The 60,948-nt window shown below is 35.8% G+C and overlaps 1 protein-coding gene across 1 annotated transcript; it reads left to right on the plus strand.

Annotated features, from left to right (window-relative positions):
• The first annotated feature begins 42,158 nt into the window (after nucleotides 1-42,158).
• LOC140865238 (expansin-like A1) lies at nucleotides 42,159-43,587 on the plus strand. Its single transcript, XM_073269804.1, has 4 exons — nucleotides 42,159-42,406; nucleotides 42,487-42,775; nucleotides 42,914-43,049; nucleotides 43,131-43,587. Exons 1-4 carry the CDS (start codon nucleotides 42,274-42,276, stop codon nucleotides 43,374-43,376), a joined length of 804 nt encoding a protein of 267 aa, XP_073125905.1. The 5' UTR covers nucleotides 42,159-42,273; the 3' UTR covers nucleotides 43,377-43,587.
• The last annotated feature ends 17,361 nt before the right edge of the window (nucleotides 43,588-60,948 follow it).

A 60,948-nucleotide genomic window follows, 5' to 3' on the forward strand; every position in this document is an offset into this window, starting at 1 on the left:
ATAATGCAAGGCCTGGCTCACGGCTACAAATGAGGGAAAAGAATTCAAATAAGGAGTAATTCACATTTATGCTCAAACTCTAATTTCAACTCCTTTTCATTCACAACTTCACACTTATATCACTTCATTTCCATGATTTTTTCAAATTTTCACAACTTATTTTTTATTTTTTCACAACTTTTTTCAACTATTTTTTCTACTACCTCTTTTCATCTTTTCAATTCATCCACCACACCATTCCATTTTTCACAAATAAAACTAGGAGCATATACCATTTTAGCATTCAAATTACTCCCTTAAAGGTAGGAATTAGTGTTTAGGCTATTCAGGTAGTCAATGTAGGACCTTGAAATAATGACGAATGGGGGTTTATTCACACGTTTACACGCATGCCATTCGATTTTCAATAAAGCTCAAATAGGGTACTAGAGATACATGTATTAATGGATAGCTTGAAAGGCTCAAACGAATTCAGAAAAATTGCCTATATCATTCCTAATCATAGTTTTGCCCGTATTTTGACTCAAGGGGTGTCCGAACTAGTTCTAGACAAGTCTCAATCCACAATTAAATCATACAAATCTCAATCAGTGCAGAAAGGAATAATCATCAACAGTAAACGATGATTTTCACAACAAGTTTCAGAATTCTCGTACCTCTAAGTACTAATATGCGTGTAAGCTCAAATGGGCAACTAAGGATAAATTGATTAAATAAAATTCAAGGCCCAAAAATTCCAAACAATGCTTCAATCATTTTTATGTTTGTCTGTCTCAAGATTCAGATTCAAGCAAAATCATATAATATATAGGAGTTCAATTGTTCACTTGGTTCCGTTTATTCAAAAAATTTTGTCAGCTAGGCAAATATTCATGGATTTCAGTTACAAAAAAATTTAACATCATTGGCCAACAATCCATTTTATTCATGATTTCTCAACATCATTACCCAAAAACCACAATTACATGAATTTCTCAGATTCAGCCACAAACCAACACAACACAACTTCTAAACACCAACTAAGAAAACAAAAACAAAACAAAAGCAAAAGCAGCTAAACAAAAACAAAAAACAAAAACAACAAAAATCAGAAATGACACAACTCCCCCAAACTTAGTACATTCATTGTCCTCAAAGAATAAAAACAAGAAGGCATAAAGGACATGTACCACAAACGACGACCGCCAGTGGTCGTCGCCATCATCAGCGGCATCATCATGGGACGGACCTGAAGGGCCAAAAGTGGGCGGCCACTGTGGATACAGAAGAAATGGATGAGTCGAACTAGCAGCCTGTGGAAACTGATGTCTCAAAGCATCTGTAAAATCCATCATGTAGTCCATAAAGACACCAGTAGTCTGCTGAAATGTCCGAAACTCTTGACGGTGCGCTCTCAATTCATCCTCCAGAAAAGCAACACGATCGGGCGCAACAGGGGGAACCTGAGGTCGGGGTGCAGGGCCGCTTCGTGCAGCTGCTCTCTCATTAAAATCTCGTCTCTCAGCGCGAGTTCGGTGCTCAGAAGCCGGTATCATGCGAAAAGGAGTTTGACAAGCAATCGGAGCAGTAGCTTTCAACAATTCTTCATTCTGGCCCCACTCAACTCCAGCCGCTTCACAAAGATCAGTGATAAGTGTGGGCAATGCAAACCCGCCAGTCGTCTTACCTGCCGCCACACCCTTAATAGTTCCTTGACAAATCTGTCCCAAGTCGATTGCTTTGCCCTCCAAAATAAAATAAACAAGAATCGCTCGTTCTCGTGTCACCTCATGCTCGTGGTCAGTCGGTTTCAGGAGAGCACACACAAAGTTATACCACAGCTTAGCATTAGGAATTAGCTCGGTCTTCTTCAACTTGGAAGGCTGATGATCACGGCCCATGCGCCATTCCGCGCCCGGAACACAAATACGGCTCAGAATCGCTGCGTAATCCACTTCATTCGCTCGGTACTCCGCATACTCATCGTAAAACACTGGCGGGAGGTTGTACAGGGTGTTAATAGTGTGAGCATCAAAAGGCACCAGCTGGCCTCGGACAAGCACTTTCAACTGCATGTGCTTTACTTTCAAGTTCGCATAAAATTCACGAACGACTGAGGCGACTGCATCCTGAGGTGGCTTTAAAAAATTTAACCATTGACGCCCAGCCACAGCCCTACCAATTGTACTCAAAAACTCATCGTTCCCAAATCCCGAGAAATCTAATCCACAATCCACACACAACAACAAACGCTTCACGACAATCCAACAGAATCCAAACTCCAAAGAATGATTATCCGCACAAAAACGTCAATACCCACGAATCGCAAGATATAGAAGTTCGGAATACTCACCACCCAAATCACTTTTATAATCACCAAAAAGAAAGAACTTACTCCAAATGAGTCCGAGAAAAGTAGATAAACAAAAGTTTCCCCGTTGTAGACTCCTCCGAAATATGGATCGAGTTGTGCCCTTGACAATGTTGATACGACCTTCCCGCTTCAATGAGATGATGATGAAAGAAATTAGATTGTGTAGGTTGGAGAGTATGAGATAGAAGATCCGATGATAACAGTAGAAGAGGGGAAAGAATCGTGAGGAAGAAGGTGGAAGAAGAATTAGGAAAAAAATTGGGGAAAGGAAAGAAAAGGAATCGGATATATGGAAGAAAAAAGAGAGCGGGGCGGGCGCTCAATGTAGAGGAGCGGGCGCGCCTTTATTTCGGTAGGTGAAATTTATGGAGTGCAGGAGCGGGGCGAGCGTGCAATGTAGAGGAGCGGGCGCGCCTGCAGTTCGAAAAATTGGCACCCATTACGGCACAGGAACAGAGCGGGCGCGCTGCAAAAGGGGCGGGCGCGCCTTCATCTCGAAAAAAATTCACAAAATCACTGCAGGAGCGGCGCGGGCGCGCCTAAGATCAGAGCGGGCGCCCCTCAATCTCGAAAAAATTTTCTTGGATTGAATATGTGACTGCGCGGGCGCGCCTGTAGGTAGAGCGGGCGCCCCTTCGGTTCGAGATTGGCATCCAAAATACTGAAAAAAACATAGAAAAAAACAAATTACGTCCAAAACAACAAAATTAATAGTAAAAACTAAAAAACAAAATTAAAAAGAGAAAGCAAAAACAAAAACTAAAAAGTTTGGGTGGCCTCCCAAAAAGCGCTTGGTTTAAAGTTCTCAGCCCGACTTGCACCAGTCTTTAGTTGGGATCATTAAGCAATGCGCTGGATGCGGGTGGTACTTCGTTGCCAAAGTAGTGCTTGACTCTCTGCCCATTGACCTTGAAAACTCTTCCATCTGTACATCGCAATTCAATGGCACCATGTGGATAAACGGTCTCTACGAGAAACGGCCCTGACCATCGCGATTTCAACTTCCCTTCATCATTGATTATTGCTCGTGGAGTTCCAAACCTCGTGAAGATATTCTTTTGCAAAAATTTAACTACAACACGAGCGTCATTAGTCGAGGTGGCAATGGCTTCCACCCATTTCGAAATGTAATCAACTGCTAATAAAATATAAGTGTACACAAAATAAGGGGGAAAGAGACACATAAAATCAATACCCCACACATCAAATAATTCTACTTCTAAAATATTTGTGAGGGGTAATTCATGCCTTCTTGAAATATTTCCCGTTCTTTGACACTTATCACATGATTTCACCAAGGTATAACTATCTTTAAACAAAGTAGGCCAATAAAAACCAGATTGTAGTACCTTAGCAGCAGTTCGGGTGGCTCCAAAATGTCCTCCATAGGGTGAGGAATGACATTGTTCCAAAATTTCATTTGCCTCTTGCCCCGCCACACATCTCCGAATTATTTGATCGGCACAATGTTTGAAAACATAGGGATCATCCCACAAGTAGAACTTAACGTCATGGAAAAATTTCTTTTTTTGATGTCGGTGTAATTCTGGAGGCATGGCACCACAAGACAAGAAATTCGCAATATCAGCAAACCATGGAATAAAGGAACTTACCTCAAAGATTTGTTCATCCGAAAACAATTCCTTTATGCTCTCCTCCTCCTTCATGTCTTCTAGCTCCAATCTCGACAAGTGATCAGCAACTTGATTTTCACTACCCTTCTTGTCCTTGATCTCAAAATCAAACTCTTGTAAAAGTAGAATCCACCTTATCAAGCGTGGCTTGGCGTCCTTTTTGGCAAACAAGTAGCGAATCGCTGCATGGTCAGTATAAACAACTACTTTAGTACCAAATAAGTATGGACGAAATTTATCAAAAGCAAAAACTACTGCAAGCATCTCTTTTTATGTAGTAGTGTAGTTTTGCTGCGCTGCATCCATGGTTCGACTGGCATAATATATGGCTCGAAACATCTTATCTCTCCGCTGGCCTAATACAGCGCCCACTGCATAGTCACTAGCATCGCACATAAGCTCAAAGGGCTCCTTCCAATCTGGCACAATCATGATGGGTGCTGTGGTCAATGCCGTCTTGAACTTTTCAAAGGCCTGCAAACAATCATCATAAAAAATGAATGTAGAATCTTTTTCAAGTAAATTACACAGGGGTTTTGTGATTTTATAAAAATCCTTGATGAAACGTCGATAAAACCCTACATGGCCTAAAAAACTTCTGATGCCCTTGATATTCTTCGGAGGTGGAAGCTTCTCAATTGCAACCACTTTGGCTCGATCCACCTCTAATCCATTGGATGACACTTTATGTCCAAGTACAAGCCCTCTTGAACCATAAAGTGACATTTTTCCCAATTGAGCACTAAATTCTTTTCTTGGCATCTCTGCAAAACAAGAGACGGATTATGCAAGCAATGATCAAAAGAGGAACCAAATACTGAAAAGTCATCCATAAACACTTCCATCACGTCCTCCACCATATCTGCAAAAATCGCCATCATACACCGCTGAAAAGTTGCAGGTGCATTACACAGTCCAAACGGCATCCTCCTAAAAGCAAACGTGCCATAGGGACACGTAAAAGTAGTCTTCTCCTGATCCTCCGGTGCTATGGAAATTTGATTATAACCTGAATACCCATCTAAGAAGCAGTAATAACAATAACCAGCAAGTCTATCAAGCATTTGATCAATGAAAGGAAGTGGAAAATGATCTTTACGAGTAGCTTTGTTCAACTTCCTATAATCTATACAAACTCGCCAGCCAGTTACTGTACGTGTGGAGATTAACTCATTATTTTCGTTTTTAACCACAGTAATCCCACCTTTCTTAGGCACCACTTGAACAGGAGATACCCAACTACTGTCAGAAATAGCATAAATCACTCCCGCATTCAACAACTTTAAAACTTCTTTCTTAACTACCTCCTTCATAGCGGGATTTAACCGCCTCTGATAATCAACATAAGGGGTATAAGACTCTTTCATCAAAATTTTATGCATGCAAATTGTTGGACTAATACCCTTAATGTCCGAGATTGACCATCCTAAAGCAGTTTTAAAATTTCTCATAACTCTCAGCAACTTATCTTTTTCTACAGTAGACAAATGAGCAGATATAATAACAGGACAAGTAGAATTTTCACCAAGGAATTCATAACATAGGTGCGCAGGCAATTCTTTCAGATCATGAGTTTCAGGGGATACCTCTGGTGAACTATTTTCCAATGTTTCAGATTCCTTAGAACTCACCATTTTTTTTTTCGGAGCACTGTCTAGGAATACTTTTTGTTCATGTAACTCCCAATCCTCTTCCTTATCAACCACCTCGTCTGCCACCAAACATCGTTCGAGCGGATCAGTACTTCCTGCACATGAAAAAGAATTATGAGAAATATTAAAAATCACCGCTTCACCACCAACTCAAAGTGTGAGTTCTCCCTTGTGGACATCGATCAATGCGCGTGCAGTAGCTAAAAAAGGTCTCCCAAAAATCAAGGGAGTTTTCTCATCTTCATCCATGTCCAAAATCACGAAGTCTGTTGGAAATATGAACTTATCGACCTTTACCAAAACATCCTCCACAATACCCCGTGGCTATGTGATACTCTGATCAGCGAGCTGTAATGTGATGGTGGTCGCCCTGACTTCTCCAAGCTCCAAAGTCCTGTAAACAGAAAAAGGCATTAAATTTATACTTGCTCCTAAATCACATAAAACTCTATTTACCTTAGAACCACCAATAAAAAAAGGGATAGTAAAACTCCCTGGATCCTTTAGCTTTTGTGGCAACTTTTTCTGCAGGATTGCGCTACATTCTTCTATCAAATTCATCACTTCATGTCTTGCAATCTCCTCTTCTTAGACATTACATCTTTGATGAATTTTGCATAATTAGGCATTTGTTCCAAGGCATCTGCAAATGGAATATTGATGTGTATCTTCTTGAATATATCTAGAAACTTGGAAAACTGCTCATCAAGTGCCTTCTTCTTAAACCGCTGTGGATAAGGAAGTTGTGGCTTGTACATCGGTTTAGATTCAGCTTCCTTCTTGGGTTCTTCAACCACAATTTCTTCAGCCACTGGTTCTTCACTTTCTTTGGCTTCGCTCTGCTCTTTCGCTTCTAACTTCTTCCCACTTCTCAACTCAACTGCTTTGCATTGCTCTTTTGGATTCACTTCAGTATTGCTGGGAAACTATCCTCTGTTTTGATCCTTCAAAGCATTTGCAAGCTGTCCAATCTGTGTCTCCATGGATTTTATCATAGCTCCCAAACTGCACATATGTGTCTCCATGCTATCCATTCGAGTTTCAGTCCTCGACATCCTCTTGTTAGATTCAGTAACAAATGTAGACACAACATCCTCCAAAGACGCTTTGCCTTCCCCTTGATTTGTATTGAATCCCGGAGGGGGTTTCAACACATTCTTGTTGTTGGCATAAGAAAAGTTTTCATGGTTACGTAAACCAAGATGATAAGCATTAGGTGGAGGGTTACCTCGATAGTTTCCATAGCCTCTGGGATTGATATATTGAGCTTCCTCAGGTGGATGAGATTCATCTATGGCAACCGGCACACCTGCAGGTTCTGCGATATTCACCTTGTTCAGAGAAGCCACTTGTGTACTCAACGCAGATAGTTGTGCAGTAATGGATGTAAGAGGATCCATACTGTACACTCCTTTCTTGACTCCCATATGTTCAGATGGCCATTGATAACTATTGATAGTCATCTGTTCCAGCATATCATAAGCTTGAATGGGGTCCTTGGCAAATATGGTACCTCCAACAGCAGAGTCCACAGACATTCTTGTAGGCGTATTCAGCCCATTGTAGAAAAACTCTATTTCTTCCCAATCTGCAAAATTATGATTAGGACAACGCCTTAACAAATCTTTGTACCTTTCCCATGCCTCGTATAGCTGTTCTGAATCATGATGTTGAAAGGTACTGATCTCAATCTTCAGTTGGGTTGCCTTGGATGGTGGAAAGAATTTCTCTAAGAATTTTACAGACATGCCCTCCCAAGTTGTTATGCGTCCTAGTGGCAATGACTGCAGCCAACTCCGTGCCTTGTCCCTGAGAGAAAAAAGAAATAAACGTAAGAGTATTGTATCCTCATAAACACCATTTATTTTAACAGTATCAGTAATCTCTAGAAAAGTGCGCAAGTATAAATGAGGATCAGCAGTGGAATTTCCATTGAATTGGTTCTGCTGAACCATGTTGATTAAGGCCGGCTTCAACTTAAAGTTATTGGCATTTATTGTCCCTCTAGTGATTCCAGAATAGTGAGCCTGGATCGTTGGCCTGAAATGATCTCTGATTGGCACCAAAGGCAATTCATTGACATCTTTTTCATCCATGTTTAATTGTTCTTCTCTCCTAGCTTTTCTCAAAGCTCGTGCAGTTCGTTCAATCTCTGGATCAAAGAGCAAAGAATTCGCACTTTGAGATCTTCGCATAAACTGCAATTAAGACAAATAGCAATTACTTAGTACTTAATTCAAAATAAAGAAAAGCTCTAAATTAAAACTTCGACTAATTGGTAACAAGACTAATAAATAATCAAAATTACTCCCCAGCAATGGCGCCAAAAACTTGTCGTGAAAATTTAATCGCAAGCGTACGAGTGTCAAGTTTTAATATAGTGAAAGAGATAGTGTCGATCCCACAGGGAGTAAAATGAAAATATTCAATACTTGTAATTAAAATAGTCTTAATTTTATCTAAAAAATCAAACTTCGAGAATTTTGCAGAAGAAATAAAGTAAATAATGAGGAATTATCAAGCTCACACACACACAAATTTTGAGAAATTATCAATCAGAGAAAAATAGTCCAGAGGTTTTGATTACACTTGGTCTCGACAATATTCAATCCTAATTAATCTATTTTATGAATTTTCTTCGATTAATAACCAAGAACACTTAGATTATTCTATTCCCCTCTCCCGAGCAATAAATAGAGTGTATCAACTACAATTCGATTTTAATATCCCTATTAAAAATCTAGATGTAGTGATATGTGTAAAATGATGTTCCTTAAAGGTTCTATTAAAGCTATATAGTCTCCCGAATATATAAACAATTAACAGTGTAGTTCCTATTGATCCTACTCAAAATCCCGTCTCCCGAGCAATGATTCTAAGTAAATATAACAACTCAATTTATGGTCAGTAAATTAAGAAGACATTCAATTCTAGAAACACAATTAATCTATAGAAATTCAATTTATTAAAATCAAAGATTCATGAATATGTCTCAACCAAGCTACTTCAACCTCTAGACTAGAAAATTTTAGTTCATGCTCAAATACAATAAAAACCAAATCATGTTTAATATCTCAAACATAATTCAACAATCAAAAGAAAATAAAAAGAAGAAACAAAGTCGTAGTCTTTCTTCCGTGTCCGGTCGAAAAGTCTTCGTCTTCGTTCCAAGCAATCTTCAATTCTTCAACTCCAAAAACTCACAAAAGTGCTCTCTAGAATATTGTGTGTATTGGCGGCTGATAGATCCCTTAATGACTCAGAAAAAATCCTTTTTATATGACCTAACAATCGTCCAAAATAAACCCAAGAAAACCCCAAAGTTTTCATAAACAGTCGGACTCTAATATTCCATACACACAACGGCGCGGGCGCCCCATAACCAGCGCGGGCGCGCCTCCACTTCGCAAAACAATCCTTTGAATATTCTTCAACGGCGCGGGAGCCCTAGGGTCAGCGCGGGCGCGCCCTCAGCTCGACTTTTCTTCTTGGGTTCTTCACTAACAGCGCGGGCGCGCCTATAAATAGGGCGGGCGCCCCTCAAGCTCGAACTCAGCCTTTTTCTTCTCTTTTCCAACTCTTGAATTTCCTTGTAAACTTTCATCTTTTAAGCTTATTTCCACTTGAACACATCAAAGTCCAAAACTTCCTACAATCACAAAAACAACAACAATTTCACGTAATATCTACCAATAAATTCCAAAAGTCAAGTAAAATCATATACAAATTAAGTGCACAAAATGCACTTATCAGAGTCATTAAAAATCTATTGAAAATTTGAATATCTCTAGACTTTTATGAAGTTTTTAAAAGTCAATGTTGAAAACCAAATGACTTTTAAAAATTCCACGGAAGTCTATTTTGGATACCTTTGGATTTTTGTAGAGTTTATAAAAGTCTAGATTGAATACATATTAACTTTTAAACTCCACCAGACTCTATGAAAGTAATTAAATCTCCCACTTTGAATACACCCAACTAAGTAAAAAGAAGAAATAAACAAACAAACACCAAATTAAAATAATACAAAGTGGACTTTAGCTTATGATTTGAGAATGACCCCATTCTAAATTCTATCAATTCCCAGCAAATGGTTCCTCCTCTCAATTTTGCCAAACAGGTTTGTTTTGTACAACCTTCTCGTGTCTGGACCACCATTTTATTTGCAACACTCTGCATCCATTACTGTTTCTTCATTGATAATGCTCGGCCTTCGTCTCAAATATAATGTTATATTTCTTTTTTCATTTGCCTCGAATTAAGTCTTATTTTTTTATATATTTTTTACTACTCTTATATATATATATATATAGTAAATTCGTTAAATAGATAATTAAAAAATGTATGCATAATTGTTGGTTAGCCCCATAAATTTTCAAGAACTTTTCAAATTAATTCGCATAATTAAAAAAATAAAGTGAATTTATTGTGCCACTATATATGTATGATATTGAAATGGACTAGTCCTAAAAGGGGAATTTACGTGGGCTAATCTCGCCCCCACATGATTTGGGACTTAAGGAAATGAGATTATTCTATTCTATATTTGAAGTACTTTTCTTCCATGATGTGGTCAAATATCAACCATTGGATCATCAAAATATATGTCAATTTCCATAAAAATATATGAGTCACACGTGATTTAATGGTATTGAAGTAGGGGAGAAACACTCTCGATGTAGCATAGACTAACCCAAAAAAATATATGATTAAGAGGGGAAATGTTCTGCTCCTCCAGGAGCTCTATTCCTCATATCTCATTGAATGACACGTGCCCCACAATTATTTAAGTTGTTCTCTTTCTTCTTTTTTTGCTTTTCTTTGCTCCTTATTTTTTCTTATTTCCGTTCCTTTATCTATTTCCATGTTCTTTCACTATATATTATTAATTTGTTCCTTTTGTAATTCTTACAAATCTACATATTCCTTGTATCCTTATTTTACTATCAATCTGTTTACAAATAGAAATTCAATCATAAAAAAATAAATTGCTAAATAATCGAATATAAAAATTAGAAGGAAATTTATGAATATTGATATAAAAAAAAGTAGGCAAGTGGGTGACAAAATTCATAGTCACATGCTCTCACTTTCATTCGGAAATCTCAAGATTCTGCAGTAATCCACCTGGTCATCGGTGTTTAGCCTTGACCTGTTTACAAACAAGACATCGAGAAACAAATTGATACTCACTCCGCTTCATCCCCTTCCACCAGAATCTAGTTCCAAGTCCTTATACATTTTCATGCTTCCAGAATGAACTGACAATCGACTCCTGTGAGCTTGAAATAGAATATCATTCCTGAGCTCCGCATCATCAGGTACAATCACTCGATTTGATAAGCATAATAAATCATCTATCTGATAATGGAATCCAGATGTATTAATCTCATTGGCTAAACGTGCCAAACGCTGAGTCTTAACATCAGATATCTGAGCTTCTCTGATCCGAGAGTGCAATGTTGGCTCAGATAAAATAGTATACAAACGAATTCCATTTTTTCATTTCTTGTGCTTGAGTGTGAAACTCAGTGAGCAGTATTCCTGAATCATATGAGATAAATCACTAGTTTGAAGTGCAGAAAGTCTTACCTGCCGACTCAAGGCATCAGCAGTAAGATTTGCAGAACCTGGATGATACTTAATCTCGCAGTCATAATCTTTCATGCACTGGATAATTCATCTCATGCGTCTTAAACTGTCGATAAGCATAGGAAATAACATGTTCATGTTGTGTCAAAACACATCCTAGCCCCTGACCAGAGACATCAGTATAAACAATATAACCTCCTGATCCAGAAGGTAGAGCTAGCACAGGTGCAGTAGTAATACGTCTATGCAGCTCGTGAAATGATTCCTCACAATCCGAGGACCATGTGAAGGCAACATCCTTCCATGTCAGTTGTGTCAAAGGCCTGGCTAACTGTTCAAAATTTTCGATGAACCGACGATAATAACCCGCTAGACACAAGAAACTTCGGATCTCAGCAACCGTCGTCGGACGAGACCAATTCAGCACTGCCTCAATCTTGCTAGAATCCACTGATATTCCTTCACTAGATATCACATGACCGAGAAACACTACCCGATCAAGCCAAAACTCTCACTTGCTCAATTTCGCATTGATCCATCCTTCTTCTTGACAAATAAAACAGGTGCTACCCACGGAGAAACACTCGGGCGTATATATCCCTTATCAAGAAAATCCTGCAACTGCTGCTTCAATTCTCTCATCTCTGACGGTGCCAGACGATAGGGTGCTCGAGATATAGGTGTTGTTCATGGTACTAGATCAATACCAAATTCAACCTCTCGAACCGGAGGAGAACCAGAAATCTCGTCAGGGAATACATCAGGAAATTCGCTGACCACAGGTAAGTGATCAATACGCTGACTACTCGTAGACATATCAACTGCATAGATGAAGTAGCCCTCCCCACCTGACTCTAAGACATGACATGCCTTCAGAGCCGACACAAGTGGCATCAGAGATCATGCTCCCTCACCATAGAAGTACCAGCTATCACCCTCATCCAGATGAAACTGTACCAGACGCTGATAACAATCCACAGTAGCGTGATACAAAGTCAGCATATCTATTCTCAAAATGCAATCAAAATCTATCATCGCTAGAATCATCAGATTAACAGTCAACACATGACCCTCAAACTCTATAAGGCAACCCATCATTAGACGCTTAGTTACTACCTCCTGCTCCAGCGGAGTAGATATAACTAAATCCTGGTCTAATGATAATAAGGTAATTTATGTCTCTTAACAAAACGGCTAGAAATAAAGGAATGTGATGCTCCAGTATCAATTAAAACAAGTGCAGAAATACCACATAACAAAAAGGTACCTGCCAACATACGATCGCTTCCCTCTGTAGCCTTCTCCTGAGAAAGAGAAAATATTTGCCCCTGTGTGAGTGGGCAAAGACTAGAAGAACTAGGTTGTGTAGGCTGCTGACGTGGATGATTAGAAGCCTGAGATCTAACCTGTGATCCCGATCCACTAGCAGCTCCCATACGAGTACGACAATCTCTCCGCAGATGCTCTTGCTGGCCACAGATAAAACAAGCACCAGATGCTCTCCGACATGATGCTGTAGGATGCTTCCCACCACAGTGAGTACAACGATCATCTTTCTTCTTCTTCTTCCCAAATCATAACATACCTCGTGAACCACGAGAACTAGAAGAAGTAGTAATAGAAGAAGAAGTAGAACCAGACTGCACAACAGATTGAGCCCTAGGCCCAAATAATCCACCAGGATGTCCTGACATCATCGGTTGTGCCCGCCTATTGTTGTTCTCCACTTGCCGGCACCGATTAACCAGAGTCTCGTATGATGTCGGATCATCACAAACAACAACCTGTGAATAGATATCATGATTCAAGCCTTGCAGAAATAGATCATATTTGGATGCATCACTCTCATTGATATGGGTACTGTAAGCTAGCAGATCAATGAATCGCTGCTAGTATTCATCAATAGTCATAGATCCCTGCCTCAGTATCAGCAACTCCATAGATTGTGTCTAATGGACAGCTGGAGGAACATATAATTTCTGAAACTGCTGACGGAAATCCTCCCAAGTCACTCGTCCTCTCTCAGTATGCGCCTGAGCAGCCTTCGCGTCCCACCATAATCATACACGTCCATCTAGAACAAACTCTAGAACCTCCATCTTATGCTCCTCGGTGCATTCGAAAGATCGAAAAGCACTTTCGATCCTAGCCGTCCAGTTTTTTGCCTCCTCGGGATTCTCGCCTCCCAACAAGGGTTTCGGTCCTACTTGCATAAATTTATTGATAGAATAACGACGTCTACCCTCGTGGTGATGACGATGCCTATCCTCATGATGATGGTGATGATGATGACCTCCCACCTGGCCAACATTTTCATGGCTCTCATCTCCTCTATCAGTCATATCTAAAAATATTTGCACATTTCAAAATCCCAAATGCGCAATAATATTAAAACTAGACTAAATCCCAAGTACTAATCCCAAAATTTAAGCATTTATGCATGCTCTGATACTACAAATGTAGTGACCCTTCAATGAATCACCTACTAACTGGCAACTATGGCATACATTAATCTTAATTAAAAGATAAACACTTAACAGAGTGAAACGTGCAGAAACATAACTCATAATATACATATCAACTTAGTACAAAGCTTATTTTCAGTAGTGATACAACTATATCGAAATAAATTAAAGTAAACAGTATACAGCTATAACGAATCCTGCTGTATAAAATATCCCCTGAAGGCTTCTGCTCCCTAATCCTGTCTCGAACTCCCAGCTTCATCCATTCTGTGACCTGCCCCATGGAATGGGGCGTTCAAGATAATAACTAGGACGTGAGCGACTAATGTCCAGTACATAAACATGAGTAAACATATGTATATGATGCATGCAATCGTGATGACTGGTAACGGGTCATCTAACAATTCATGCTCAGTACAGGTGCCACATGAGTGCTGCAACCTCGCGGATCAACCTCTGGGTACAACCATACTCGTCTAATACACCGGAGTAATCAGACATACAAGTCCCCACCATCGCAGTACTCCCAGTGACAGACTATATACAAGTATAGATCTGCGCGGCTCTATAATCAAGGTATATCAAGGTACAGGCTCAACGTGTATGTGCAAATGACATATGAATATGGAAAGCAGTAAAACATATATCATGTCACATAATAATGCCAAGAAAATACAACATATAAACATGTATACTCGCTGGAAATCTCAGTCAATGTGTACGTACCTCTAGGCTAGTTCAAGTCTTAGTATGACCTAAGTTCCAAGCCTATATTCAAAAGTTCACCGTATCACTACACAAATTCTATAAGCCTTAACTAAGCTAATAACTACTCCCAAAACTAAATAAGATTCCCGGACCATACCATTGTCCGTCGTAAGCCCTTTGGAGTCGCTAATTCTAGGGGACTATAAAAATGACTTGTTATTCCAGAACCTCTCTAAAAACCGATAGGACCCTCAAGTGTATACCTCACACTATGTAACTGAAGAAGGAAATTCGAGAATTCGTAATTATATTCTGAATCAACTGAACCCTATGTATAGGCCAAGGATCCAGACACGTTCAAAGCCTCAAAACTCGGGTTTGGAGCGTCCGATCTAGCTCAATGCTTGCATGTGTGACACGTCGGGTTCGGAGCGTCCGAAGTCGGGATCGGACCATCCGAACTGATCTATGCCCGACACTTGTCAAAACTCATGGCTTAGTCATCATGCATTGTTGGCTGAAGGAGTTCGGACCGTCCGAACAGGGTTCGGATCGTTCGATCCTGCCTTAACTCCGAAGTAAATATGCTTATCATCGGAGCTTCCGATTCACAGGGTTTGGATCGTCCGAATTGGGTTCGGACCGTCCGATCCTGGCCAAACTTTGGAAGTCCAATTCTTGCTTTTAAAGCCCGATTCAGCCTTTGAATTTGTTAAATACTAACCCTTAATCATGTTTAACGTATTATTATCTTAAAATGGAATTTGGGTTACTACAGGTTCTTGCAGGAACTATCATTTGATACTTAGGGAGTCATGTAAGCGATTCTGCTAGACGTTTAACATGACTGGTTGGGTACTATCAGACTTGAGTTTTCTGACGTTCTTATTATCAAAGAGTTGATAAATAAGAATGGAGCTATATGGGTTATGCTCATATAAGGGACTTGTTGATCCCGGATCACATGGAGATATGAACTCACTGCTAGTTGTATCATTGAACCATTGAGGGTCACACAAGTACTAGCTTTCTAGATCCCGTTGAGAATAAAATTAGTTCAATGTGTTGAACGACTTATAAAAGAGTTTATAAGTGAAATAAATTAGAAGTATGACTTCTAAAGGAGAATAAATGGGAAAGTAACTTTTAATTTGTGAATGTGTACCAACATTAAAAGTTGACTTGAAAAATAATTAGTTTTTGAAAATTGTGAGTTTCAAAACTATTATTATGAACTTAATTAAATTAATTCAAGTGTTGAATTAATTAAATACTATTGGATCTTGTAGAGTCCAAATAATTAAATTAATTCAAGTGTTAGATTAATTAAACACTATTGGGTCTTGTAGAGCCCAAATAGAAATAGTGTTGAATAATTATTCTACTAGTGGGCTTGAATGAGTTCAAGTTGGATTTAATTAATTGATTAAACTTAAATGGCTTTTAGTTTGATAATTAATTAAATATTAAGTTCATGGGCCATGTATATATATGTTTGACATATAATACATATAATACATGAGAGAGAATGAATATGAAGAGTTAAAAGACAAGATGCACACTTTTCTATGCATGCTTTTACTTTTTCCATTTATGCTTTGTCTTTTGTCATAATACACTTTTTAAATACCAATACAAGCAATATTTCTCCTCTCATTCTCCATGGTGGCCGAACACTTCCTCATATTTTTCTCTCAATTTTTGTCTTTCATCTTGGGAGAAAAGGTAAAGAAATTCTCAATGATAAATGTTCTAAATAATCTATTAAAAGGGTTGACCCCGAAGGAACCCCATCACACATGAGTCAGAGGCTCATTGGCTCATGCGGGGGTTAAATCGAGGTATGTGCACGAGCGGCAGGGATCTGAGGGAGGGAACAACATGTCCAACCCCCAGAGCATACCCCCACAATATTTCAGCAGGGAATATGCTCCACACGAGGATCGAACCCGCAACGCTGGGGAATTTCTTTTCACGTCACCTCAAGTCTTACCAACATGCCTCTGTGGGCTTCTAAATATTCTAGTTCATATTTAGAGTGGATCTAGTTTGACTAGTCGAGGACCTAATTTGAAGAAAAAAAGTCCATTTTCAAGCAAGGTGTGCTCTTGGAAGCTTGTTCCATTTTCTAGCAAAATGTGCTTTTGGAAGCTTGTAGATAGTGTCCACCTTTTCAAGAGCTAAGTTGTTCACAACTTGGTTGGAGCCATAAATCAATCTTTTGAGATTGATAGGAAAAAATTTCTTAAGCACCCTATGTATGTTTAATATTTTTTAATGCTACACATGTGCTCGGTTTTTCCTTAAAATTTTAAACTTCTGCTGCGTTTCCGGACACAAGAGAACCGATCCAACATAGTCTACCTACGAAACCGAGTTTGCTCAAATGCTACAGTACTTCAGTTGAGCTCCAAGTTAAGTATCGCTCAATTGATCTCCAAGTTAAGATTCGATCAGTTTGTCAAGATTCATTTTAGCTTTAGAAACAGTACGAAAATCTTCCAACGACTCTATTTTTGTATCTAATGGCTATATCACTCTTGGAGCCTATAAATACAACATCTTGAAGATCAAATACAAGTTTTAAAAGGGGATTCAAAGAATGGACAGATTATATGAGAATAAGGGCGTTGAAACAAGATTTACCAGCTAGTTGAGAGCTTGCCCTTGGTGTGAAGAACCTTTCAGAATTATTGAGCTTTCCAGTCAAGTTCTTCACACCCAACTCACTCACATATACAAGAGAGATGTATTTCATATATTAGTTGAGTGAGAGTCTTAACACAAAGATTTTAAAGATTATGTTTTTAGTCTTGACATAAAGACGTTAAACATTATGTGGATTGTGAGGTTGCGGCCTACAATCGAGTGGCTAGGAGTTCTAAGATAGGCAGTGAGTAAGTCTTAGTCTTGGAGTGAGTTTGTACAAATGGGTTGTATAAATTAAAGTCTTCTAATGATATCTTTCCGAGAAGGAAGAAGAGGTGACGTAGGAGTTGTTGAAATCTCCAAACATCCATAAACAAACTCATGTCTATTTATTTATCGCATTTACTTCTTATTTCTATTAATTTTAAGATGTATTGTTGAAGCATTTTATGAGTATACAAAGTGTTTGATATATACTTATAAAATGCTTCAACCAAACTGTTTTCATCATTTCAACTTGCATCTTCTTCAAATGATTTTCTAACTGTTAATCGGTTTCTTCAAAGGATTATTTTGAGTGTCTTCCGCTTGGTTTGAAAACCTAACTTGATTTAATTCATCGGTGCTCAATATTTCAAGAACCGAGCTATTTTAGCTCAAAATATTTTTAAACTTGTGTATTTTTCCCCCAACCCGATCCTATCAGAAACACTTACTTCTTGCTCTTTGATGTTTTTTTACGAAAATTTCACTCATTTTGTAAAATTGATATATTGCATTTTTGTGCATATCTGTTTAGAAAAATGCAATATTTTTTTTTTATTTTTAAAATTTTACAATTTGTTTTTGTTTTCAATAAAAAAAAAAAAACTGTATGAACACGCAATGCGTGCAGCAAAATACTAGTATAAAAAAACAAATGACGATGGGATTATCAATATCTAATATATTATATATTCAGATAAAATTATGACAGAATTATCAATAAATTCGTAAATTGACCGACATACATAATTTTAGCCAGCAACTAATTTTGGCTTTCCTCGATTAGTCTTCTTTGGTGAGAAAGCATTGACTCGACGTTTTGGAGACCAACAACCATCCTTCAACAATCAACTTGGCCTCTTACGAGCTTTCATTTTTCAATATATAGCCTCCATGAAAGTGATCATTTATTTAAAATGTAATATTTGGATATGTGAAATTTTTATTTCGAAAGAATTTGATTTAATTAAATGACATCGTCTTTCGGACGACCTTGAGTATATGGAAATCCGTTTAATATGCTTATTGTAATTTTAAATTTTTGTGATTTAGAGAAATATTATTTTAACTTCAAATTCACCACGTACATGTTAATATAGTATTCATATTAATTAAGATGTATTTCAAATTCACCCGAGTATTACCAACATGTAAATAAGTTTAAGGTTTGAATTTAAGATTTAATATTTTTGTTTCATTGTTAAATATAAAATATAACCGAAATTCATCTCGACATGTGCATTCTTGTAGACTTCTTCTATTAATTGATATTTGACAACTGGAATAAATCTTTTTACTTGTTACACCCAAATAACAAACAAACATTTCTCCAACAATGAAACAAAAACTATCCATGAAATTCTCTCGAATCTTCTTGGCCAGGAGATTTTATGTTGCACTCGAAGAAACAGTACTCTCGGTATATTTAAGTACAGACGACAAACGAGATTTTTTCCGCTAGCTGGTAGCCAGGGCATATATATATTGTCTCCTTAAGATAACCATGAAGAAATGCATTTTGAACGTCGTCCATCTGATGTAAAGACCGGTGGTGAATGGACGTTACAGCCAATGGAGTACGAACAATAGTCATTGTGGCAACGGGAGCAAATGTTTCTTCATAATCGATGTCACACTCCTGCCTATAGAATATGAGCAAGCACACGAGCTTTATACCTATATATCTAGACTACCATCGGATTTCAGCTTGATTGAGTATACCCATTTGCTACCAATAATGGAGGCGAACATCTTGTTTGAAAAAAAATTGGTGGATTTCATGACATGTTTGTTTTGAAGCGAAATATTTTCCCAAATATCTCATACAAAATTATAATGAGAGTTTTTATCCTGATATAACATAGGTAGATCATACTAGAATCAACATTTCAAATATTGTGAGTTGTGTACGTGGAATGTAATTGTCATAGGTCTGGAGTTTACTAATTTCTTGGGCTTGATCTTTAATATTTTATCAAAGAAAACTTGAGAGTTGAGATTATAATAAGGGCAAATTATTTTAAAATTTCCAAACCTAAACATTTCTTTCTCTTAACTTCCTACACTCAAATTTCTTTGTTTCAACTTCCTAGTGGTCCCCAAATTTGTCTTTAAAAAGTGTGTAGCATTAATCCTTTGTACGTGGAATTATTTTACCTATCGAACCAGTTCAGGCAAAGCAGAACTATCGGTTACGCAAGGTTTTCAGCCGATATACTCTGGATTAGGGTCCAACATGCTTCCGTAATATAAATTAAATTCAAATACCTCTTTGGCCATAATGTCTTCGGATCATACCTGCCGAGTTTTACGAAGTGCTCCTCACACTCCAACCACGCAGTCGCAACAGATGGTTTCTGCACAAGCTCCTTCAACGACACCCAGCACAACCTTAATTCATTTTCTACCTTAAGGCGTATGGTATATAAATTTAATTATAGAATATGAGCATGAAAGAACGAGAAGCTTCAGAGAAAATTATTCAAACATAATATTATTACATAAATTAACTCCTTTGAAGAGGAGAAGACAACTTGTTTAGCTACTCATAGTAGCTTTGTTCTTGAAATACATGAAAAGAAAACTTATTACAATCTTAGAAAGAGAAATATTACAATTTATTTGTAAGAAAACTGAAGGGAATGATTGATATCTTCAGCTTCGTTGAATGCTTGTATTTATAGCTGAGGTTAAACTTGTTTCACCGAGAAATTTTAGGGAATCTTACAGCTGTTTTGTCTTGTCCTTCTCTGCCATTATTAATGGCATCTTTAGCTAGTGGATGAATCACATGCCTTCTTTATTGTTGTCGGGGCATCTTCTGCTTTTGCAGTGGTCTCCTGAGAAAACGCATCTTTGGTGGTCCCTGTCCACCTTTTCTTGTCTCGAAAAATTCTTTTCGATCCGTTCGGGGTCTGAAGGTTTTTCCGAATTCTGGCTCCTTCTAGTTTGGACAATCTGGGAAGATATTCTCTGACCATCATCCGATATGAGCCATGTACAAAATTTTCGGCGAGTCTCTTTACTCCCCGACAGCTTGTTGTTCCACAAAAAGTTTCTCTTCTTTTCGAAGAGTTCTTCCGCAAAAGCCGTAGTTTTTCCTGTCATTGTGTTTAACAGGAATGATCCATTCACAGAATTCTGATAAAATTTGAATAAAAACTTGACCTTGTTCATCTCGGTGAGACAAACCCAAATACCCCATGCCCTTTTGGTTGAAATTTCATTTTCTCTAAAAGTGGACACTAATGGATTTCTTCAGATATAGGATCCTTGATGAATCTTTGATTATTCATGTCAGGTCTCCTTAGCTTGATGAAATTAAAGGGCTTGTGTGATCCTTTCCCTGTTGGTTCTGGAGCTTCACTAAAGAAGTATAATTCGAGCACATCTCCTCTGGACAAATGGTCGTTATTTGCCCATGTTTCTTGGACTGCTTCCTGAATCTATTTTGATAGTTGTGATATCTCTTGGAAGCTTGGTGAAGTTGTATAAACTGAGGCTAAAGCCACAAATTCATACCATAGCTTTACGTCCTTAGGGTTGACATTATTTTTTAGCCAAACCCTTGGATATATCCCTGCAATATCAACCCTGCAAGTGTTAGGGTTAATTTCACTTCTTGTACTTAATTTCTCCCACCTCTGTTGATAAACCTGAAATGGAGAAATGATAGCTGAGTTAGTATCAATCTTAGATTTGCCCTTGTCTGTGTTGGGCCTAAGATTGATCTCTTCCTCTTTTACCCCAGAGGCGGAGGGTTGACTTGATGAGTTATCCTTATCAATTGTTGCTTCATCCAGATCATCAAAGGCTGATGATATATTAGCACTTGTTTCTTGAGTTTTAGATTTCTCAACATCTTGTTTCACAACCGGTGATTGTATTTCTTGTTCTTGTAAAACCAATGGTTTTAGCATATCTTGTTTATAAAAAACCAATGGTTTCTCTATATCCTTGACAATTGGCACTTGAATAGCAGCCCATAGTTGGGTTTGAGCTTGCATACATCCTGTAATTCGATTAGATACTTTGATCCGATCAGCTTATTGTAACCTGCCGGCCATTTCAGCATTAATGTCTAACTGGTTGAACTCGTTTTGAAGCAACCCAAGGTTTTCCCTGAGATGCCTCTGCATTTTCATGATGGAATCCACGTCACTGCCTTCCATCTCTTGTTAAGAAATCTGCAAGAATATTTTCATGAGATTTAATAATAACAATATCAAAAATATAATTTTGACATAATGCTTGTTGTGAGGACCTCGGGTTGCTAATCTCGTCTTAGGGTAACTAATGATTAATTAAACAATTAATCAAACAATTAAAAGATAATAAATCAAGAGCAGAATTTTTTTTTTTAAAAAAAAATTCGGAGCCTCGCTCGATCGGTCAAACTTCACCGATCGAGCGAGCTATAAACATCAAACTCTCGGGTCTGCATCAATTTTGGTCTTGCTCGATCGGTTAAATCTTACCGATCGAGCGAGCAGGAAAAATCAAGGTTTCTGCCTGATAAAAACAGGCCTCGCTCGATCGGTAATATTTACCCGATCGAGCGGGAGCCATTTCCAAAAAATAACAACAATAATATTCTGCTGTCAAATCTTGCACATCAGTCCAAATGCCTTCATGATCAACTCAAATCATGGTTTATAAATTCTAAAACATGCATATTAACATGTATAAAGTTTCAAGTATCAAATCATGCATTCAATACATCAATTGAATAGCATAATAGACATTAACCGAGCCAGCTACACAAAGACTCAAATGTGAGCTTCAAGTCTATAAGTTCATATCAAGTTTGATGTTGTCTCACTACCATTCTTCATCTTAAACCCGAGTCTACACTTGCTAACTCTCGCTCCCGAGCTATCATCGTCATCTCAGACTAGCTCTTGCCTCATCTGTTGTGATGCACGCATACAAAACAAAACAACAGCCGGATAAACTCCGGTGAGAATATAATTCTCAGTATAATCAACATATAAAGCGTTAAATAAATCATATCAACTCAACAAGTAGAGTAATTAACGCATATATCGATTCAGATATAAACATCACAATCTCTCAATCTATTCTTCGAATTTCTATAGCGCGCTATCTCAAGAATTGATTCTTATCACTTCGTTGCCATCAAGATTCGTATCCGATCTTGACATGGATATCCATCTTTCGAAATCATTCCGGATTTGAAAATAAGGGCATCCTCCGACCCCGACATAGAATCAATTCGTATCATTCTCATATCATAATCAAATAATGATCCACTACCTGTGATGGATCAACAAGAACAATAACAAGTTCTCAATAAAAAATAAAACATAATTAGTATGTGATTTGGCGGACTACTCAAGATTCATCAATCTTGAGTATCATAGTCCTGAATCTCGATGTCGTCTTATACATTTCATTCTCGCGTTTGTCATGTTCCACATCTGGATAGGAAGTACAATAACTCCTACAAAAATCTGATCATTCAAACATCAATCAATCTTCAATCAAATTCACTTCAATCTTGATCACTTCTTCTTTGGTTTCAAGTTGAGGTTCTTGAGTCAATAGTCTCCTATTAAACTCTGAAACATAGCATCAAAACATTCATATCAATCTTTATTCTAGTCAATCATTTCAGAATCGAGTCAAAATCATCAATATAAATTCAATCAGCATCATTTCAAACTTCAACTTCCTCTTATTCGGTACAACTCGGAGTCGTGAGTCGTTAGCCTTCGAAACTCATCTAAAACTGAGAAATAAAAATGCTATATCATCGATAACATTTCAAAAAATGTCTTATCTCAGTCATAGGCTATCAAACCGGCTTTAAAACATTAATCGACGGCGTAGCGATCAAAAATCGGTAACCGACGAAATATCGAATTCGAATCTAACTTATTTAACTTCAATCCAATTCATACGTCCATTTCAAATAATTAATACATCATTCTAATCCTTATAACAGCAGCTAAGTATATCAAATACAAGCTGGACATCATAACAAGTTCATTCCTTAATTCATTTTCACTCCGACTTCGATATCGAACGGCATACAACTCAAGAACACAAACATAAATTCATAATCTGATATCTGCCATATTTCAATCTTCAAAACATGCCGAGATGATTAAATACTTACATAAAATCGAAGCCCTCGTTTCAAGGATTTCAGAACATCTTTTGGAATTGAAATCGGACGATCGGATCAAAAGTTATCGACGTATGAAAATCAAAACTCAAAAGAAATGGAAGAGGGTCGAACTTTGTTCTTCAATTCTGAATTCATTCTGAAGAATACACGTATGAATTATGATTATTATCTGTAATAATCGGATATATATTGCTTAATTGCAATTTAGTCTCTCAAGTCTTCATTAATTGCAATTCAGTCCTCGACCTTCTTTTTAATTCAATTTCAATCCAAAATAATTTAAGAATATTAGAATTAAAATCGAAACTCTAAATATTCCCAAATTAAATATACTCGGATTAAAATAAATTAAATTTGGATTAATTAAATAATCCCGGTCGTTTGCACTTTAGCCCTTGCAACTTCGATATTTGCAAATCAGTCCCTGATCGGGTTGTATCTTCAAAAATTAATCTTCTTTAATTTCCAAAATATGGAATTTAATCTCAAATTCCATAAATATTCAAATCTAATATTTATTCGTTTAATTTAAGAATTCTCGGAATTTAATTCTCAAAATCCGGAAAATTCCAAATGAAATATTTTCGGCTCGAAAATTAAATCTATCATTTTCATAACTTCTCAAATTAATATTAGCCCATAATATGGAATTTAATTCTCAAATCCCATAATTAATATTCAATATTTTTGGGCCTTACAATTCCTCCCCTCTAAGAAATGATTTCGTCCTCGAAATCACATTCAATCGAACTATTCAACCTGATAGACTGAATGATTATCTGAAGTGATTCTCACTTCAATCATCCAACTCTAATCTTCGTATCTTATCTCTTCATCTCCTATCAGATTTTTTTTTCTTCGAATCTGCTTCTAATCTCTTGTACTTTAATTTACTGAAAAGAATTCTTTCTGAGTTAATTTTCTCATTAATCAAGGATCTGTTGAATATTCAACTTAACTCAGAATCTCCTCGCTATCTATTTCATTTGATTAAAGTACATAGAAAAAAATTAAACTGATACTTCCTTAACTTGGATATGTGGAACAAATCAGATCCATCATATCAAGCTGAAAGGAATTAAGCTTTCAATCAAATCATCAATTCTGTCTAACCTCTCAGTCAATGAAATTCAGCTTCAGTGATGACTTGTTTCATTATCTTTATCATTCTATGCCATGCATAGAAAACATATCAAGTCTACACTGTCATTCAGTTCATCGTTTCAAGGTCAGTATTCAACGTCATATTTTGAATCTGTAAATTCAACTCTGCTCTTTCTCTATTCTGAATTGAATGATGTTTCAAGAATAACTTTTCCGCTTAACTAATCAGTTTCAGCTTCAACAGTTATATCTATCATTCAATTACTAATTCTAATTCTTTTTCATTGTTCTCGCTTCATACAGATTCATATTTATCATCTTTGTGTTCCTCAAATCATATCTGATCTAATATCGACAAATCATGTCTGATCTGATGTCATATACTTTAGTAGTATCATTTCAACACAAAGAAATCGGATTTCTTTTCATCATATCATCATAGCATTATCTCAAAATCGATTCATTAGCGATCCCAAGAATTATATTCATCAAGTGGCGACACATCAAGACATGTAATACCGAATCAGGTATTAAAGTTCTGAGAATAGTCTCAATATCTGGAAAATCAACTCAGATAATCCATCAATCGACAAATGGTATAATGCAATCACATATAACCAACTCTCAGAACATCAGTCAATCAATCGATGCCACATTATGTCGAATAAATCTAAAGTCTTAATCCTGAAAATAGATTTTTATCATTCCTGTAATTTCATCATATCTCTTTCTTTGTCACAGATCTGAATAGACAGCTGTTATTCACATCTCATGCAGTGTATTCTACAAAGCTGATTAGTCTATTCGGACTATCTATTAATCAGAGTACAATACGCTGCATTCACAGATTTCAAAGTATTCAGATATGTTGATAATCGGTATCATGACAGATAAAGTTCATTCTCGCACTTCGATTCATCTTCTCTGACTATTCTTCCAATTCAACAATAATATTTTGTACCTTTACCTCAAAAAGTACTCAAAGTCTTCTGATCATCTGTATTACAATTTAATAGTAAACCCAATGTTTCAATCTGAAACATTATTTCGTAGCTTACTTTTATTATTGCAACGAATCTAATCACAATTCAGTGATTTGATCATACAGACAGATCATCGTATATAGTAATTTCAATAAATCTGTTCATAACTACCACCTGTTTACCTCATCTATACTGTTTCATCATGGTAGTTTCGCACAATATTCTTTCAAAGCATGATCTCATAACACTTCTGGAGTTTCTAAACTATCACTGAATTCATCTGGTCAACGATTTTTAAATTAATCGGAAACTCTCTGTACGGTTAACTTCGAAAACGTACTAATTCTGTTACTTCTATTTGCTTTTTATCGTCTGATAAAACAATTATCGGATGAATATTGAATTCATTGTTGTGCAATTCTTCAAATTCTGATATCTCTTTTCGGAAATATCAGGAACAATCAAATAATCAATCATAATAGAATTCATTCATTCTGATCTAAGGGTTCAATTCATATCTCAATATGGCATTCTTTACTAAATTCTCATCGCTTCAGTTTACTTTCTGTGTTTCTTTCATCTTCTGAATAGTTCTGGCTTACTTTCAATCGAAAATCATTCTGATTGGTTATATATTCGTCCGAATATTCAAAATAGAATATACAAAAATCTGAAATCAATTCATCGGATGCCTATTTCATTTCTCATTTCTATCTCCAAAATACTGACAATTCATATTATCTAACCCAAAAATTATGGATCATATTCAAATTCTTCTATCAGTTGCGAGCCAACAATCTAAAATATGCTGAAATATCATCAAAGGATCAATAATTCTCAAAATCAAAAGAAATAAATCAAGATTGAGAAAATCTCTCAATCAAGGTCATCCAAAAATCAAATTTCCTGGATAACAAACTCTGCAAAGTGAAAACAACTCACTTGCATCACCCAACTCAGAATGAGTGAATCAACACAGGCTCTAAACGAAAGCAATGTGCCATGAGAGCCAATCAATATTCAATCATTTCAAGAATCATATTTCCAATTGATGTAATCGATTCAGCATAATTAAGGAATAGACTTAACTGTAACTGATTTTCATATCATCATCTATCTTCTAAACCTCAAGATCAATATTCAGTTCATAATCTCATCAAGTCGGTAATTCATAAATTCATCAATTCATCAAGTCGCTACTGAGTTCCAGTTCACAATTTAAACTAACATCGAAAAGCTTACTGGAATATATCTGTAATCTCTATTCATTAGCATACTTATCAATGCTAATTAGATCTTGAACATATCTAGTGCATCGAATATACTGATTTCGAAATATTTCTGTAATCAAAATCATATATCAAACCGAAATCACAGAATCTTAATTCGAGATTCTATATCATATTGTCATATTCATATGCACATTATGTTCTTACTGATCTAATTTTTCATCGCTTCTTATCCCTAATTCTTCTGCTAATCTGTGTTCGATTATTGCATCATCATCTATCATGCAACATAAACAGATATTTCAATATGAACACAATCATATTCAGTTTCAGTTCATCGATGCAAAATCATGTTCAGTCTCATTTCATCAATTCAGTAGTTCTATTCTTCAGTTCAATTCACAAAGTCTCTTTTCTGATACAGAGGTAAGATATAACACAGCTTCCAGCTATCATATATCTATTGCACCAATAACATAAACAGGTTAAAACAAAATAAATCTGTTACCTGCAATTTCATTCTCAGGTGCAATTTCCTTCTGATCCTCTGTATACTTCTGGAATAGAAATTGTAGCTAAATATGTGTTTCTCTCACACACTATGGAATGTCTACAATTTCATTCTTTCTGCCTCATCATTCAAATTCAGTTCTCTTAGACTTATCTATGTCTTTCATAAAATGTTTCAGTCGTCACCATTTATTTATACATAATTCTCAAATCCAAGCTACAACTAACAATTCAATGTTGAGCTTCTTCATCATCATCATCAACAATTCAAGAATTGTAGTAAACTTGAAAATCAAATAAGGCATTCTCCAAGATTCAAATATTCAAAATATTCGACTTCTAATGGGTATATTTGTCTTTCTGATCATTTCTATCTGTTGTGGCACAGAACTATAAACAAAACTCATGTTCTAAGCACTTATCAACAAATTAATATACCTCTGTTCTTTCATCATTTCTTCATCAAAGTTCATCAACTGATTGCTAGGTTTCGAAGTTGGTATTCAATCAATCGGATATGTCATTCATCTGTATCTTTCAGGTATCTGAACGATTGATCAAGTTCTTCAGGACAACTTCCACCTGCCATAACATCTATTCATTGGCTGATATGATGTTCTGTTCTGTTCAATCAGAAATACTTCATTCAGCTGAGCAATAATACAGTTCTGTTCAATCTGACCATACCATTCTGTTCAGTCTGGCCATACTATACTATCAGTCTGGGGTGCTTACATCACCCAAAGAACACTGTTCTCTTCGATTCTGGGTGCTTACATCACCCGTAAAAATTCTTATAATAACATCGATAAGAATTCGACAATTTACAAATCAGTAAATTAATCAATTCAATTTCACAAGTAGATCAATAACACATGCAATTTATTAAATCATCGAATCAAATATTGCATAATCATGCAATACTATAAATGCATGTGACTCACTCTACCCCGCTCAGCTTCTATCTCAGTCCAAAACCTACTCTCTGATACCACCTGTTGTGAGGACCTCGGGTTGCTAATCTCGTCTTAGGGTAACTAATGATTAATTAAACAATTAATCAAACAATTAAAAGATAATAAATCAAGAGCAGAATTTTTTTTAAAAAAAAAATTCGGAGCCTCGCTCGATCGGCCAAACTTCACCGATCGAGCGAGCTATAAAAATCAAACTCTCGGGTCTGCATCAATTTTGGTCTCGCTCGATCGGTCAAATCTTACCGATCGAGCGAGCAGGAAAAATCAAGGTTTCTGCCTGATAAAAACAGGCCTCGCTCGATCGGTAATATTTACCCGATCGAGCGGGAGCCATTTCCAAAAAATAACAACAATAATATTCTGCTGTCAAATCTTGCACATCAGTCCAAATGCCTTCATGATCAACTCAAATCATGGTTTATAAATTCTTAAACATGCATATCGACATGTATAAAGTTTCAAGTATCAAATCATGCATTCAATACATCAATTGAATAGCATAATAGACATTAACCGAGCCAGCTACACAATGAGTCAAATGTGAGCTTCAAGTATATAAGTTCATATCAAGTTTGATGTTGTCTCACTACCATTCTTCATCTTAAACCGAGTCCACACTTGCTAACTCTCGCTCCCGAGCTATCATTGTCATCTCAGACTAGCTCCTGCACCATCTGTTGTGATGCACACATACAAAACAAAACAAAAGCCGGATAAACTCCGGTGAGAATATAATTCTCAGTATAATCGACATATAAAGCGTTAAATAAATCATATCAACTCAACAAGTAGAGTAATTAACGCATATATCGATTCAGATATAAACATCACAATCTCTCAATCTATTCTTCAAATTTCTATAGCGCGCTATCTCAAGAATTGATTCTTATCACTTCGTTGCCATCAAGATTCGTATCCGATCTTGACATGGATATCCATCTTTCGAAATCATTCCGGATTCGAAAATAAGGGCGTCCTCCGACCCCGGCATAGAATCAATTCGTATCATTCTCATATCATAATCAAATAATGATCCACTATCTGTGATGGATCAACAAGAACAATAACAAGTTCTCAATAAAAAATAAAACATAATCAGTATGTGATTTGGCGGACTACTCAAGATTCATCAATCTTGAGTATCATAGCCCTGAATCTCGATGTCGTCTTATACCTTTCATTCTCGCGTTTTTCATGTTCCACATCTGGATAGGAAGTACAATAACTCCTACAAAAATCTGATCATTCAAACATCAATCAATCTTCAATCAAATTCACTTCAATCTTGATCACTTCTTCTTTGGTTTCAAGTTGAGGTTCTTGAGTCAATAGTCTCCTATTAAACTCTGAAACATAGCATCAAAACATTCATATCAATCTGCATTCTAGTCAATCATTTCAGAATCGAGTCAAAATCATCAATATAAATTCAATCAGCATCATTTCAAACTTCAACTTCTTCTTATTCGGTACAACTCAGAGTCGTGAGTCGTTAGCCTTCGAAACTCATCTAAAACTGAGAAATAAAAATGCTATATCATCGATAACATTTCAAACAATGTCTTATCTCAGTCATAGGCTATCAAACCGGCTTTAAAACATTAATCGACGGCGTAGCGATCAAAAATCGGTAACCGACGAAATATCGAATTCGAATCTAACTTATTTAACTTCAATCCAATTCATATGTCCATTTCAAATCATTAATACATCATTCTAATCCTTATAACAGCAGCTAAGTATATCAAATACAAGCTGGACATCATAACAAGTTCATTCCTTAATTCATTTTCACTCCGACTTCAATATCGAACGGCATACAACTCAAGAACACACACATAAATTCATAATCTGATCTCTGCCATATTTCGATCTCCAAAACATTCCGAGATGATTAAATACATACATCAAATCGAATCCCTCGTTGCAAGGATTCCAGAACATCTTTCGGAATTGAAATCGGACGATCGGATCAAAAGTTATCGGCGTTTGAAAATCAAAACTCAAAAGAAATGGAAGAGGGTCGAACTTTGTTCTTCAATTCTGAATTCATTCTGAAGAATAAACGTATGAATTCTGATTATTATCTGTAATAATCGGATATATATTGCTTAATTGCAATTTAGTCCCTCAAGTCTTCATTAATTGCAATTCAGTCATCGGCCTTCTTTTTAATTCAATTTCAATCCAAAATAATTTAAGAATATTCGAATTAAAATCGAAACTCTAAATACTCCCAAATTAAATATACTCGAATTAAAATAAATTAAATTTGGATTAATTAAATAATCCCGGCCGTTTTCACTTTAGCACTTGCAACTTTGATATTTGCAAATCAGTCCCTGATCGGGTTGTATCTTCAAAAATTAATCTTCTTTAATTTCCAAAATATGGAATTTAATCTCAAATTCCATAAATATTCAAATCGAATATTTATTCGTTTAATTTAAGAATTCTCGAAATTTAATTCTCAAAATCCGGAAATTTCCAAATGAAATATTTTCGGCTCGAAAATTAAATCTATCATTTTCATAACTTTTCAAATCAATATTAGCCCATAATATGAAATTTAATTCTCAAATCCCATAATTAATATATTCAATATTTTCGGGCCTTACACTTGTCAACTTAATAACCTAGCTTTCTCAGGTTTAGATTCAATCTTATTTCTTAGAAAAGCTTTTACGTGGGTGTTATCAACCTTCAACGTGAATTTTTTAGCAAGTAAAAATAATAGCCATTTTTCGAAATCCCTTTTAACTGCATAAAATTCCTTCTCGTTGATATGCCATCTGATGGCCTCAGATTCTGAAAAAAGACCGCTACAGTATCTGCATGGTATTTCTCAATCCGGGGTGATCTTGGTAAGAACTGCTGCCCACCATTCGTCACTGGAATCCGTAAATAACACTAGATCATCTTCATCTACGGGTATAGCCATTTTTGGAAGATTTTTACATATCTCCTTTAATTGGTTTACCCCTTTAGTATGGTCATCGGTCCATAACTCCATATAAACCTGGCATCCTTTTTTAACAAAGGACTGAACACCTTTTTGTACATTGCTAGGTTGTTTATTAACATCCCTGCAAAATTAATTAATCCTAGAAAACTCTTGAGTTGTTTTACATCTTTGAGTTTATCTAGAAAATTCTTTACATTTTCCACAATATGGGGTTGTAGAATTATTCTAGTTTCATCAATCTCAATACCAAGGAATTCAATTTTTCTTGTTGCTATGACTGCTTTCTTTTCAGATAAAACAAGTCCTTTTTGTTTACAAATTTTAGAGAAAATCTCTAAGTTTTTAACATGTTTGTCGATGTTTTTTGATGCTATAATAATATCATCAATATAAACAAATATAAAGTTAAAATAATCTTTAAAAAGGTTATCCATCTTTCTTTGAAATATCTGGGGTGCATTGGCCAATCCCATAGGCATAACTTCCCAAATATAGTGTCCTTGTGGAGTAGAGAAAGCTGTGAATTTCTTACTGCCTTCTTCCATTCGAATCTGGTAAAATCCAGACTTACAATCAAATTTTGAGAAAACTCTAGAATTTTGTACACAGCTAATTAGGTGTTCTCTACTGGGTATGAATTACCCATCAAACTCTAGGATTTTATTAATACCTTGGTAGTTAATAACTAACCTGGGTTTCCCTCTTTTTATTTCACCATGATTTCTGACTAGAAAACCTGGGCTGCTATATGGTGAAACTCCTTCTTTGATTAGACCAAAGTCCAAATGTTCCTTGATAATCATTCTCATATCCTTTTGATCTGTTATGTTCATCGGTATAGGCTTATATCTGACCAATTCATACTCTTTGCCCTCCTTTAGAGTAAGGCTGGCTTTGAGTTGATTTCTATCCCACCATGCCAAAGAATGCTCGTTATAACTTTCTTTGAGCCTCTTTTTGACATCTTCAAGGGATACCTTATTTTCTAACTCTATGTCTCTGTATTTTAGAGTTACCTTGAGAAGCTCCATATCCTCTGTTTGGAGTTCTTGTTCTGTTGTTATTTTCAACATGGTTTCTCCAAACCTTCTTGGATCTTTCATTTTTGGGTGAAAAAGTTGTCCTTTATCACCACGCTGGCTGCAAAATATTATCGGCAATTGTCGATAAAAATCAACATTAAGTCTTTGAACGATAATTTTATGATCACAAATTGTAGTGAACATAAGTCTTCTTGACTCATTGTCTTGTGTGTACTTCTTAAACATTTGTAAGAAGTTATTTCCTAACAGGATATCAGCTCATGTATCATGGAAATAAATTGGTGGTGTCTTTACCTTGTACCAAGGTGTTTGAACTGCTCCTCCCACAAGAATTTTTGCTTGTTTTATTCCTTTGCAAAGAATTAAAATTCTTCGAGAGAAATCTCGTCCAGCAATTTTTGGCAAGTCCTCTTCATATTCTTCAGGAAATACTCCTCTTTTTTTTGTACAAATTCCTGCTCCCGAGTCAATATAAGCTGCAAATTATTCAGCCTTATATTCTTCGTATAACATCCCAATTGGAATGTAGATGGAGAAAGGACTTGTTGTAATTTTTACTTAAAGGGATTACTAAATGGTCCTGCCATTTTTAGTAAACTTCATTGTAACTCAGTAATCCAATTAAGACTATCCAGCCTTAATACTTCTAAGGCCTCAGTAGGTAGAGTATTGTTACTCTTTTCTACTTCTTTAATGCGTTCTAGTAAATCATGCTCATGATTTACTAATCTCAAAAGTTGCTTCTTCCTCTGTTTGTGAACAGAGTTCTCGAATTTGATTAAGGGATTGTCCCTTATCCAATTCTCTTGGTTTTCCATCTTGTAGAATTCTTATTGAATCCTCCAAGTCTTTTCTTTTGCCATGAACTCTATTCCCTTTTCAAGGTGTTTCCATGGTTTATGATCCTCCAGGAACTCTAAACCAAGAATGAGCTGATCCACTTCTTTTCCTGGAATTCCCCAGATTTGAACTTCCAATTCTCCAATATTTATCACTCCTTGGTAATTTCCTTTTTTCTGTTGTTCCAAATAGTAAATCGAGTTACAAGGGAACTGGTTCCGATGACTTGTAGTTTCGAATACTATTTTCACTTCTTTTCATCCTTCTGGAGATCTAAGTTTTCCTATTATAGAAAACTCTTTTTCTTCTGGTGGAATTTCTTGAATAGGAGATTTGTCCCATCTTTTACTTGTCATTCGGTCTCCTTGGAAAGATAACCTTCGGGGTTCTATTTTAAGGTCTCTATATAGAACCGGTCTATCTTGAATTTGAATGTCTGTTTCCTGAATTAAAGGAAACTCGATTCTTTCCGGGTATATTGCTTGAGCAACTTTTCCAAAGATCTCTGGAATTTCAATGAACTCATTTCTAATAAATAATTCAGAATGATGAGTATTAGAAAGAGCATATGAAATTTGATATGTAATAGAATATGGTCTATTACCTTCCTTCATTAGTCTTTTTTCCTTAAAGTTTTGATGCAACGTCAAGGCTCGACTAAAGTCCCTGTCAGCTAAATTGTAGGCTATTCTTGGATAAATAACTCCTACAATTTTTCCTGCACAAAGATTTTCTGAGATAGTACCCAATACATCATCTTGAATATTCCCAATTATTTTATCACATACTACGATATCTATGGGTGAATCTATTCCTTCCTTAAAATTGCCTTAATCATTATTTGGATTGCTCCAATATGAATCCAAGAGATCGTCCTTGCTACCTCACTTTTCAACTTTTGCAATTCCTCTCTTATTTTTTTAAAAGGAATTAATTGCATATCTATTTGATTACTTGTTAACTCCATAGGGATTGTCATTTCCCTTTTGGATACTTTTTAAATCAAATTATGTCTTCTTTGTCTTAGCCCTAGGTTGCCTAAGACTCTTTCTACTTGTCCTGCCGAAAATCCTTGGTACTTCTGTAACGTTGGATTTTCTCTCATAATCCTTTGGACCATATTATGAGATATAGTGGTTTGACTAAAGAACCCAGCCAAACTCTCATTTGTTTCATGTCGAAACACTTCGTCTTTATTCTGATTCTGATTCTGATTCATCATCAGATTCTTCTTGGCTAAACAATATCTCTTCTTCGTATATGCTTTCATCTGAGGGGATATCCTCAAATTGATATACTTGGACTAGATCTTGAAAGAAGACCGCCTCATTCATATCCGGTGTTGCTTCAAAGAGTTTATCTCCTTTTTTCTCATTTTCTGGACACTTTGCAGATATATGTCCTCTAGCTCCACATGTCCAGCAGTTTCAATCTTTGAAACTTTCACTTGCTCTTGTATGAGTTCTTCTGAAAGTTCTTCTAGATGGTGTTCTTCCCCTGCTTTGTGATGCGTTTGTTGTTGGGGATGTTCTTGTAGGTCCACTTCTTTTTCCCGATCTATAAGATCGAGCCTTTTGTTTGGACCAAAATGTTCTTGGTTTCCAAGAACTTCTTCGTCTTTTATTATAGGGATTATTTCTGAATTTCTTCCTTTTAAATCCCTGTGATCTATTTCCAATGATTGTTGGAAGATCATTTTCTTTACAACATAAAGGTGTATGTTTATCTATACCCCTTATTTTCTTGTAGTTCTTCTGTAATGCTGCCATGTGACACCATTCTGCCAATTTTCCTTTCAAAAAGGAGGCACGTCTTGCCAATGTATCAAGATTACCTGGAACATATTCTTTAATCAGTATTTCTCTCCAGGGACTTGGCATTTTTGCAAAAAATAACTGAATAGCTACATTTTCCTCAACTCCCGAATTCCATTTGTATTTAGTGAATAACATAATGTATTCATCAACTAAACAGATATCATGTAACCCGAGGCTATACAGAGTTTGAGTATATCTTCTCTTTTTCTCTGTATCTTGATTATTGAAATAGTCTACCCTTATGAATTGTGCTTTAAATATGGTGGCCATTCTTCCTCCAATCTCGCTGAGGGATTCTTCCTTCTAAGATTGACTCCTTATTTTCTGGCATAGTCATCTCTCATGCGATCTTAACAGATCCCATTAGACTCATTTCTAGAAGTTTAATGAATCCTTCTTTATTGAGATCTAATGTTCATGCTGCAATTCTCATAGCTAACGTCCAATCATCTATAAGATCTTCTCTGTTTTTGAAGTCCAAAACATCAAGGTTTAACATAACCCCATAAGGATGTATCGGATCTAAAACAATTTTTCCATAAGGAGTTTGATGTAGTGGTATCTTACTCCTTCTTTATCTAGTTCCTGCTGGATGTGAATTTTCTCCAACATGGAACTCACTATCTAGTTCTTCTGTTTTAACCACATATCTTGGGAGATTTCCTATGGGTTGTTCACCCTCAGGGAAATTCATTTTTAGATCTACTACTTTGAGATTCGCAAAAGAATCCGCAAGATCTTGTAGATCTTTGAGATTTAATCTTTCTAAAGTAGTCATCAGATAGTGTTTTTCTCTGATACTGCTTTTATAAGATTAATCATTATTTCATCATCAGTTAAAGGTTTTTGAACCATTTTGGTTTTACCTTTCTGATGTAACAAAGGTTCGGTACCAAACGAGAGTGGTAACCTTCCTCCTGTATTTCCTTTTCTTGAACCAGAAGTGTGTTCCAGATTTATGATTTTAGTTTGAAGATTGACCGCTTAATTCGGTATCAACTAGCAAGTGCACTAGGTCAAGTAATAGTAAAGTGGACAGAGAGTCCAAGTATCGATCCCACAGGGACTGTTGTCAATTCTCAAGAATTAATTATTTAGCTTAATCTAGACAGAATAATAAAACGAACACTAAAAATTAAATAAAAATTTAATTACTAAAATAAAATAAGAATTAAAATAGAAGAAGAATAAATTCAATTAAATAGAGACAACCAAGACACACGCAGGTACCAAACAAATCATGCAAACAAGTGGCAAATCCAGGATCCAGATTTAATTTTAAATCACGGCGAATTATCCTATCTTGTTTAACAGTCTATTTCTAGAACATGTTAAACCTATTCAAGTTATGACGGATTAATTTTCATAATTCTAATCAAACATGAATGCATTCAATATTTGTGATAATTCAGTTTTCACCTAAAATCGCATACTGAAACCGAATACTATTTCTAGTCGGTTTAACCATATGTCAATTATTGGAGTGATCGAATTCAATTCCTCCTCTGTCGACTTGGAATCAATTAACAAACAAGTAAATAGTTGATCAGGTTATTCACAAGACAGAATTTAAATCCAACAATCAATAATATTAACAAAAATCCAAAAATCCTAAATAAACATCCAAATATTCAACATAAAACTGTCTGGCCCAATCTCGCGGTCTTGGTTGAAGAAAAACTACTCAAATAACGAAAATAATATTCAACAAAAGTTTAATAATCTAAAGAAGAAAGGAAGAAAAACTCGAATGGAGCGTTCTTCAATCTCCAAGCCTCCTAGCCGCCGTCTATCTGATGCGATTCGAACCCCTTTAATCACGTCTCACAATCTCCTATTTATATGTCTTTGAAAGCCCAAGAAATAAAGCCCGGAAAGTTGAAAGTTTTAATTCTCGAAAATTCTATTTTTTGTGATTCTGCGACATGTACGGACCCTGGATAAGGGTCCGTGTCTAGGTCCGTGCATTAAACTGAAAACGCCGAATTTTTTACGAGGATGCACGAACCCTTATCCGGACCCATGCACGGGGTCCGTGCATACATCCTTGCCTGCGCGCTGTTTTCTTGAAAAATTCATATCTTCAGTTCTAGCCATCGGATCGAACTGAAATTTGGACAGCAGCTTCAAAACATCTTGATCTTCATTCTGATTGGATTAGGATTTCTATAAAATTAAATTTGATTTTTCGAACAAAGCTGCTCCGTAATTCACTCTTCAACAATTCATTTTCCTACAAAATTAACCCGAGGAGTGAAATACACACCCATGCACTAAAACACATAAAAACACAAAAAAATAATATAAATGCACACAAAATAAACATAAAAAAATCATGAACTAATGCATACAAAATGTACTTATCAACACCCCCATACTTAACTCTTGCTCGCCCTCGAGCAAGACATGCAAAAACAATATGCAAACAAAAACATAAGTAAGGACGATTCATGAACAACATAGCCTTAGATAAGTTTCAACTTCAAGAACTAAAAACCAAAAACTTCTGATTGTTCACAATACACTGTCAGTTTAACGTAAACGTGTGTGTGTGTCATGTCATTCCAGTTTCATGCAACTTCAAAAGAATCTGTCCTAAGAATGCTTAGAGACCTATGATAATTCAATGCAAGTATCACAATCCAGCACTCCTTCATCCCAACAATCCCAAACAAAAACATGCACTTTCTTGAGATTAATTACGCACCGCCGGATTTTGCACCCGGTTTTTCTCAAGCCCCAATAATTACCCACAAACTTAGCTATAACTAAGATAGGATTCGAATTTCAATCCCCTCGTCTATAGCCCGGATGGAGCTACAATCTCATTTAGCCCGCAAACTTAACTATGGAAGAATGATTAGGATTTCAATCATTTTCCATGCCCGGATGGAATTAACTCTTTTTTTTTCCACAAAATTTTTTCAAAAAATTTTATAGATACGCCCAAGATCATACATCTAATGTCTAACAATCATCGGGAATCCAAAGACACTATCATGATCAACAAACACCTATTGCCGTGCAATGGTCAAGCAAACACGAACTTCATCAATTACATCGCTACACTACACTAGTCGAACATGCGTGCTTAATAAGATTCATGATTCAACCAACAGTTTCTCATGTTCAATCAAAAGAAACATTTTTTTAAATTTTTTTTCAACTATATCATCATCGGCTATTATGACTCATCCTACTCATGCAACACAAAACAAAAAAAAACAACAAAAATGAACGAGATGCAAACAAACACAAAACATTACTAATGCAACACAAACACAACAAACAAAAAAATAAACTAGTCGACCCCCCATACTTATCCAAAGCATTGCCCTCAATGCTTCAGAACCATGAACAGAATGCGAAACAAATACACAATGAAAACAAAAATAACACTCCCCTGGTTTCATATTCGTCCTCTTCATCTTCCTTTGTAAAAGTCCAACAGCAACTTCTGGTGGCGGGGCAATACACTGCACATATAAAGGCGACAGGTAAGGAATAGGATTAGCAAAAGATAATAAAAAGAAAACAAAAACAAAAACAAAAACAATAATAATAATAATAATAATGAAAAGAGAACACTGGGTTGCCTCCCAGTCAGCGCTAAGTTTATAGTCTACAGCCCGAATATAAAGAAGCAACCATCAAAGAGCGGTTGCCGCCAATAGTAAGAATCATACGACTCTACGTATGGGTCTTGATTTCCTACGCCCTCAAGCTTGGCGTGATATTGAAATGGAAAGCTCGTCAGTCCAACAACACTCGACATGAACTGATATTCATCTTTATCATCAAAATTCACTTTTGGCTCATCATCGCATGCGAGCTGTTGGGTAAACCTTGTGAAAATCCATCGATTAACCATCTCCAAGTACCTTACAAGGTAAAATAAATAATTAAATAAACAAAAGAAAAATAATAATAATAATAATAATAATAATAATAATAATAATAATAATAATAATAATAATAATAATAATAATAATAATAATAATAATAATAATAATAATAAGTCTAGTCTCAAGCAAATAATATATCCTAATATTAACTAAACATTCCCCGACAACGGCGCCAAAAACTTGACCGCTTAATTCGGTATCAACTAGCAAGTGCACTAGGTCAAGTAATAGCAAAGTGGACAGAGAGTCCAAGTATCGATCCCACAGGGACTGTTGTCAATTCTCAAGAATTAATTATTTAGCTTAATCTAGACAGAATAATAAAACGAGCACTAAAAATTAAATAAAAATTTAATTACTAAAATAAAATAAGAATTAAAATAGAAAAAGAATAAATTCAATTAAATAGATACAACCAAGACACACGCAGGTACCAAACAAATCATGCAAACAAGTGGCAAATCCAGGATCCAAATTTAATCTTAAATCACGGCGAATTATCCTATCTTGTTTAACAGTCTATTTCTAGAACATGTTAAACCTATTCAAGTTATGACGGATTAATTTTCATAATTCTAATCAAACATGAATGCATTCAATATTTGTGATAATTCTGTTTTCACCTAAAACCGCATACTGAAACCGAATACTATTTCTAGTCGATTTAACCATATGTCAATTATTGGAGTGATCGAAATCAATTCCTCCTCTGTCGACTTGGAATCAATTAACAAACAAGTAAATAGTTGATCAGGTTATTCACAAGACAGAATTTAAATCCAACAATCAATAATATTAACAAAAATCCAAAAATCCTAAATAAACATCCAAATATTCAACATAAAACTGTCTGGCCCAATCTCGCGGTCTTGGTTGAATAAAAACTACTCAAATAACGAAAATAATATTCAACAAAAGTTTAATAATTTAAAAAAGAAAGGAAGAAAAACTCGAATGGAGCGTTCTTCAATCTCCAAGCCTCCTAGCCGCCGTCTATCTGATGCGATTCGAACCCCTTTAATCACGTCTCACAATCTCCTATTTATATGTCTTTGAAAGCCCAAGAAATAAAGCCCGAAAAGTTGAAAGTTTTAATTCTCGAAAATTCTATTTTTTGTGATTTTGCGACATGCACGGACCCTGGATAAGGGTACGTGTCTAGGTCCGTGTATTAAACTGAAAACGCCGAATTTTTTACGAGGATGCACGGACCCTTATCCGGACCCATGCACGGGGTCCGTGCATACATCCTTGCCTACGCGCAGTTTTTTTGAAAAATTCATATCTTCAGTTCTAGCCATCGGATCGAGCTGAAATTTGGACAGCAGCTTCAAAACATCATGATCTTCATTCTGAACCATGAAGATCGGATTTGGATCTCTATAAAATTAAATTTGATTTTTCGAACAAAGCTGCTCCGTAATTCACTCTTCAACAATTCATTTTCCTACAAAATTAACCCGAGGAGTGAAATACACATACATGCACTAAAACACATAAAAACACAAAAAATTAATATAAATGCACACAAAATAAACATAAAAAAATCACGAATTAATGCATACAAAATGTACTTATCAAAGATCCTTTAGAATTCCAAGAATTTCTTCTTGTTTCTTAAGGATTTTTTCAATCTGTCGAGGTATTTCATACAGCTGTTTGCTGTAATATTGTACCGTCTTTTGAATTTCTCTAAGATCTTTGGAGAGCTTAGAAGAGTCTGGGGTAATTTCTAAAAATTGAAAGTTAGAAATCATATTTCTTAATGCCTTCAGATTTTTCAAAACTCAGATCCTGTTGTAAAGAATCTATTTTAACTAGATTCACTTGTTTATTGAATTTCATATAAATGAAATTTCTCGTGTTCAAACATTCGTTTGAATTTATGTTTTGTTAAAAAAATTTCTCCAAAACAAAGAAAATATGATTTAACGAATAATATTATGTCTGAATAATTAACCTAAGTTCTGATACCATTTTTGCAGATAATTCAAAGTACCATAATTGAGCGCAATCATTGCATAAATGAAGTACATAAATGCATAAATTGGGTACAAGAATTAAACATTGGATTTGACCATGTTTGGTGGTCCTAGGGAGTTTTAAGAAAGAATTTTTATTGTAGAAATTTATAAAAAATTTAGGTTTGGATTCAGGGATTTATCTACAATTCACTCTTATAATAATTCAAAATTGAATAAAGATGTTACATCCTTTATAAATTTTTCTGTTGATTAATTTAATCCCTAAAAGCTACATCCTTTCAACGGTTGAGTAGATGCTACCCGCATGGTAGTGGCCTGCGGATGACGTGTCGGCCAATGATTGATTAAAATTAGTGGGTCCTATGTGGGACCCACTGATTTTGACCAATCATGGGGTTACATATCACCCGCAAGGTACTACCCTGCGGGCGACATGTACTAAACCTCTTTCAACATCTAAGTCAATTATACACCTACAAGACTTTGACACCTACCGCATGCACTTTCTTTTGAAGGACCACACATAAAACCAATTGAATATATATACAGATATACACGCGCACGCATAATTATTTGTTTGTATTTACCGACTTAATTTTGAAAAAAACTGCGAATTTGGTTATGTATGATTGTATGTTTGTCACTTTGCGATTTTGGTCCTCTATATTTTCATATTTCAGTTTTAGTCCTGCATATTTCGATTATTGGCAATTTCAGTCTTTTTTATTCGAAAATTTTTACGTGGCACTGTACACGTCAGCTCCATATCAGCACTGAATTGGTGCCACATCGGAAAAAGGACTAAAATTACCAAAAAAATAAAGATAATGGACTCAAATTGAAATCTAAAAATATAAAAGATTGAAATCGCAAAGTGACAAACACACCGGACCAAAAAAGCAATTTTTTCCTTAATTTTAAGTAATTTAGACATACACAAACTAACAAATGAATATTTTAAGATAAACTTCAAATCACATAACGACGCCATGATCCACAGTTTAATTAACAAATGCACTCACATAGCAAAAAGTCACTTGATGTTGACCAAATTTGCCGTGTTCCTACACACGCGCATTCTCTCTGCAAATTAACTCATAATCTTTGTTCCCTTGTTACACTAACACGGTTTCGGTGGTTAATTTTAATATTTTATGAGATATATATTTTGTTTGAGTCAACCCAAAAAAAGTATTGTTCTTTTTTTTTATTTAAAACAAGGATTTTCTTTTTTTTTTTTTTTTCTTGAACCTTTTGATGGAAGCCGCGTATACGCAATATTCCCTGTCTCTTACTGCTGTGTGTGTATATATATATTAACAGGACGTAATGAAAATTTAGAGAAATGTATGAGCTGTAATCCACTGATCAAGATCAATATCATAGCAATCGCATTCTCAACAAATTCAACACCCACAAAAAAATAAAAGCTATCTAATCTTCCATGGATCTGCTAATGATTTCCCTTTACTTAGTAATTATTATATTCTTCCATCTCGCCTCCTTGGCTGCCGCCTGTGATCGCTGCGTCCACCAAGCTAAAGTCGCCTTCTTTTCCGGTGATGGAGCCCTTCAGTGTAAGTAATTTATTTATACATCAACAATCATCAATTGTTTTATCCGTTTGAATTCTCACCAATGTACGTACGTACTGCAGCCGGGGCTTGTGGGTACGGCTCCGTCGCAGTAGGATTGAACTATGGCCTCCTCGCCGCCGCCTCCCCCGCCGTGTACAACCAAGGACTTGCCTGCGGTGATTGCTTTCAGATGAGATGCAACAACGGAAGGTTATGCAGCAAACAAGGCACAGTTGTGTTGGTGAGCGACAAAAATGGCGACAATGGGACAGATTTCGTGGTGAGCAAGAAAGCCTTCGTGTCTATGGCTAAAAAGGGAATGGAGAAGGAGATTTTCAAACTGGGAATCCTCCCTGTGCAGTACAAGAGGTATGTATATATGTTTTCGACACTAGGAAAATTAAGAATGGGAACAGAAATTAAAATAAATATTTAGTCCTGTTCTTTTTAAATTTTGAATTTGTATCCTAATTAATAAATCTGAATGGTTATTGTTAATGTGTATAGGGTACCATGTGATTACGCAAAGAACAAGAATCTAAGTGTTCGTGTTCAAGAATCGAGCCACAAGCCGAGTTATCTAGCCATTTCTTTCTTGTACCAAGGTGGTCAAACAGAAATCGTGGCACTGGACGTAGCACAGGTGTCTTATATTAATAATTTTGTATTCAAAATTTTATATATTTGGATGGATAAAGAATAATGTGATTGTATAATTGATTAGGTGGGATCACCAAATTGGAATTTCATGAGTAGGAATTACGGGGCTGTTTGGGACACGAGCCGGGTCCCTGCCGGGCCTCTGCAGTTGAGGTTTGTAGTGACTTCTGGGTACGACGGGAAATGGTATTGGGCCAAGAATGTGTTGCCTGCTGACTGGAAAAATGGTGCGATTTATGATTCGGGCCTACAGATTAATGATACTGCCAAACAGGGCTGTTCTCCATGTGACGACTCCACCTGGAAATGAAATGACACTTTTAAGCCTATCTATCTACTTGGAGCCAGGGTGGCTAACATATATATAGTTTCCTTTAATTTTTTTTGTTTTTTTTGGTCTAACATGTTAATAGAGCTGCCTACAGATGTTTGTAATAAAGAGATGCACAAACACACACACCACATGCGTGTAAACATGAAAATAAAAATCGCTTAATGGCTGAACATTTTTGTTGCAAGTACTTTTTTTTTTTTACAAACAAGTGGCTAGTGATATTGAGTGGAACATCGATTGTAGGTGTCCCGCGGGGTTCCTATTTGGGTGGGAGGATTTGATTTGAAAAAAAAAATGTTGAAACAAATGGCATCCATCTTCAGTTCATTTGAAACTCCGGCATAAATGATGGTGTATCTCAATCCAAATACTCTTGTTTAATGCACAAGAAATTGGAAGATTTAATATTTTCAAATTCATCAATCTAATTACACAACTAAGAGAGTATCCGTTAATTTAACATTCTCTTAAGTCATGGTCAATGAACGAGGAAGCCCAGCGAGATTGTGGGCTTCTTCGTCCAATTGATTTCCTTGCCCCTTCAATGGACGAGGAAATCGCACTAGGAGTGATCTTTGTGCGATAAAGCAAGCAGGCTCCGCGCAGAAGAATAAGTGTCGTTTGCTACTTTTTTCATTCTTTTTGAATTTTTTTCATTCTTTTTTCAATTTTTGAAAGGTCGGATTAAATATGGTTGTTCAAGATGAACGGTCAGATTTAATCTGGTTATTCTAATATTTTAAAAATAATATAAAAACTAAATAAATTAAAAATTAAATTAATTGTGGTGAAAATGGAGATGAATAATTAAATATGTACGTTTTTTAATTATGTCTTTAATTTATAATTATGTATGTTATTTTTAATAATATTTTTAAAATTTTAAATTTTTTCAATCATATGTAATTTTATTCCGTGTTTAATTATCTATAACATTTAATGAAATAAAAAATTAATATTTTAACATTATCTCTACACCATTATCTCACCTTCGCAGAACCAATCAATAAAGTTATCATCGCTGACATCATCGTGCAATGAATTTATCAACTTCATCACACTAATATCCTCACATCATTGAACTTGTCCTTATAAGGACACTGAGACACCCCGGGGCGGACCTTAAGGTAAGACGTGGTCAGCCGACCGTCTAGGACCCAATCTTGAAATCGGTTCCCCAATTATTTTTATAAAAAATTGGTATTTATGTATATGTAAACCTAGTCTTGCTCTAATTGAGTTAAATCACAAAAAATTTCTACTCAACCAATTCTTTTCAACTTTCATCTCTTTTCCTCATATGGCCCTGCAGATAATTTCATCTTGTTGGAGATCGAATGTGTGTGTAGAGAGGGGAGGGGGGGGAGAGAGGGGAGGGGGGGGGGGGGGGGGAGGGGGTGAATACACACTCTAAAAATATTTGACTCTAATACAATATGATTAAGCAAATGTTAGTTCACTCAACCGATTTTCCTTTAACTTTCTAGAGATATAAGAGCTGCTTAAAATAGTGCGGAAACAACTCTTGCTATACTAGATGATAATGATGGAATCGTGTAATTCAGTAGCGTAAGTAAGCAACGATATGTTTATGGATGTTCGGAGCTCAATCTCCTACGTCACCCCTTCTTTCTCACGGGAAGGATACACTAGAAGACTTTGGTTATTACAACGACGTGCAATACACCCGATCCAAGTTAGGACTTATCAAATGTCCATGATGAAACTCCTAGATTCACACTGATAAGATTCTAAGTTCTTATCAAACTTTCTTCAGTTGATGATGATAACACTCTAAGCTTCTTGAAGGCTTAGAATATCAAATCCTTGTAGCAGTTAGGGTTCTTCTAAAAACGGCTGGATTTGAGTAACCCTTGAAAAGATATCTTTGTAGATCGGATAAGCTTTTTAACGAAGGGTTGAGTAAGCAGTCGAGTATTCAAAAAGTGGTTTCAAGTGCTCAAGTATGCAAATCTTTGTAAGTGTGGCTCTCTCTTTTATTCTGAGTAAGATCTGATATTTATAGTAGATTTGCTCAACGTCTCCTTCCTTTTAACAAAGGTAGAAAAACGTCTAGAGTGTCAGATATCAGTCATTGATTTGTGATATGCGATAATATCTTCTGAATATCTGTATTAGCAGCGCCTTAAATTGTCTATTTAATGTGTCGTTCACATTAAATGCTACTAATGGTTTTTCTTACTTTATCAGATGGCTCCTTAAATGCTTCGTCCTTTGCGTTTAAGTTGTCTTGTCAACATTCTGAGAAACTGGGAATTCGTGACTTCTTGAGTACGATAGACATCCTGTCAACTAGTGAGTTCAGTAGATATCCTTGCTTTGATAACCCAGATCAGTTGAGCATACGTCGGTTGATGTTCTTAGCTCAGTTGATAGATAATGGTTGACGTGCTAAGATCAGCTGATACCGTTCATTCCAGTAGATATCTCTTGGTCAGCTGATATAATGGAATCGGTAGACTTCTCTTGAGCTCATGTTTTACATGTAAGCGGCGGCCGTACTAAAACAACGAAGTATTATTTTGTTATCACCAAAAGTTAGGATTCAACACATCTAGAAACCAAAATTTCTTGCAAACCTCTATTAATGTTTCGTAGGTAGGCATATCATCAAGTTTTTTTTTTTACTTATTGTGCAACTAAACAATGTTGATTACTTATATTGCAACTTATGAAATTGAGTAATTTAAAAAAAGAAAATAAAATCAGTTTCTTCATTTACTAGTTGATTGTTACATCATTATTTTACTAACTTATTATTATTTTTTTGATGACACTAACTTATTATTATTATTCCTATATATGTGTGTGTGTTTTTTCGATGTTGCGTTTATTATCTGGTACGTACTATTTTACATTGTTTATGGAATGAGTTAAACAGTTTCATTCTAGCACAATTGTTTAATTTCATTTGAATCTTCGGTGTAAATGAGAGCATATCTCAATCCAAACGCTCTTTTTTAATGCACGATTGAATGCATCATGAAATCTCTCTAAAAAATTGAAAGATTTAATATTTCCAAATTCACCGATTCAATTTTCAATTACACTAACAAAAGAGTATCTCTTAAAGTAACATTTTGTTAGGATAGTGAGACACTCAGGGGCGGCCCTAAGGAAGGATGGGGCCTTAGTGCCACCCGGCCGCCCGGCTAAGCCCTAATTATTTTATAAAAAAGTGGTATTTATATTAAATAGTTATATAATTTTAGTAATAAAAAAGGATATGACAAAATAAAGAAATTTAAAATATGTTGTTATGGCAAAAGTCTTGCTCTGCATGCAATGGGTTAAATCCATATTTTCAAAATCGAACCGGTTGGTTCGACCGATTCGAGCAAGAACCGGTCATTGATCCAGTCTGAATTACTCCTAAAAACCGTTATAGAGATCAGAACAGGTCAAAATCGGTCAATAACCGGTCGAACCGGTTGAAAACCAGCCGAAACCGATCAAGAACCGGTTCAACCGATTTTTCGATTTTTTTAGTTTTTTAAAAAATTAGTTTTTTAAATTTTAAAACCATAATTTAATATTTTATTATATATTATTATTTAGAATTTGTACTTCATTAAAAATATTATTTTAGTAATATTAGATTTTTTTAAAATTTTTTAATTAATTAATTAATTTTAAAAATTATATGACTATAATTAATATTTTTAATATATTTATATGGTTATTTAGTTTTCAAACTATTATAAATACATATTTTTTCCAATTCATATACATTTTTTAAGTTTTTAAAAATTTAAAATATATTATTAATTAATTATATTATATTATATAAACGATTTTTCTGTTCGACCGTCCGGTTATGTGGGGATCTCGGGTTGCTAATCTTATCTTAGGGCAATTAATGATTAATGAAACAATTAATCAAGTCTTTAAAATAATATTCAAACCAAGAGCTAAAATTTTTTTTAAAAAAAAGACACAGCACCTCGCTCGCTCGGGCAAATTCAGCCGATCGAGCGAGCTAGGAATCCAAGCTCTCGGGTCTGCATTATCTTTGGCCTCGCTCGATCGGTGGAACTCACCCGATCGAACGAGCACAAAATTCCAATTCTCTGTTTTGAAAATTTAAGGGCCTCGCTCGATCGGTGCAATTCACCTGATCGAGTGGCTCCCCTGCTTAAGAAATTCTGCATATTTAATTTTGCTGTCAACTTTGAACATTCAATCCAAATCATTCAAAAACCAACTCCAATCATGGTTTATAAAATTTGAAACATGCATACATACATGTATTAAGTCCCTAGCATCAAACCATGCAATTATTACATCAAACTAGTCGTTCAAAAAGCGATAAAAGTCACAACGACATCAATACTTATACATAAACTTCAACCCAAAATAGTTCTATGATGTTTGATGCTTCTAGACATAAAAGTTCAGCTATAACCCGAGTCCACACTTGCTACATCTCTCTCCCAAGCTGTCAATGACGTCTTTTACTAGCTCATGCCCCCTTTGTTGCCATGCACACATACAAAACACAGCAATAGCCGGATAAACTCCGGTGAGAAATCATTCCCAGTATAATCGACATATAAAGCGTTAAATAAATCATATCAACTCTAATCATAATCGACTCAACAATAGAGTAAATAACGCATATATCGATCAATAATTGATTCATATCTCGTCGTTGCCATCAAGATTCGTAAACGATCTTGACATGGATATCCATCTATCATAGTCATTTTGTACTAGAAAATAAGGTCGCCTCCGACCTTGTCATAGAATCAATTCAATATCATATCATATCGTAATCATATTGACTCAAACTCAAAGATCCACTACCTGGGATGGATCGACAAAATCAAAATCAAATTGAAAAGATAAACAAATATGTGATTTTGGCGGGACAACTCAAGAAGCTTCATTATTGAGTTTCAAATCTCTGACTCGCGATGTCGTCTTATACCTTCGTATTTTCTCCGTTTTGAACGCTTAAAATCTGAAACATAACATCAAAACATTCATATCAAACTTCATTCAATCTTATCATTGAAGAATCGATTCAAAATCATCATTAATCTTCAATCAAATTCACTTCAAACCTCAACGTCTTCTTCTTCGGTTCGAATCAGAGTCTTGAGTCGTTAGCCTTCAAAACTAGTCTGAAACTGAAGAATAAAATTTCAACAACATCAATAACATCTCAAAAAAGATCTCAGCTCAGTCATAGGCTATCAAAATTGAAATGACCTAAGGACCCTAGATCAGACCTTGAACCGATGGTTAGCCCCTCGAACAGCCCATGGATCAAAAACATGCATAAACAAGTCAACATGTCATAAAAATGTGAATGCTTGGCATGAACATGAAGATCTTTATTCTAAAACCAGATACACATGCAACATCAAATCTTTTATGCATAAATCAGTGTATTACGATTTAAACGGTGAGAAAGGAAGGGATTCGAACGTGCCTCAATGATTATTTGCAAGAAATAACGTTTATATCGCGCGTACGGCTCTCGGGGATGAACGGATCTCCAAACCAATATAAAACCTTAAAATCTCGGCTATGGGGCTGTGAAAACTCTTGCTAGAACGATGAATATGATGGAGAACAGATGTGGGAGGCGGCTAGGAAGTTTACGTGAGGTTAGGGAGGAATTAGGGTATAATATTTTTGGATAAATACATTAATTATTTAAAAAGATAATATACCATAATAAAATAGAATTTAACACTCATAAAAACATATTAATCTGATAATAGCATGATAATCCCGAAATATATAATTAAGAGATTTTTAAAGGTTAATAAAAGTCATAAAAATAACTTATTTTGGGTAAAAACGAGCACATAAATATATATATATATATATATATATATATATATATATATATAAATACTATAATTTTCTCAAAATAATACCTTAAAATAATATTTTAAGGCTCCTAAAAATCTCATAATATATTTTGGGTGAAAAACTAATATATCGTCCGTCCACGGTCCCGCCTACGCGATCATAAAATAACCTTTCTCAAATAAATTCATAAATTACCACCTAGCGATTTAAATGCCGCAATAATATTTAAAACAAGCAACTAAATCACACAAATCACATAATAACACATAAAGTTAATTTAACATATTTTACTTTATTTTAAAATCATTAAATCTCCTAGTTATGCATGCGGATTTATGTGGCGAATTTCTGGGCGTTACAATTCTCTCCCCCTTAAATGGAATTTCATCCTCGAAATTTGATTTAACTTAGTCGTCTAATAACACATGACTAAAATTTTTCAAAACTAATTTTCAAACTTAAATTCCAAAAAACTTAACTTAATTTGCCTATTCTAAAATTCAACTTAAATCTCAGAAATCCTAACTTGTCAAACTTAAATAAAAAAATCATAACTTAATCTATAAATTTAAATGTCAAACTTACATCTTATAATTTATCAAACTTATTTTTCTAAATGTATATCATTCTAGTTATCCTCATGTGTAACACGTCTAAGAAACATACTGTAATTTCCATAAATTCCCCACGTAACCGCATTGTATAACTAAGTATTTTTTTTAAAACTTTAAGACTGTCATAACTTAAAATTCTCATTTTCATAAATCATTAAAACAAAAATCATTTGTCTCATGCATGAAACATAATTTAAAACAGTTAAAACTTACAGACTGGCAGTGCGTCTTCTGAGCTCCGTATAGCAGGCTAGTCACCCTCCAAGTACCATGGCTCTGATACCAAATGAAACGACCTAAGAACCCTAGATCAGACCTTGAACCGATGGTTAGCCCCTCGAACAGCCCATGGATCAGAAACATGCATAAACAAGTCAACATGTCATAAAAACGTGAATGCTTGGCATGAACATGAAGATCTTTATTATAAAACCACATACACATGCAACATCCAATCTTTTATGCATAAATCAATGTATTACGATTTAAACTGTGAGCAAGGAAGGGATTCAAACGTGTCTCGATGATTATTTGCAAGAAATAACGTTTATATCGCGCGTACGGCTCTCCGGGACGAACGGATCTCCAAACAAATATAAAACCTTAAAAGCTCGGCTATGGGGTTGTGAAAACTCTTGCTTGAACGATGAAGATGATGGAGAAAAGATGAGGAAGGCGGCTAGGAAGTTTACGTGAGGTTAGGGAAGAATTAGGGTAGAATATTTTAGGATAAATACATTAATTATTTAAAAAGATAATATACCATAATAAAATAGAATTTAACACTCATAAAAACATATTAATCTGATAATAGCCTGAAAATCCCGAAATATATAATTAAGGTATTTTTAAAGGTTAATAAAAGTCATAAAAATAACTTATTTTGGGTAAAAACGGGCACATAAAAATATATATATATATATATAAATACTATAATTTTCTTGAAATAATACCTTAAAATAATATTTTAAGGCTCCTAAAATCTCATAATATATTTTGGGTGAAAAACTAATATTTCGTTCGCCCACGATCCCGCCTACGCGATCATAAAATAATCTTTCTCAAATAAATTCATAAATTACCACCTAGTTGTTTAAATGCCGCAATAATATTTAAAACATGCAACTAAATCACACAATTCACATAGTAACACATAAAATTAATTTAACATATTTTTACTTTATTTTAAAATCATTAAATCTCCTAGTTATGCATGCGGATTTACGTGGTGAATTTCTGGGCGTTACAAAAACAGTCTCAAAACACGAATCGACGGCGTAGAGATTGAAAATCGGTAACCGACAAAATATCGAAATCAATATTAATCTCATATACTTCAAATCAACATTTAGCAGCAAGATAACATCATATATACTCATATCAGCAGCTATAATCATCAACTATAAACTGGAATTCATGATTATATACAAATAAGATAAATTCTTCGATCTGATTTCGAATATATCGCGCATATAAACCTCAAGAACATACATAGAGCATAAAATCTGATCTCTGCAACATTTCAATCTTCAAACCATGCCAAAATAAATAAAAACTTACACTAGATTGAAGCCCTCGTCGCAAAGAGTCCAGAACTATTTTCGGAATCGAAATCGGACGATCAGATCAAAAGTTACGGCGATTTGAAAATCGAAATATAAAAAAAAACGAGGAAGATTCTCGGCTTCTACAGAATTCTGAATTACAATATGAAATATCCATGTATACATGATGATAATCTAATAAAATCGGATAACTTTGGGTAAAATTGCAATCTAGCCCCTGAAACTTCATAAATTACAATTCAGTCCTCGGCCCTTTTTTTAATTTAATTTCAATCCTAAATAATTTAAGAATATTAGAATTTAAATCAAAACTCTAAATATTCCCAAATTAAATAAACTCGGATTAAAATTAAATAAGTTCGGATTAAATTAAATAATCCCGGGCCTTACATTTCTTGCCCACTAAGGTATGATTTCGTCCTCGAATTCATAAACAGTATAGATATGCAGTCAGTATACTCATAAGAATAAAGAATAACAGAAAACTGAATAAGAACTCACATCAGTGGAATAGATATGGAAATCTCTGCTTCATCTCTTCTTCAACTTCCCACGCCGCTTCTTCAACTCCATGTCGATTCCATTGAATATTTACCAATGGAATGGTCTTGTTTTGGAGTTGTTTTTCTTTCCTATCAAGTATCTGAATCGGCTGTTCAAAATAGCTAAGAGTCTCATCCAACTCAGCTTTATCAGGTTGCAAGATATGAGATTCGTCAGGTTGATACTTGCGAAGCATCGATACATGAAATACATCATGTATACCAGATAAAGATGTAGGAAGAGCGAGTCGATAAGCAAGATTGCCTATCTTCTCAAGTATCTCATACGACCCAATAAATCGTGGAGATAACTTTCCTTGCTTGCCAAATCTGACTGTGCCCCTGAACGGTGAAATCTTCAAAAACACTCTATCTCCCTGTTCAAAACATAATGGCTGACGTCGAACATTTGCATATCTGGCTTGTTTATGTTGTGTTGTTCTCATTCTCTGCTGAATTAACTTCACCTTCTTAGTCATCTGTCTGATCATATCCGGTCCCAACTCAGGCACCTCTGACACATCATAACAATACAATGGCAATCGACACTTCTTTCCATACAATGCTTCAAATGGAGCCATCTCTATATTCGTCTGATAGTTGTTGTTATATGAAAATTCCACAAGTGGTATTGAATCTTGCCATGTAATACCATAATAAAGTACTACAGCTCTAAGCATATCCTCAAGAGTCTGAATGGTTTGTTCAGATTGTCCGTCGGTTTGAGGATGATAAGCGGTACTCAAATGTAAACGTGTACCTAGAGCTTGCTGTAGACTATGCCAAAAGTGTGAAGTAAATCTCGGATCTCGAACAGATACAATCGACTTTGGCACACCGTGTAATCATACCACTTCTCGAACATATAAATCTATCATCTGATCATGACGATAAGTCATTCGGTATGGAATAAAACATGCATATTTCGTCAACCTGTCAATAATCACCCAAATAGCATCGCATCCTCGGGATGATCGTGGCAATTTCGTCACAAAGTCCATGGAAATATGGTACCATTTTCATTCAGGAATAGACAAACTCTGTAATAAGACACCTGGTTTCTTTCTTTCAGCTTTCACTTGTTGGCAATTGAGGCATTTAGATACAAATTCAGTCACATCAAACTTCATTTGTTTCCACCAGTACTGATTCTTCAGATCGTTGTACATTTTTCTGCCTCCAGGATGAATACTGAATTGACTACAATGGGCTTCTTTCAAAATATTCTGTCTCAAATCTGAAAGAACGGGAACAACAATTCGGTTATTCACATATAAGATATCATCATCACTGACCTTATACTCAGACTGGTGTCCTGATTTGATCATTTCAATCGACTTCTGAACATTCAAATCAGATTTCTGTGCTTCTTTGATTCGAATCAACAATTCAGGCTCAGCACTAATAGCACAAACTCTCATTGGTCTTCTATCTGTCTCAAATATTAATCCAAAAATATAGCAATCTTCAATCAAATTAGATATACCTATAGTAGACAAGGACAAAGCACATACCTTTCTACTTAGGGCATCTGTTGTTGCATTCGACTTCCCTGGATAATATTTGATTTTACAATCGAAATCTTTCAATAAATCGAACCCTCTTCGTTGTCTCATGTTTAGTTCAAATTGTGAAAACTGATATTTCAAACTCTTGTGATCAGAAAAGATTTCAAATTTCTCATTATACAAATAATGCCGCCAGATTTTCAATGCAAAGACGATAGCTGCCAATTCAAGATCATGAATTGGATATCTGACTTTATGTGGTTTCAGTTGTTGAGAAGCATAAGCGACAACATGTCCTTTTTGCATTAAAACACATCTCAAACCTTGGTGAGAGGCATCACAATACACAACAAAATCACCAGTACCTAAAGAGATTGTCAAGACCGGTGTTGTAGTCAATCTTTTCTTCAACTCAAGAAAACTAGATTCGCACGCTTCAGACCACACAAACGGTGCATTTTTCTATGTAAGATGTGTAATTGGCTTTGCAATAGACGAGAAGTCTCGGATAAATCGACGGTAATAACCTGCTAAGCCCATAAAACTTTGAATTTCTGGCACAGATATCGTTCTCTGCCAACTAATCACAGCTTCAACTTTACTTGGATCGACGGAAATATCATCTCTTGAAATTATATGACCAAGAAAAATCACTTTCTGCAACCAATATTCACATTTTGATAACTTGGCATACAATTTCTCTTATCGTAGAGTTCTCAATACAGTTCTGAGATGGTTGGCATGATCACACAGGTTCTTAGAGTAAATCAAAATATCATCGATAAATATAATCACGAAGTCATCTAGATACTTTTGAAATACTCTATTCATCAATCCCATAAATACTGCTGGTGCATTCGTTAAACCAAAAGGCATGACTATAAACTCATAATGACCATACCTTATTCTAAATTCAGTCTTAGGGATATCTTCCTCTCTTACCCTCAGTTGATGATAGCCAGATCATAAATCAATCTTCGAATATACTGAAGAACCCTGCAATTGATCAAATAAATAATCTATATGAAATAAAGGATATCGATTCTTTACCGTTGCTTTGTTCAATTTACGGTAGTCAATACATAATCTCATCGATCCGTCTTCCTTTCTTACAAACAATACCGGAGCGCCCCAAGGAGAAACACTCGGTCTGATATAACCTTTGGCTAACAGATCTTCAAGCTGCTCTTTCAGTTAATTCAATTCAATTGTTTCCATACGGTAAGGTGCTTTCGAAATTGGTTGCGTACCTGGAATCAATTCAATACTGAAGTCTACCTCTCAAAATGGATGCAATCCTGGAGTCTCGTCAGGAAAGACATCAGCGAATTCACTAACCACTGGCAAATCAGCCAATTGCGGGCTAGTTTTCATCATATCTACTGCATAAATCAGAAATTCTTCTGCCCCTTTCTGCAACAAATCAGTAATAGCAAGAACAGATATCAAAGGAATTCTGGCTCGTGAACCCTTATCATAGAATTTCCATTCGTCAGCCATCTCCGGTCTGAACTTCACAATCTTCTGAAAACAATCAACTGTGGCTTTGTACTTGGTTAACATATCGATCCCGATTATACAATCAAAATCATACAACCCAAGCACAATACAATCAATCTCAATCTCATGACCTTCAAACGGAAATGTACAATTTCGTATAGACTTCACTGATATGATACCTCTTCCCAAAGGAGATGAAATAGACACTACAGTAGCTAAGGGTTCAACAAGAAATTCATGTAATGCAACAATTGCTCAGAAATAAACGTATGTGATGCACCAGTATCAAATAATACATAGGCAGGATAACCATAAATGAAACAGTTACCTGCAATCACATCATCTGGTGAAGCTTTTGCTTGCTCTTCAGTCAGTGCAAACACTCGAGCTTGTTGCCTCTGCTGCTGGCTCCCAGCTTGACTTCCTCCAGCACGGCTCTGTGATGATGGCTGAGGTTGGAATGAATGCACTGAGGATGCTTGCCTCTCTGGCTGTGTCACTGATCGAGATGATCCAGCACCCTGTGCACTTCCAGAACCTCGCTGTGGACATACTCTCGCAAAATGACCCGATTGTTGGAAAATGTGACAACTGCCAAACACTCCTCTGCACTGCTCATTGGGGTGACGTCCTCCACATTTAGAACTGTAGACATCAGAAGTACTGGATTTCTGTCCACCTCTAAACTGTCTGGATCCACTTGAACTCGAAGAGCTACTACCTGATCGTTTAAACTGTTTGTTTTTTCCCTTGAAGAAATTCTTCTTGCCACTGCTACTACCTCCTGCATCCAATCGAGGTGGTGGTGGAATCTGTGGCTGCTCTTGCTGTTGTTTCATCGGCTGTGGTACAAACTGTGCTCCTCATTGCCTCAGTATTCCTGCTTCAGCTCCTTTTGCATGATCAAGAGCATCAGCAAAATTGTTTGGTCGTCCAGCATTCACTAGAGTGAAGACCTCGGGATTCAAGCCATTGATAAATTGATCGGCTTGAGCTTCATCACTTGCAGCAATATGCGGAGCGAACTTCAGTAGACTAGTAAACTTTGCAACATATTCTTCAATATTTAACTTTCCCTGTTGCAAACTTGAAAACTCCGCTCCCTTGTCTTTACGATAAGAAACAGGAAAGAATCGTTGATAGAAAGCAGTTTTAAATACAGCCCATGTAATAACTATACCTCGGTTTTCAAATGCTCTCCTTATCGTACCCACCAACTATTTGCAAGGCCATGTAATTGATGGATCACCAGTCTCACACGACGTTCATCTGTATAGTCGAGGGATTCAAATAACTGCTTGATATCCTTTAGCCAATTCTCACAATCCATAGCATTCTCAGTTCCTTGTAACGTCGGTGGTTTGAAGGATTGAAATCGTTTCAGTAGTTTTTCCATCGGAGTTGCATTATCGTCAATTGTATCAACAGACGTACTACCCTATCCTAGTTCAGGTGATGTTACTGGTACCTGTGGAAATGTCTGTGCAGAATTAGTCTGTTCTGGTTGATTCACTGTACGTCTAGTATTCGGTGCTGGTCGGGGAGACATATCTGATAATCAAAAAAATTAGTGCATAATTCATCAATATAAATCTCAGACCATAGTTCTGTTTCAGTCTCCCTCTGATTAGCACAATCATGCCTTCTCAAAAGATTGAGTCTGATTCAATCTCAGTCCAACATGCTTCCAATCATATCAGATAACAAATAGCATGCAATGTCTAAAAGCTGTAAATTAATTAAAATAATAAACATGCTTCAAGAATAAATAGATCAGAATAGAAGACTCAATCTACCCCGCTCATCTATTCTCAGTCCGAGAAACTTAAGCTTTGATATCACCTGTTGTGGAGACCTCGGGTTGCTAATCTTATCTTAGGGCAATTAATGATTAATGAAACAATTAATCAAGTCTTTAAAATAATATTCAAACCAAGAGATAAATTTTATTTTTTTTAAACACAGCACCTCGCTCGATCGGGCAAATTCGGTCGATCGAGCGAGCTAGGAAACCAAGCTCTCGGGTCTGCATTATTTTTGGCCTCGCTCGATCGATGGAACTCACCCGATCGAGCGAGCTCAAAATTCCAATTCTCGGTTTTGAAAATTTAAGGGCCTCGCTCGATCGGTGCAATTCACCCGATCGAGCGGCTCCCCTGCTTCAGAAATTCTGCAGATTTATTTTTGTTGTCAACTTCGAACATTCAATCCAAATCATTCAAAAACCAACTCCAATCATGGTTTATAAAATCTAAAACATGCATACATACATGTAGTAAGTCCCTAGCATCAAACCATGCGATTATTACATCAAACTAGTCGTTCAAAAAGCGATAAAAGTCACAACGACATCAATACTTATACATAAACTTCAACCCAAAATAGTTCTATGATGTTTGATTCTTCTAGACATAAAATTTCAGATATAACCTGTGGTGTCGCTAAGTCGCGTCACGCCCAAATTACCCAACTCAATAGATAAACAAGAATATGTAGTAGTGTGAGTAGGGATCGTTCCCACGAGAAATGGGAAATTTAATGTATTCTAAATAAAACAAAGAAGGGGTTTTTGAGTTTTGGAATTAACTAATAAAAATTAAAGCAATTAAAAAGTAATATTATCACTATCATGCAAGAATGAAAATTAAACTGGAGAAATCAATAAGAGACAAGTCTTGGTATCGGTCGACTACACCCTTGATATTTATTCATTCAATCATCAATTTCCTAAAAATAATTAATCTTATCAAATATTCATCATTGAAAATCAAATTCCTATTTTACCTTAAACTTAGTTAATTAGAAACCAGCGTTCTAGATTAACCCTTACCAATAAATTAACCCGGATTCCAGCGATCTAGATTTAAATTTAAGGTAGCATTCAAACAAGTAAAACTGATGAACCTAGACAACACATGCACCAGCGGATATATTTAGCCTAGTCAAGAGTTGTTCCTACGATTTAATAAATTCAACAGCACAAAATATCAAAATTAGTTGCTTCGCAAATTAGTTGATTCAAACAATTACAGATTTGAATTCTAATTTAGCTGTAGTTTGCATAGCAAAATCCTAAGATGGCCAATCCAAAAATTTTGCATACAAACATGAAATAAAACAGATCAACTATTGATACTCAATAAGAATTAAGCACTGAAAATCGAATCTCATGAATAAATTATATCAAGGTTTCGTCTCACTCAACCAATTATAAAAGTTTAGCTACAACGATTCATCAAAAACTCAAGAAAAATTCAAAAGAAAGGAAGAAAACTTGAGAGAGAATTGTAATACAAAACCTAGCCGACCGCCTTCAAGATATTCCAAGTCTGATAAATCTCTCCCAAAAACGGAATAAAATCCTAATAAAAACTAGAGTCCAAAATAAAAGAGTTTCCAAAATTACAAAGTTTTTTTTCCGAACAGACTAGCGCGCTCGATCGCATGAATATGCAGGATCGAGCGCATGAAAAATAGTGAATCTACTGTTTTGAAATTCCTCGGCCGCGCTCGATCCTATGAGTTCCTTGGATCGAACGCGTGAAAAGTGAGTTGTCTACTACCTTGAATCTTCAGATGTCGCGCTCGATCCTGTGAGTACGTCCGATCGAGGGCATGAAGCATAAAAATCCAATTTCTTCTGAAAACTTGATAATTCCTACACATTAAACCCGGGAATATATTATGTAGCTAAATGTATGCATAAAACAAAACTAAGATAAAACATGAACAAAAACATATGAATGTATGCAAAACACTAACAAAATGACCCTAAAATATGCAAACAAAACGACACTATCAAATTTCCCCACACTTAATCCTTGCTCGCCCTCGAGCAAGTCATGCAAAAACAGAATGAAATAGAACAAACAAGAATCAAGAAATACTACGGAACACTGGCCTCAGTACTTTCAAAATTTTCACATCCATCCATATCCAACTCACTAACATTCTTTTGAAAATTTTTAAAACACAGACTAATTTCACCGCACAAACTTACAAACTCCGCAACTCAAATTCAAAACACTCTCTTCCAAATTCAAGTAACACATTCATGGATCATGACGACTTTTCAAGGTTTCACATGATCAAAATGAATAGATAATCAAATCAACACACTCACACTCGGGTAAATGCAAAGAATTCTAGTGTGTGTGTTTCGATCAAAACTTCATATTCATCAACAGTGTCAATCGACAGTCCATAGGCAAAATTCTCGCAACCCCTCTCCACTAGTATATTGGGCGACTGTGACTCGATCAATAGGTCTTAATCAGCTTGTAATGTTAGGCTTGGGTCATGGCTACAATGAAGGGAAAGGAATTCAAAGAGGAAGTAAATTATGCTCTTTTTCTAAAGTCCACTCTTTTTTATTCAGATTTCAACCTTTTTTCACTTCATTGATATTCAAATTTTTTTATTGCTTTTCACCAACTAATTTTTTTCTTTTTCTTTTCACCACTTTCATTCTCATTTTTTTTATATTCCCTTTCGCTACTACCTTTTTTTTTCATCACACCATCCACATTCACAAAACAAAGTAGGAGCATAAAAAATAATTTCGACATTCAACTTACTCCCTTAAAGGTAGGAAATAGTGTTTAGGCTATAGGTAGTAGTTGTAGGACCTTGAAACAATGCCGAATGGGGGTTTACCACACGTTTACATGCATGCCACTCGTTTTTCAAGTAGTCTCAAACAAGGTACTAGGGATAAATAATTCAGTGGGTGGCTTGAAAACCTCAAACGATATTCATAAAAAATTGCCTACATCATTTCTAAGTCACAGTTTACCGGTATTGCGCCTCGAGGGGTGTCCAAACTTGTTCTAGACATGTCTCAATTCACCGTCAATTCATACAAATTTCAAACAGTGCAGAAAAGAGAAATCATCAACAGTAAACGATGATCTTGCACAAAATTCAGAATTAAACACCTTATGTGCTCATATCTACGTGAAATCTCAATAGGGCATCTAAGGATAATTCAAGAAAAAAAAATTCTGGCCCAAATAATCCAAAAAATGCCTCAATCCTATCCATGTTGTATGTTTCAAATTTTAGATTCAAGCACAAATCACAGAGTATATAGGAGTTCACTCGTCTATTTGGTTCCATCGGTTCAAAATTTTGGTTAGATAGGCAAGTGATTCAGTTACTGAACAACAAAAATAACTCTTCATCATTGGCCAAGCTACCCATTTCTTTCTTAACTCAATACGAATGCAACACAATGATATGACACTAATATGAACCAAATTCAAAAACGCAACAAAAACAAATGTAATGCATGAATGCACACAAAATGCATGAAACACCCCCCCCCCCCACACTTAAACTAAGCATTGTCCTCAATGCTCGAGAACAAAACTAACAAAAAACAACCAACAAACCAAAGAAAAAAATGTAAAAAGAATGCAATGCAAAGAAAAGAAAACAAGACTCCCCTGGTTTAGCGGTTGGCGTCGTTCTCCTCTTCATGCTCGGGAGGAAGGATAGGATTGGCAAGTGTAAACTCAAAAGATGGTGGGAATGGTACAGCCGGTGGTAGCGTGGTGGGGTCGATCCCGAGCCTCTCGGAAATACCTCGGCAAATGTAGTCCAAGGCCTAAAAATTCAAAGCTACAGCCGCATTAAACACTTTTTGGTGCTGGGCGTCAGAACAGTGACAGTAGTAGTTCTGCGGGGAGGCAGCACAGGGCGTACAGGATCGTGGACTGGCACAAATTGATTGTCCGCCATGAATTGGCTTCTCCGATATTCTTGTTTGGCATCGATAGCCGCTTTGTCAATGGGGCGCATTGGTTGCAACCATTCCTCATTGGGTCAAGGTTGCACATCGGCGTGCAGGCACAGCTGTGTGATGATAATCAGGAAGAAAAGACCCGCTGTCCAGGAAGTGATAGAATGCCGCATCTGATCGTGAATCACTCGTCCCACATTGACCGGTAAATTAAGATCGAGAGCTTAGA

This window comes from Henckelia pumila, chromosome 4, assembly GCF_033568475.1.
Source record: "Henckelia pumila isolate YLH828 chromosome 4, ASM3356847v2, whole genome shotgun sequence".
NCBI classification, from domain to species: domain Eukaryota; kingdom Viridiplantae; phylum Streptophyta; class Magnoliopsida; order Lamiales; family Gesneriaceae; genus Henckelia; species Henckelia pumila.

Bases quoted from the DNA above. Each gene is read 5' to 3' on its own strand.
- LOC140865238 (XM_073269804.1), top strand. From the start codon at position 42,274: ATGGATCTGCTAATGATTTCCCTTTACTTAGTAATTATTATATTCTTC. The intron at 42,407-42,486 runs GTAAGTAATTTA...TACGTACTGCAG, and splicing joins CGGTGATGGAGCCCTTCAGT to CCGGGGCTTGTGGGTACGGC. The intron at 43,050-43,130 runs GTGTCTTATATT...ATAATTGATTAG, and splicing joins TGGCACTGGACGTAGCACAG to GTGGGATCACCAAATTGGAA.